Below are 72,089 nucleotides of genomic sequence, written 5' to 3' on the forward strand. Positions count from 1 at the left end.
GAAGATAAGCTGGTCCCAAATTAAATCAGATTGTAGGTAATTAACGTTTTCTTTTTCTTTTTTTTAAAGATTTTATTTTTATTTATTTGACAGAGAGAGAGAGACACAGCAAGAGAGGGAACACAAGCAGGGGGAGTGGGAGAGGGAGAAGCAGGCTTCCCGCCGAGCAGGGAGCCCGATGTGGGGCTCGATCCCAGGACCCTGGGATCATGACCTGAGCTGAAGGCAGACGCTTAACGACTGAGCCACTCAGGTGCCCCAGGTAATTAACGTTTTCATAGAAGAAAGAACCAAAACCTTCATTCCCTATTTCTTGAGGCTTGGAATTCTCAAAAAAACCAATCAGCCATATCAGCTCCTGGACATCAGTCTGGGAAAGACTAGTGAATCTTCGAAGCCGAAGGGTTCCTGGATTATATCTACATGACTGCCTATCGTAGTGACAGCGTTAAAAAAAATGTCTCCTTTCGGGGAGTGTCAAACAGAGTAGATGAGGAAGCAAGTCACAAAGAGATGCTACCAAAATAAATCTCTTTCATTCAGATATCTACCTCAATTCTGAACCCAAATTTCCAAAATAATAACCATAGCTATCACTTGGGGAGTGGTCGAGAATATCTTCATATTTTAAGTAGACATTTTTTTCATAGTAAGGTGATTTTGTAACTTTGCTAGCACTGGTACCATCTTGGCTACTGTATTTTTCATTGTAGAATCCACACTTCCCTTTAACTAATACCCACTACACATCAAACCTTTTTTGAATTTAATTTTAATATATCCTCTTCTGGATGCATAGACATAAAAGAAACAGGTAAAGGATATTCTGTCTTTGACAAACGATCACAAATTTAGCATTAAACAATTCCCTAAGCCTTTTTTAATTTTAGGTCTACAAACTAATAGTACTCACCAACAACTAAAAATACAGCTGAATTGTTCAATTGCAACACATTTAAAGAAACACCAAAATAAGCACATATGTACATATGCACCAGCGTGCAGGTAGCACACGGAACAGCCTTTTCTGGAAGGAGGTGCTTTGTGATTGATTATACGATAAAAACAAAATTTAGCTTAGTATATGGATTCCTAAAATTTACTGTTTGGGTTACCTTCCTATAATTACAGTTTTTTGTCAACACTACTACAAAAGTCACCAGTGCAGTGGACGGCTTGCAGGCCCCACCACTGCCTGGATTACCCCTAGTCCACAAGCTACAGGGGGGTGACCTTGAAAAAAGTCAAGACACGCTGACCTCATCTGGACTCCTAGATAGTCAGAGAACTAGATGATATCAAAAAAGTAGAAAAATTACTCCACCTCTTGTGAGGATGAGTTGTTACTTGGTGGGGGTGGAGGAAGGGCAGATAGTGGTGCAGAGAACAAAGAAAAAAAAAACAGACTTAACTGGAAAGTATTCTCTTCGGGAAGCCTTTAATCCTATCTGACTTGAAAGAGAATTTGAGGAGTTTTTTCTTTGAGCCTGGTGAGCTCTTGACCTTTTCATAAAATTTACATAATTCTTCATGAAGGGAAACCCCTAGTTGTCCAGAAAAATGCAGGCAAATAGACCTTGACCTCACAGAAAGGCTAGGCAGTCTGTGCCGGCCAAGTACTGGGTGCTGCTATTACTAATTCCATAGGGAACACAAGGGGTGCTTCTGAGCTGCTTACAGATGGGGACCCCTGAGGAGAGCCTTATAGAGCCCTGTGAGCTGCTTAGGCAGGAGGAAATGGACCCTCCCTCCTTTTTCCTGTGGCCAGGCTGGGCCTCAAGGGCCTGTAGAAAAGAGGGGGAGGTAGCTTGCCAGGGAGGAAAGACACCAAGATACATGTCCCTGAAGGCCCACCCAAGCAGCCCACCACTCACTCAGAACTCCATTATACTAAGAGGCTAGCTCCTCTCTAAGGCTGGCAGACCACATTAAGACATTTTATATGGTACATGAAATTTAAGTGTATCCTACCCTCATGTTGAGGAAGGCAAAGGTAGGGCTGTAAGGAGAGGCAAAGGGAAAAAATTAGTAAGTACCCAAATTTTATTTTGCACCAGGCACTGTGCTAGGTGTTTCTTAGGCATATTTTATTTAATCTCAGAATAGCCCTAGAGTCTAGGTAATAGAATTCCCATTTTAGAGATGAGGAAAACGGGACCCAGAGGGGATATGTAGCCAGACTGTAGATAACAGAGCCAGGAAGTGTCAGATTTAGTATCAAATCCAGGCCCCAAGGTTCAGGTTCTATGGGCTGTGCCATGCTACCTTGCACATACAATTGAAGAACTAAACTCATAAATAATAAGGCTTCTAAGTAATGATTTTAAATGAAGTACCAGAACTTATGTCATAAAAAATTGCAAAATGCCTCCTCCACTGCTCTTGGCTTCTGTCCCATTAGTACTGAACGTGTTCCCACTGAAGCAATCAGCCAGAATGGGACTACTTATTCGATCAATATCCTGTATGCCAAACCGGTTGTGGGGGGGGGCGGGGGAGCCCTGTTTCTAAGTAGCTGGAACTGGTTCATCTGGCATGAAATGAGGAATATATTATGCTTCAAATAAACATGTAGAAAAAGTCAAGAGCCTATGAAAACTGCCAAAGATTTTCCTTCTTCATTTAAAAATCATCTTATCGGATCAGTAATTTCAACCTTGCAAAACTAATTTAGACAAACTTACAGCTTTCTGTGTTTTTGCCATAAGCGGAACTAATATGACTCCAAATTAAGTTTGCAAAAACCGTTTTTATATACAGGTCTTTCTAATCCAAAATTTATAATGTCGTATGTCTAAATCGAATTAAATTCAATGCATTAATGTACTGCAGTGTGCGTGTGAAACAAGGCAAGAACAAAAAAAAAAATATGCAGTTAAGTTCGGTGCTTCCTCAGCTTAGGAAAGATCTCAGCGAGAAGGAAATGGGAATGAACAACCCGCTTAGATACAACAGGACCAGGGAAAGGTGAACAAAATAAATCCCATCTATTAAGTCCCAGTAAGAAGGAAAATAAGATGTTCTAGGATAAATTCACAAGTTCTACTCTCCACACTGAAAGACATTCTGAAATAATGTGAACTGGTATATAAGGACAAGGAAAGGGGAGTAAGCTACTACCTAGCACAGAGACTGTCTCCACTGGTCTATCGTCACTGTCACCAAAAAGCAAGGGTAGAAAGACAGACTCCTCACATCATTTGTTCAGAATATTTTCCATTACTTGCCACATAGATCCGTGAAAAGCAAATCATCATACTGGCATATATCGTACTTGATGGGAGTTAAAATCCCCCCAACTTTAAAGCAAACTCCTCTCATGCCAAATGTCTTCAGTGCTAGACTCTAGCTAACTATGACATGTTTGTTTCATTTCATCCCGTTACCTTGTGCCCACTATTCTAACAGGTAGCTCTCCTACTCACTCCCTGCCACTCTAGTACTTAAAACCAAATCGGGGGGCACCTGGGTGGCTTAATCGGTTAAGCATCTGCCTTCGGCTCAGGTCATGATCCCAGGGTCCCCACATCACATCGGGCTCCCTGCTCATCGGAGAGTCTGCTTGTCCCTCCCCTCTGCCCCTTGCTTGTGCTCTCTTGCTCATGCTCTCTTGCTCTCTCTCTGTCAAATAAATAAATAAACTCTTAAAAAAAACAACAACAAATCTGACTTCTGCTTGGTTGTCACATTTTTTTCATATCTCCATTCAGGTAACAAAAATACTGACCCGAACAAGATGAAGAGCAGAGTACATTTATTGGTCACTCTGGGTATGAGTATATATTTTCAAATAGCTAACAAGCAGCTTACATTTCTCCTCACTTGTCCCACAGATGAGACTTCATCAGAGGTATATCCAAAATCAAAATCTGCATCTGCCAGAGCCTCCCTAACCTCTAAGTGTACGGCCCTACTAAAAGAAAAAGTCTACACTGACATGTTCTTCTCTTCTCATCTAATTTGCACAATCTCTCGCCCGTTCTTGAAAATCCAGATATTTGTCCACTCCAACTGAATTCATGTAAAATATCTACGTACACTTTCCTTCCACAGAAAAGTGGTATGATGAGAGGAAACCATGTGCCAGATGTTGGATGTTAAGAATACAGACATACCATAATAGTTCATGGGTATTTACTGTGTACCAGACTCTGTATAGAGAACATAATACTTTGTTCGTCCCTTGCCCTTACGTCAGTCTTTCAGAAGAATCAGTCCTATCTCCAGATTCTCCTCTATGTCTACAAATCCCCTCTCGCTCTACTTCCTGCCACACACCCCTACTTCTGTGTTCTTGATGCACTCCATCTTGGACACCATATTTCTTACCACAGCTTGTGTCATCCCTTCAGCAACAATGATACGCTCAGCAATATCAGACATCACGAGCATGATCCTCTCTATTCACATTTCCAACTGACTGTCTCACAGAGCCTACCCTCTTTCCATAGCTGAAGGGATCTTCATTTACTAGAATCAAACCGGGCCGTCAGGGTCCAGCACTAATCCTCCTCCTACACAGGAATAATCTGATCTCCACAATCAGCACACTTTTAATTTTTCCCTGTGTCAGTGTTTCTATGGCATCTGGTATCACTATTACAGCATTTAACACACAACTGCCTCAAAAGCACAGTTATGTACATGTCTATAACGTCCATTAGGTAATCAGCAGAGAAGGAGAGGTGGGAAGTGAGGAGAGCTGCTGAGGTTTAAAGTTGTCTTTCATGGGTCTGGTTTAACTTCACACAGTCTCAGGTTCTCTATCTATACAATGGAAACAAGATACCTACTGTGTAGGGACGTCAGGAAGACAATTTAGAAAGTAGTTTTCCATATTGGGAAAACATAGAAGGGGCTGGAAAAATGGAAGCTGCCTGAAGCAGTAGCGTGTTTGCTCCGAATCCTTGAAGGCAGAGCTGTTACCTTCTAGAGCACCAAGCCAGAACTTTGTCACATTAGTATTAACTAACATCTGCATAGCGCTTTACTAGAGATGCAACATATTTCCATGAACTGAAAACTGAAATGCATTTATTCACTATTAAAGCATCCTTCTAGAGGGGGATTTTAAAATAAGAGAACGATGGGCGCCTGGGTGGCTCAGTTGGTTAAGCGACTGCCTTCAGCTCAGGTCATGATCCTGGAGTCCCGGGATCGAGTCCCGCATCGGGCTCCCTGCTCGGCGGGGAGTCTGCTTCTCCCTCTGACCCTCCCCCTCTCATGCTCTCTCTCTCTCTCATTCTCTCTCTCAAATAAAAAAATAAAATAAAATAAAATAAGAGAACGAGTAGAGGCCACTGTGCAAATCTTGGCTTCTTTTATTTTTAAACTACACCTTTTTGGATCCACAAAAGAAATGACATAAATAACTCCTTTCTGACCCCACCAGGTCCTCTTCAGTGAAGTTCACTGACATCTCTGTAGTGTTAGTAGAAACATGAGAAGGTGGCAGCTTCTCAAAAGGTTTATGCTTCATTATAAGATGCTGTTATTGAAGGAGTAAACAGCATTCTCTATGTCAGAGTCCTAGAAGTGAATATCCTTTGGGGGTTCCCATTCATGTTTTCGTTCCTTTGGAATATTGCAGTATTCTATGGTGGGTTTTAGCTAATTACCTAAAACCTTAATGAGAAGTTTTCATTGAAAGGCTCAGATGCTCCTTTTTCTGACTAACTTTTTATTCTACCTCTTCCTACAATGTCACGTACTCAATCTACTTTTTCTATCGTTTATAGTATACGCCTGGAAAAAAAAAATTAAGCGAGGAACATAAGAACTTTTAAGCTATAAAGGCTTTTGTTTCACTAGACTAAAAAATTCCTCTTTTGGGGTACTTCATGTTCTTTTATTTTCTCTGAGGTATAAGAGAGAGGCCTAGGAACCCTAAAAAACAAACTTGGACCTGTCTATTGAAAAAGGGATATGGCACATTTTTTAGATTTTGATATCAAAACCAGAAAACTCCTAATCACTCATATAATGATGGATGTATCTGATGGATATAAGAGAAAAATAGTTAAGAATTGAATGAGAACTCAGTAACTATGGATTGCAACTGGTAGGCCACCGGCCTTATGTGGCCTAAATACACTTTTAATGTGGTCCTTATAGTTTATAAAATTAAGGGCACTTCACATAAAAATATGTAAGCTTCTGTTTCCCTTGAAAAACTAGAATGTTTTAGAGCCGGGGTGACAACAGTCAGCTATAGTAGAACTGGAACTGCCCTTTTTATAGTGGTTTGTATGTTCCAAAGGCCACAATCCACAACCTCTTTCCCACATGGCCCCCACTGGGCCTGCTGCACTCCTTATCTTACCTGTGCATTGGAAAGACAGACACAGGATGGGGCGCCTGGGTGGCTCAGTCGGTTAAGTGGCTGCCTTCGGCTCAGGTCATGATCCCAGAGTCCTGGGATCGAGCCCCACGTCGAGCCCCACGTCGAGCCCCACGTCGGGCTCCCTGCTCAGTGGAGAGCCTGCTTCTCCCTCTCCCTCTGCCTGCCTCTCTGCCTACATGTGCTCTCTCTCTCTCTCTCTGTCAAATAAATAAATAAAATCTTTAAAAAATAGATAAATAAATAAATAAATAAAACAGACAGACACAGGATTTTTTTTAAAGGCAAAGAACTTGGATCCAAAAAGGGCTTCCCCATTCACTAGCTCCGTGACCTTCCACAAGCTCTGAGTCTTGGGTCCCTCAGCTTTAAACTGAAGATAATTCCTTGACCTCACAAGGTTGTTGTGGGGAATAATAAAAAAAAAAAGAAGCATAGGAAAAGTACTCTGTAAATTGTAATATAAAATATTTGTCATCTTTATTCATTTCCCAGCCCCCTGTCAGTTGCATAAATGCCCTCTACCTGCCTCAGCTATTACTAGTTTCCTTGCTCTTTATATTACTACACTCTGTATGGCACAGTTTAAAATCTAAATGAAAAGAATTTGATATATTTCCTTGCCTCATTTAATAAGAGGTAAAAAGATGAACAAATATCAAAGGAAAAGAAAATGAACTGTTGAATGTCAGTGGATCTTTACTAGGTCATTTCTGTTCCTAATGAAGGTATGAAATTGGATAGGTGATCCGTTCAAGTGCTGTTTTCAGTTCACCCACCAGGCACCTGAGGCCTCAAAGTAAAACTGACAGCCCAGTCATTAGGGGTACCTGGGAGGTAACGAGTAATGACCTCTTCCTTGGGCCTCACCCAGTGCTCCAGTAAAGGATCCAACCCAACAGAAACAAACAAACAAAAATCCAAAAGAACCTGTAAAGCTTTCTCTGTGCCTCCTTCCTTTCAACATTTCAATATAAGCTCCAAAACCTTAGAATCCGAAGTAATAAGCCACAGCACAATTTCTACATCTATACCTATCAACATATAAACATATATGTAAAAAAATAAAACACTGAGGGACCTGAAAGAAAACAGAATCTTCTTAGAAATGGGCAGAGGTGCAGAAAACTGCACTTAAATGATGCAGTGGACATAGAAATGTTAGCAATGATTTTTGTCATGAGTGCTATCTCCTTACATTAGGAATTCACTGAGGTATTCCTGTTCTGGTCAATTTTTAACAGATCATCCTTGTGTGGGGAACCACAATTAATTCCTCTTTCACTTTTCGTGTTAAGATAATCACGCCTGAGTGAACTGCAAGATATAATGTGGAAATAGAGGGAAAAAGGGATTTTCACTGGACTCATTGTTCTTTACAAGATCACCAAAATGGGAGTAATTTATGATTCAAGACACAATCTGTTGAAAAATTCATCTGACGAATCCGTTTTAAAGCATACCATCAAGTGCATTACCCCTTTTCTTGAAGTTGAATGAAACCATGCTCAGAATACGTATTAACGATTGCCAAATTACCACATGGTCCTCAGTGTGTATTTTATTTTTAAAAATCAAAATAAATAACAGCAGCATTTTAAAAAGCCAGTTATTTCAATAAATGTCCCAAGGCTGATGTTTAAGCAAGTCTCCTTGGCAACCAAGGAGCACAGTACATCTCCGGCTGGGGGGAAGGGGAGAAGGCGGGGGAGCAACTCCAGGGTTGGTAGAATAAGTAACGGGAGTAGTAATTGCTCCCGCTAGACGACGCTGGTCGAGCTGCACCGGCTGCATACCCCTGAAATTTCAACTCCGGTCTCGCCCCCAATGGCGCACCAGCAGCCTCCCACCCCCTCCCTCCGGTCCGCAGGCACCTACCCCGAACAGGTTACAAGGAGAGACTGGCTTACCCGATGGGGTGAGCGGTCTGCTGGGTTACGTATGTACCCGAGGCGGCAGCGCAGGCACCGGGCGCTCCCTGATGCACAACGGCTCTGCTTCTCCCCACGATGCTGAGGTTAAGAGAAACCGCAGTAGCTTCGCACTGTCGGTTTGGGGATGCAGTTGTGAAGACAAGATCGCTAGCATGTATGTCTGTGTGTGTGTGTGTGTGTGTGTGTGTGTGCGCGCGCGCGCGTTTGTCAGTGTGTGTGTGTATGTGTGTGCCCGCGCGCTCCCCGCCTCTCCCGCGGGGAAACAGTGTTTGCTAGTAAATAAAAAGCAGCAGCCAGCAGGGCAGGTGGCGCGTCCTCGTTCACTCTGCCCCAGGCGACCCCAGCTGCCAGGAGACGCACCTTGGCGGACCCTGGGGCGGGCTCAGACCGTGAAGCGGGTCCGCCCCCTCCCGCCTCCGGCGAGCCCGCGCGCACGCCCGCCCCCTCCCCCTCCGTCGGCGAGACCGCGCGCACGCTCCCCTCCCCCCCCACCCGCCACCGGGGAGGCGCGCACGCTGCGCTTTCCATCCCCCACCCCCTCCGCCCCGCTCCCGACGGCGAGCCAGCGCGCGCGCCCGCTCTCCCCGGAAGTCCCCCTCCTCCGCGCAGCCCCCCTTCGTGCTCTTTGGCACCTGCGCTGTGGGCTGCTGGGTCGCAAGCACAGCGTGGCGCCAGGGCTGCGCCCCCGCCTGCGACGGGCGAGACCCGGAAACCCAACTTGCGTGCTCCCAGGCTCTCTTCCCAGGGCTGGGGAGCAACCTGTGGGAACCGACACTGTGACCACGAGCACTGTCCCTCTTCTTCCGTGACCCTGACCCTACTGACTTGTCAAGTTCACATTGCCCCCATTCTTAGCCGCCCCTTTTCGTCTTTATGGTAGTGATGAGTGTGATTTCACGGTAACTCTGAGGTTGGAGGGAAGCCGTGAACCTAAGAAATAAGGAGGGGTATTTGGTGACAGCTAATTCAGCATTAACACAGCTAACAGACCACAGCCCAGAACACCTCCGTTAAATTCCAGGGCCTGACCCACTCTTGTGCCAGTTGGGGGTCATTGATGTCATTCCTGTGTAAAACATGCTTACAATACACAGTTAAGCAAAGTGGATAATTCTAATAGGTAAAAAGATTCCATATTCCACTTTTGCATTGAAAATCTTTGTCCGATGTAGAGTTAAGCCATCAAGTAAAAGAAGAACGAAACTCTAAATTGGGGTAAACTGTATTTTGTAGAAGTTCAGGGTTTAAACTACTACAAAGATAGAATTTCACAGAATGTTAAGTCCTGTCTCTTGCAAGTTTGTGTTCTTCTACACTTGGGCTAGGAACAGCGCCTTGATCTACTTTGAGATGTCCTTAATATTTGTTAGTCTCAAGTCAATGGCTCAGCAGTTTTTTCACGTTCAGACCCACAGGTTTTGTGGAACTGTTTGCTCCCCCCACCCTTTGGGGCCTGACTCTCTGGATTCCAGTCCTTCATTCCCATGGTGTTGATATTTGGACTTTAGGACTCTGGGGACCTACTTAGCTAGCAGCCCTGGAAGAATGACAACTGACTGCGAACATTAGTTGCAGTACTATTCTCTAGTGTTTTTCATATGCAATTTGATATTTTTCATTGGGTATGGTTTTATACCAGAATATCAAATGGGAAAGCATGTTTAAACCTGAAATACTATCAGTGCTGTCAATAAATAAACACTTCTTTAAGATTCATAAAATATTGGTCACTAAAGTGAATGCATTTAAAATTTTAAACCCATCTATATTGATTAGATTATCTGTTTGTTTAGAATAAACAAAAGGGACTTATTAAAAATAATTAAATTGAAAGAACAAAGAATATAACTGTATTTACATAGGGAAAAAAGTCTTTACGCCACCAACTCACCATCTGTGTGAGAGTCTCTTACTGTCCAAGATGGGTCTGTCTTGCACATCATAGGTAGTCCTACCCACTAGCACAATGCCAGTCACATATTAGGGGCTCAATAAAAATTGCTGGCTGACAGATATTGAGGAATTAAATAAGAAAATATATATTAAGTGAAGAGTAAAATATCTAGCTCAGAGAGGGCATTTTTCTCCCTAAGGGACTCCTTAAGGTTGATTTAAAGTATAGATTTTTTTTAATTAAAAAAAAAACTTTTATTTCTCTAAAATAAGGGACTCCATAGTTTGTTAGACAACCATCAGAACCCAACACAAATGTGTATTCTGGTATACTCTGTTACTAGAAGAGCAAGTAGATTTTAGGCACTATTTCTCTGCTTAGTACCATTATATATGGTCGTTTTCCTCATAGAGAAAATAGCTTAAAACAATGCTTCCCCAAATCTGTTCTTTGAAATACTAGTCATTTGTTCAACAATTTTTTTTTTTTTGAACTCTCAGAATATGTTAAGCAGTGTAATTGGTGTAAGGCTTTCAGTTGTCAATAAATAGGCATTGTCCCTGTTTCAATATAATGATATTGTGAGAGATAAGCTAAAGAAAGAAAAATGTAAAGTATGGGTCCTTTGACTGCAAAGTGACAAAAAAACTACTCCAACCAACTTAAGCAAAAAGGAATTTGATGGAAGGATAACAGGAGTTCTAAGAATCAATGGGCACTCAGCCCATACAACCAGGCTCAGAAGCCTGCAGGAGTCAGAGCAATTCCCAAGGGCACAGAAGCTGTGATAAGAAGATCATGTTGGGGCAGAAATGTCATGATCACGTGTCTTCCACTGCTGCAATGGGTACACCCGAGTCTATTGCTCTGTGATACTCCCAAGGTAGATTCTAGCTTCCAGTTGTCCTGAATTGTAGCTGGGGTAGGGAGGGACCCCTGATCAAGGCCCCACCAGATTTAAGACAAGAAATGGACCCTCGGTGGCTGGAAAGCAACATACATTCACAGAGGAAATAGGGAGCCCCGGTCAAATAAGTTGGGGTAACACTGAAAACTGGCTCCCTGTCACATTGTTGTACTAAAGACTCTGACATCTTGCAGTAAAGAAACCTCTTTCACTTTTTTTAACAACTATCCTAGAGTTTGGTTGAGTACAGAATACTTTTACTTTTTTAGCTTACCCCTTAACACACTTTAGGAAGCATTTTGGAACACGGTAGGTTTTTGTAGCTTTCTCTCCCCCCATCTCTCATCACCTTGCCCATGAACCAAGATGTGAAAGCCTAGCATAAATTTAGTGTTATCAAGCTTTTATAAAATCTATACGTGATGATCAGAGTTGAAACTGTCTCTAGACAGCTCAGATTTCTACCTAAAACTACATCATAAAAGAGAGCTATGGCATAGCTCCTTGTTTAACTCCAGAACAAACACCTGCTATAACTGCCTTGTCCCGTAGCAAATGAGAAAGTAAGTGTCATTCTTAATGCCACACTCATGGTTTTCTGTCACAAACCAGTAACGACATTAAGGAGTCACTGGGCCAGATTTCTAATTCCCGCACTTCCAGACAGAACAGATCGTTATTAATTAGGCTAATACCAAATTTTACTTGGGGCTGATATTATCCAGTTTTCAAGCAGAAAATATGAAATAACTCTGGCTAACACCTCAATTTATTCAATTACCTATGGGTACATTTTGTAGCTAATTCATGCTATTTGTCAGGAACCAGTATCACTCAAAACCAGTTATACCATGGGAAAGTCTTTTACCATTAACATTTTGATGGTTTGTATTTTTTGCCACATTCTCTGGTGCCAAGCACTATTGTTGTTTATGTTGCTTTTAGTCTAATTCAGTCTAAGCAACTAGGCACATAATGGACACTTAGTAAATATTTACTGTGCTGAATAGAAAATAGTCCCTACCCACAAGACAGAATATTTTAATTGTAGTACTAAGTAGGTACAAACATAATGCAAAGGGATTCTCAGTCATTATTACAGTAAGGTAAATTTTAAAATAAATTTTTTTTCATGTATCAGATTGGCAAAGATGTAAGAAGATTATGATACCTAGTGTTTGGGAGCATCTGGGTAAATAACTTTTGAGACTGCAAGTGGATACTAACATTTTGGATGACAACTTGTCAATATTTATACTTTTTTTTAAATGCACATACCTCTTGGTATAGTAATTCCACTTGCAGAAATTTATGCTAGGGTTTTTTTTTTTTTTTAAGATTTTATTTATTTATTTGACAGAGAGAGAGAGCGCGCGCACAAGCAGGGGGAGCGGCAGGCAGAGGGAGAGGGAGAAGCAAGCTCCCCACTGAGCAAGGAGCCCGATGCGGGACTCAATCCCAGGACTCTGGGATCATGACCTGAGCCAAAGGCAGCCGCTTAACGGACTAAGCCACCAGGCATCCCTATGCTAGGGTTACTGTTGGTTCACAAACTGGCCCTGGTACATGGAGGGCAAGGAGACACCAAAGAAAAGAGGCAGAGCACTCCAAATTGCTAGGGGGCAGGTTCACTAAGCAAGGGAATTTACGTAAGAGGCTTGTCTCTGGTGGCCACAGGACAAGGAGATCTCTGCCCCTGCCTACTAGAATCTTAAAAGTTTATATATAGAGACCTTAACAGGGTTCAGTCATGTGTGCCATCCAAGACTATATCCCTACAGTGGCTCGCACTATGGGAAAGGTGCGCTGAATGTACCTTCCAAGGACAGAGGAGGTGGTGAGGGGCCTCTAATTGCCTGCGTCCAGCTCTTCGGTCAACCAGCAGTCATGTCCTCTCCATGACCTCCTCCAACAGTTAGCTCAAGGAAAGTGCAAAAATGTTATGTGAAAGGGTACTCATGATAGTTTAGTAATATTCAAAAGAAAGAGAGGAAAAGAGGGAAAGGGATGGGGGTAGGGGAAGGGAAAACTAGAGTCCATCATGTGGAGACAGTCAAACAATTAGGATTTCAAGTGGCCATTAAAACAATTTAGTAGATGATGGGGCGCCTAGGTGGCTCAGTTGTTAAGCATCTGCCTTCGGCTCAGGTCATGATCCCAGGGTCCTGGGATTGAGCCCCGCGTCGGGCTCCCTGCTTTGCGGGAAGCCTGCTTCTCCCTCTCCCACTCCCCCTGCTTGTGTTCCCCTTTCTTGCTGTGTCTCTCTCTGTCAAATAAATAAATAAAATCTTTTAAAAAAAAATTAGTAGATCTTTACATACTGATGCCAAAGACATATCACTGAGAGGAAAAAAAAGCAAGTTGAAAATTAATGGGAATATGAACTAGTTTGTGTAAAAGTAGAGGAAGAGAGGGAGGGCAGGAGAGAGATGTGTGTGTGACCATGTGTTTTTCCATTTTACTGGCTCGGGAGGAAAGGGGTGAATCTCAAGCTGGCTTCATTCAGTCCCCCCTACACTGGGACTTTCCCTGTCACACCACTATCATGGACCCTCTGATTCAGGAGGCTATTTCGCATACACCCTCGGCCATCCACAGGGTCAGGATGAGCCTCTCTCATGGCCCAGATGAGATCCTCTCTTGCTGGATCCTGGAAGGTGGTGTGACATCAGTGGGAAGGAAAATTAGCATAGCCTTTGACACAGGTGACAGTTGTATTGGGCTCAGCTGAATGAAGCCTTGGTGATGGGCAGTGCTCACAGTGGTAGAGGATGGCGTCTCTGGATGCCACCTCGGCTACCATCCAAGAATTCTTCTTGACCAGGTCCCTTGTCCTGGCTCCAGGGGCTATACCCCCTTGTCATGTCTTCACTATCTTCTCATCATTTTAACTCAAGGAAGCCTCCCCAGCGTGAGGAGCACGTCCCCTAGCCGTGTGCAGATGACCCCACCCCACGGACGGTAGGAGAAAGATCCCCAGAGGCCCCTCTTTGGCTAACGGTGCGCCCTGAGGCGGGAAGCGCTACTCTCCCAGGTGGATCGGGACCAGGCCGTGCACCAGAAAGGCAGGTGCTGCGTCCCAGGCGCCCTGCGACCCCCTATTCGTCACACCCAGACTCACTGATTCACCAAAGCGCCGTTTTTTCGGGTGCCGCCCGCCCGACTGCTCGTGGCTTTTCTAGTGCCCAAAAGAGGTCGACCAGAGAGGTCCAGCCACTGGTGGGGAGGGTTTGGGAGGAATCGGGATGGGTGCCGTGAGGTTGGCGTGGGGGGAGAGAATGGGGCGGGCGGGGAAGAAGCTGGAGAAAGGCCCAGAGGCGAGGCGGGGCGAGGGAGAAGGGTGGGAGGCGGGGTGTGGCTAGAGCGTGGGTTTCGGGAGGCGGTCCAGAGGCGGATGGAAGTAGGAATAGTTGCAGTGACAATGATTTTTGAGGATCATTTCGGAAATGTGAACCTCTGTTCTTCCCTAAGCGCCTTCGACATCATCAATTCAACAAACTTAAAACCTTGAGATTCTCCATAGAGCTAGATCTAGAGAATGAGATCGATGGACCCACGGACGGAAATCAAGTTTCTCTTTCTCTGAAATGACCTAGGACACTCCTCTTCTAGTCAGCTCCTGTCCTGCTCCCCCACCCCAACAGCCTCTCATCGGACCTTCCCCTTTTGTCGCCAGAAAGCTTTTCCACTCCTCCGCCTGGCCTGCGTTTGCTTGGCGTCTCTGCCGGACCCAGGCGGTAGTGGCCGACCGCAGACTCTCTTGCCCTCAAGAAAGGATTCCAGTTCTCATGTGGGTGATCTTTTGTTTATCTCCACAGAGGTGATTAGTTTGGGGAACAAATAAAAGCACTCAGAATTAAAAAAAAAAAAAAAAAAAAAAAAAAGGAAGCCTCCCCAGCCTCCCAAGTTAGGAAGCTTTGTTCCTCCTCATCATGTTTTTCCCCTACATTGTTTCTGTTTCCGGGCACATGAGACCCTGCTTTCCCTCTGGGGCCTAGCCTTTTGAAACCCATAAAACCCAAATCTAGCTTGTTGTTTGGTTCCCAAGCCTTTGTCTCTACTGTCACCCCTTCTTTGAAACAAGTTTTGTAAAATGCTTACTTGGCTGAATGAGGAATAGTCCCAAGTACTAAGAAACACCAAGAACAAAAACATATCTGTTATATCTAGAAATACCCTAGATGTGAAATTTTTATTCTCTCTGGGAAACGGGATCATGTGGCTCTTTTATTTCTTATTTTATACATTTCTGTGCTGTTTATAATTTTTATGACAAGCACAAATATAATGTATAGCATTAAAATGCTTTTGTAAATAAAAAGTAACACTTTTTAGAATCCACCTATAAAGGCGGGTATCATAGTACTCTCAATTGCATTATTGGCCAATGGTAGGCATCATAGTCAGAAAATAATTACTTAAACATGTTGGGAATCCTGACATCAATCAGGCCACATTGGCAACTACATCACTATGTCTACGTATAAGCTTGACGTGAGTGGAAGATTAAAAAACAAACAAATGAAAACACATATCAGTGGATCCTGTCCTCTAACACACGGCCAGGACAGACCAACTCTGATCCTATACTCTTTGCTTACTCTCCCTCTCTTTCTCTTGAGCCATGGTGACAAACCAGTCACAATATTTTGGTCGGAGTCTCCTCTACCAGTTATAGTTCTCTTGGCTTCTAAGTGGCAGAACCTGATTCTGGATCACTTAGGCAAGAATATACTTTATTAGAAGGATACTAGTGGCTCAGAGAATTGAAGGACTGGGAGAGAAAACCCAAATAACCCATCTTTGAGAAAGACTTGGAACCCAAATAACATCACTCCATTCAAGATGCAAATTGCCAGGGTAGTCTAACCAGCCCAGGCTAGGTTCTGAGCCCATCGCTCCAGGGTGGGGAGGTGGGGTGAGGGGAGGACAGGACCACGTGGAATGGGTGATGTTCTCTTACCTCAATAAGGGGCAAGGGATGCTGCACAGGTAAAAAACAAGAGCTGTTCATGATCTTTAACTTTTAAATGGAGACCTACCCGAAGAATTTCATCTTCTCTCCTGATCCATTACTGCTGCAAAGCACATTTCAGGTTGAATCAGAATTGTTATTTTAAAACAAAACCATGAAAGTTCTTCTCAATGATATAAATTCTTACAAAAAGTGGTAAGTAACCTACTGCATGCAAAGATATCTCAGGGCCCCCGTTTCGATCATTCTCCCATGTTTAGGCCACTTATCATGGCATTGAAATTGAACACTTGGTAATACCTGAGAACTTTAGTTTCTAATTTTAGAATGATCTGTGTGGGATCAGTTTTCACAGGAAATTCATCCCTATTTTACAGTAGCGTAATGTAGATTAATATAACTGACACTTCTAAAATTCTAATTCCACAGCAGTAATGTATGAATTTAACCCTGCCATTAAGAAAAAAAAAATTGTTAATTTTATTCATGAACATCATCCTTTCATTCAAACTTTACTGTTTCCCAGTCACCTCAACCCAAAGGTAAAATAGGTCATAATAACTGCCAAAAATAACAAAACTATTTCTCCAGCTTCAGCCTGTCTGCTTAACAGAAACCAGCCACCCCACATCAAGTAGTCTCAGAGGTATCTCACCAAGAGCGCTGTTAACCTACCCAACACATTCTTGGTACCACGGACATAGTAAGGGCTGCTCCCACTGGTACCTTGGACATCAGCTCTTTCCTCTTCACAGAGCCTTTTTTTTTTTTTCCTGTCGCTCCTTTCTTCCAGACCAATGGTTCTCAGCCAAACGCAATCTTGTCTCTCAGAGGATATAATGTTTGGGGACATTACTGTTTTTTATGACTGGAGAGGGAGTGTGATACCATCATTTAGAGAGTAAATCCAGGGATGTGGCTAAACATTCTGCAAAACGCAGGACAGCCCCCCACACCAAGGAGTACCTGGCCCCAAATGTCAACTGTGCTGAGACAAAGAGACCCTTCTCTAGATTCCAATCTGAGTTGCAGAGAGCCAGCCTATGGGACAGTCTGAAGAACAAAAGCTATTCTGTCCTCAAAAATCAGTCCTCTGGTATTTTTATGTTAAACATGGTCCTCATCTCTGGCTTCCCTTAGGATAACAGCACTCCTGCAACATTAAAGAGAGGATTGCCTCCTCCGTAGGGAAGGTAATGATCATTTGGGCCTTTGAGCAGGAAGTGGTCCCGGGGGTCGTGGCTACTGTTTTCCATTACCAGTACTTTTCTCCTGCCTCATCCTTCTTCTGGTAACAAACCCCCTACCTTGAACCCAGGGGTGGGCATGTAACTCGGGTCAGCCAGACAATAGGCCTTTACCAGGATGTTTTTCTTTACTTTTCTTTTCTCTTCTAAGTTTATTTATTTACTCTCTACACCCATTGTGGGGCTCAAACTCAGAACCCCGAGATCAAGAGTCTCGTGCTTTTCTGACTGATCCAGCCAGGCACCCCAGGATGTTTTTCTTTTTAAGTCAAGGAGAGAGAATTTCTTTTCTGGTCTGAGACTATAAAGAAAGAGGCTGGGGGGAAGCATCTTGAAACAGTGAGGCTATGATGTGGAGAGGAGCAGAGAAGGAAGAAAGCAACGAAAGAATAGGGAGAGAGAGAAAGTGATAGTGTTCTTATCCCAGGTCACCCCAAGTCCAGCTCCATCCTCATACTTCCCACCATTTGATTTTGTGTACAACTTGTCATCTTCTGTTTAAACTAGGTTAATTTGAGTTTTATCATTTCCAACATAAGAATCTTGGCTAATATGCCTGTCTTTAGGATTGTTCATTTGACAGTAATTCATTGACTTGTACATTTATGTACAAACAGTTCATGGGGGGGGGAGTCCTTAATGATGACCACAAAAAATAGCACTATATATATATATATAAGAAGGGGAAAAAATGGCATATGATCCCAGCCATAAACAATAGGTTTTATTTAAATAAGTATAGGGAAGGAAAAAAGCTTTTCCTCTACCTTTTTATGTTCTGTGACTGAGACCCATGAATGAAACTGACAAAAGATAGGTTAACAGAAAAAAAGCATACAAATTTTATTTGATGTCAGTATTTTAATGTTTATGCACACTGAAGCCTTCATAGAAAAGAAGGGAAGGACTAAAGAAGTGGCTAGACCCTGGGGTTTATATACCATTTTAACAAAGGACAATCAGTTCTGGAAAAGTGACAAGATAAGGGAAAAGGAGTTTGGGTTTCTAGGAGTGGTAAATTATGGGAAGGTAAACATAGGGGGGAACTAATAAAAGGTAAGTTTACTCTAGTAAGGTTTATTTGTGCAGACTCATGGGGAACGAATGAGAGGTAAGGTTATTCTAGTAAGGTTTGTTTGCGCAGACTCATCTCCGTATTGACTTTCTGTCTCCAGAGATAAGGGTTGTTCTCTTTCTGGTACAGGAGAGGAGAGGGGGTGCACCTCCACAAAGGGAAATTTATGTCCTGGGTTTAAACCCAAAGAGGGAAGAAAAGAAGCTCCTTGTGTGTTTGCTGTTTCTTAATTGCCTTCAGCAAAAAAAAAAATAATCCTTAGGCCAAAGTGGCATATTTTGGAGTGGCATGTTCTTTTTTTAAGATTACAGAGCATTATTAATTCTCACTCTTGCTACTCCCAATTCTGTGAGTATTATCCATCCCGGGTTTTTTTTTTTTTTTCTTCATGAATAAGTACTCAGCAATTCACCTAATTCACCAAGAAATTATTGTAGAATTGGGGCTGAAATCCAGGTTTCTAGCTCCTGAGCTCAGGGCCCTTTCCTTGAAAGTACAGCTTCTTCTGAGTGGAGTAAAGAATCACAAAGAAGACAAACTAGGCCCCTCCTTCCACCGAGCTCCCAGGGTACCTGGCATGTATCCCTGTCATCCATTGTCAGAAGTTACTGAACTTTTGTGGACGTATTTTAATGTCTTTCATTAGGTTGTGAGTTCTTCAACAGCATAACCATTGTTTTACTCATTTTATGTGGTCTTACTTTTTGTACCATTTACCATGCCCAGCACAGGTTATTAGAAAAGCACTCCATAAATATTCGTTAGATGATGGATATGAGTTAGGAAGCCGTGAAATAAAAAAATAGCTTTAGGCCCCATTGTGATTGAATTGTACATTTCAGTCGAGGAATATCTAGAAATCCCTTCAGTAAAGTAGATTGGGGCAACATTAGGGAACCTATGAATGCCAACCTAGATGTTTGTAGTTTCGTCAGGAAACACAGGTGACATTCACTCTTTCTCTCTCTTTTTTTTTTAAAGATTTTTTATTTTTTTTATTTATTTGAGACACAGAGAGAGAGAGAACACAAGAGGGGGTAGGGTGAGAGGGAGAAGCAGACTCCCTGCCGAGCAGGGAGCCCGATGCGGGACTCGATCCCAGGACTCCGGGATCATGACCTGAGACGAAGGCAGTCGCTTAACCGACTGAGCCACCCAGGCGCCCTCACTCTTTCTCTTATGAGGGTTGATCTTCCTAATGGTTTGGAGGAAAGGTTCTTGTCATTGTCTAGGATTTAGGTGCTAGAAATGTGGAACACAGTGGGGACTGAGGAAGTGGAAGAGAGGAACAGTGTTGGGACTATGACTAAATAAATACCTTTTCCCTCATGAGGAGAATAATGTGGGGTGACCTGGCTGGGTACCTGCTCAATGGGTTCTGGTGAAGAGAGTTAGACAAATCAGTTTATTTAGGAAAGCCAGGTTTCAAATGCCAGCAGGATTAAATACTACCAATATCAAAGGGCCAAAGGCAGAATCACAGCTAAGGCTGCAGAGTCAAGGATGTGGAGCCAACTGACCAAGGAGTCAAAGGTAAGCAGGTTCTTGGCAAATGCAGAGGGTCCTCAGTGATAGTGATAACCCTTTAGTTAGTTTCCCACTGCATTACCACAAATATGGAGGCTTGAAGCAACAGAAATTTATTATATTACAGTATATAGGGTGGAAATCTAACATGGGTCTCATTGGGCTAATATCAAATTGTCAGCAAGGCTGGAGGCACTAGGAGAGATAATCTGTTCCCTTGCCTCTCTGCCAGCTCCTAGAAGCTGTCCACATTCTTTTGCTTGTGGGTCCTTTATCCTCAAATCTAGGACCTTTGGGCCAAATCCTTCTCACGCTGCTGTCTCTCTGGTTCTCTCTCTTCTACCTCTAAGGACCCCTGTGATTACATTGAGCTACCCTGGATAATCCAGGATACTCTTCCTCTTTTAAAGTCAACTGATTTGCACCATTAATCCCATCTGCATCCTTAACTCCCCTTTGCCATGTAAGGTAACATTAGGACATGGACATCTTTGAGGACCATTATTCTGCCTACCATGCCCTTCCCCCTGGTGGAACGGAGCTAGGCCTGGCCTGCATGATGAAAAACTTAGATGCCAAGGAAAAACCTAGAGATCATCTAAGCCAGGCTACTCTCAAAATCACTGCCTTCTCTCTGAATTTTTTTCTAGTCATGAACAGTTAACTCTTATGAATTTAAGATGGATGATAATTTATGAAAATAAAGCTTACATAGTGCCTTTCCCCATGCATCCAGACTGTGGTATGCTGGAGCCAATGTGTACTACCTGCAAAAAGTTACTGTTCCATTTTCAGGAATTTTATAACATCAAGTTGACATTAGTCAAGGTAGCACTATTTACACTGTGGACGTGATCAAATGCTACAAATTCAAGACTTTCTCCCGGGAGATCCCGGTGTTACACATTTACCATACCACTGGTATGTATGGACTTAAAAATGAACACCAGCAACAGTCAGGATGGGCCCCACATTATATTTCAAACATAGTGGCTGGCTACTACAGTTAGTTTGAGTCTTCCAGACAAGTGCCAGGACCAAACAGATCACAGTGTTGTCTGATTAACCGCTGCGTCCAATAGGATATGCAGGATTCAATTTATTAGTTGCTGGGGTGTTGCCAAGGGTAATTAGAGTTATGATGTATTTAAACAGGGCAGGTATGTCAGGAAGGCCATTTGGTAATACTTCATTAATGCTCCTTCCTAATCTTAGCAAGGTTGTAAATATCCACAAACCCATGCTTGATGAGGGCTCAAAACCTTCAGAGTTGGTCCAGGAAGTGGAGAATGAACAGAAGCAGATAGCAGGAACATGCTGGAATCATATTTCATCAACATTTTTTCAGTCAACAAAAAATTCTGAGCTTCTACCAGAAATTCGGAATACCACAGCAAAAATGACAGTGTGGCTCCCACTCCCACAGGGCTCACAAGCTACCTTGGTGAGAAGTGTGTGCGTGTGTGTGCAGGTGGTGAAGAGAGAAGAAACAGACAAACGAACAGGTGATTACAGGACAGGGTGACTGGTTCATGGAGTTACTTACAAGGTCAACTCACTGAGACTTCCTGGTCAGGCAAGAGGTCCTGGAGGAAGTGACATAAAAACTGAGTTCTATAAGTAATAATAATAATCTCTAATATTTATCGAGTAGCTTCCATGCTTCAGGCGAAGTCCTAAGCACTTAAACACACTTTACTTCATTTAGTTCTTCTGATACCCTTGAGACAGGTATTATTAATATCTTTGTTTCACAAATGAGGAAACTCAGGGTGCCTGGGTGGCTCAGTCGGTTAAGCGTCATGACTCTTGGATTTGGCTCAGGTCATGATCTCGGGGTTGTGAGATCGAGCCCTGCATCGGGCTCCGTGCTCAGTGCGGAGTCTTCTTGGGATTCTCTCTCTCCCTCTCCCTCTGCTCCTCCCCACCCACCCCCCAGCTTACGCTCTTTCTCTCTAAAATAAATAAATAAATCTTTTTTTAAAAAACGAGGAAACTAAAGTACAGCTAAATTAAACAAACTTGCCCAAGGTCTCCCAGAGAGAGGTAGAAGTAGGAGGAGTTAGCCATTTTAAGGGAAAATAGGGAGAAGAGTGCTCCAGTAAAGGGAACAGCATATGGAAAGTCCTGGTAGTTTCCAGGAAAAGAGGAAGTATTTGACCAAAGATTCAAGTGGAGGGTGATGAACTATGGACAGAGAAAAGCCAGACTGGGTTGTGAAGGACCTGGTAGGCAGGTTTATCTGTCCAGTTGTTAATCAGGGTCGTGAGTGAGTTAGCTTACTTTCAATAGGGCAAACATAGCATTAGTATAGAGGCAGAGGGACGGAAGCTAGTGAGGAGGGTATAACCCAGGAAAGAGAGGCGAGGGGCTGAACATGGCTGATGTAGGGGGTACACAGGGGGTAAGAGTAGAGGACACTGCCCAGGTTTCTGCTTTGGGCCCCTGGAGAGATGGTGATGCCCATCACTGAGATGAGGGACATAGGAGGAAAGGCAGTTTTGTGGGGAAGATGATGAGTTCAGGTTCAGAACACTACATCTGAAAGGCCCATAGGACACGGGCGGGGAGGTATCTAGGAAGCAGGTGGCTCCCTGGCTTTGGTGCTAAGGAAACTGGGGTGACAGATTTGGGAATCATCAGAATAAAGGTGAGAATTGAAGCCAGCAATGGAATGAGATTACCCAGGAAGGCGGTATAGAGTGAGGAGTGTTGAGAGCTTCAAACAAACCACTGAGGAAATCTATATTTAAGGGGCAGATGGAAGAGTGGACACCACAAGGAAATGAAGGACAGGCCAGAGAGGTATTTGGGAAAAGAACATCTCAAAAAGGAAGGCATGTCCAACTGTGCCAACTGCTTCAGAGAGGTCAAGTAAGACAAGGAAAGAACAGTGTTTGTTGGATTTAACAGTTGGGGCTCTGTGTTATGCTTGGAAGTAGTTTCGCTGACGTGGTAGAGATGGAAGCCTGTTGGCCATGGACCTGAGGCATGAATAGGAGGCATGGAAGCGGAAATAGGAAATGTAAACAACACTTTCAAGAGATTTGACTTTATCAGGAGAAGAGATCTTGGGTAGGAGGTGGGGGAGACAGTGTTGAGATTATTTGAGGGGTCCTGGCCACATTTAAATGCTGGTGGAAAAGAGATGAGCCAGAGAGTTCAAAGAGTAGACAATTCTCGATGGAGAATCATTTGGAGTAAAGAGTTAAGAACAGTGAGGGGGCGCCTGGGTGGCTCAGTCAGTTAAGCGTCTGCCTTCGGCTGAGGTCAGCATCCTGGGGTCCTGAGATCGAGCCCCGCATCAGGCTCCCTGCTTGGCAAGGAAGCCTGCTTCTCCTTCTCCCACTCTCCCTGCTTGTGCGCTTGTCCTCTCTCTCTCTCTCTCTGTCAAATAAATAAATAAATAAAAATCTTAAAAAGAAAAAAAAAAAAAAAAAGAACAATGAGAACCAGAGGAGAGGTTGAAAGCCCTTGAGAGATTTGGGGTCCCTGAGCAAGTGCGAGGGTCAGGCTACAGGACTGGTGGACAGGTAGTCTCAAAGTGCACAGAGAATTCTTTCTCTTCACAAAAAGCACCAAGCTCTTCAATCATGAAGGTGGAAGACACAAGAAACGCCAGTAGAGTTTGGATTATATACACCCGTGAAAAAAACACCGCCTCTGGCTTGGAAGTCAAGCCTATCAGCCTGGCAGGGATACGGGCTTCATGAACCATGTCTGTCTTGAAGTTGTCCTCGTGGCCTGAAGCCCTGCCTTCTAGACTGGGAACACCCTCTCCCGGGAGGGACAACGGATGGAGCAAGGGCCAGGAATGCTGGCACCAGCCATCATTACAATATAATCCACAGTCAGCGAGCAAATCGTGGACAGTGCCCTACAGAACCACAAATCCAAAGAGAAGAAGCAGTTACCAAAAGCCAGCAATGGAGGTCAGGGATTTGAAAGATCCGGAGAGAGGATAGAAGGGGAAGATAGATAGACCAGGAAAGCTCCAAGGAGTAAGAGGCGGGACATCTGGCTGAATACTGGAGAGGAGTGCTCTTCTTGGTGGAGAAGGATTCTACTTGTTTCCAGCAGTGCAGGTTGGAGGAAGTAAAGACGCCAACAGGCTGGCATGTCACTGAGTCGCTTATATCAAAAGTGCATAGAAGGAAAACAAGAGCTACCGGGAAACAACGTACTAGTTTTCCTAACATTTGATCAAGTGCCTGAGAAACCTCAATGTAGGGGCAAAACTGAGTTTGAGCCCTGGGCCCAGATTTAAGGTTAAACTGAGGGAGGCATCCTATGTCTCCTCTCCGGGATCTGCCGATTTGACTCCCAAGCCCTAAGTGTAAGATCTCACCATGAGCTGAAGGAAAGCCCACTCTGAAGCACATTCACATGGCCCAGGGGTCACTAAAGTCAGGAGAGGCCCCTGATAAAAACCACCCCCACCCTTTATCCCAATGCAGGGTGGCTGGTGAGCATGAGTCAGGCCCAGAAGCTGCAGCGTCTGCAAAGGGCTTTTGACTCCATCCCTAACACTGTGATGTGAATGGATGTAGCACAGAGGAGAATTAGCCAGCTGCCTCTTGGCTGTGGAGCTAGACGTGACCAAGCAAGGTAGCTGGCCAGGCCTGCCTTCTCCAGGAGGAAGACCAAGGCCTTTGACAGGTCTGTTTTCAGGATGGCAATTAGAACTACAGGGAAAGAACAAAGTTGAGGCCTGGATCCTGCCTTTAAGGCCCAATAACTTCACTGAAAAGAAAGTGGCCTAATGAATGTTTACGAGATGACATTAGTCATTCCTCCTGCTTTGAGTAGGAGCTAAAAATGGGGTAGAAAGCGAGGTTCATCTTCTCTGCCATAGGTAAGGAGCTGAATCAAGCCCACTTTCCCCATAAAGAAGAAAGGAAATGGGACCTGATTGAACAAACAAATCATTTAATTAGATTGAAAGAAAAATTTCTTAATGATTAAGAATGTATGATGGGTTGAATTTTGTCTCCACCCCCCCCACACACAAATTCACAGGCTGAAGTCCTGCCACCTAGTACCTCAGAATGTGTCCTTATTTGGAAATAGAGTCATTGTAGATGTAATTAGTTAAGATGAGGTCATACTGGGGTAAGGTAGGCTCCTAAGCCAACATGACTGGTGTTCGTATCAAAAGAGGAAATTAGGACATAGACATAGAACTCCATGTGAAGATGAAGGCAGGGATGAGGTGCTTCTACAAACCAAGGGACACCAAAGATGGCCAGCAAACTCTCAGTCGCTAGGAGAGAGACCTGGAACGGATTTTCTCTCCGGCCCTCGGAAGTAACCCCACCAACACCTTGACCTCAGACTTCCAGCCTTCAGAACTGTGAAAGAATAAATGTGGTTGTTGAAGCCCCCCAGTTTGTGGTCCTGTGTTACAGCGGTCCCAGCAAACTACTACAGAATTTCAAAGTACTATCTGTATACTTTTAGAAAGATACTTCAAATATAGTCGTCTTGTTAAACTATTCATTATGATTAACCATATTCATTTTATAATACATATTCACATAGAATTAACCATGCATAATAAACAAATAACTATAATTTTAGTAAATAGCAGTATTTTATGTAAAATTAGCCATTATTGGAGCACCTGGCTAGTTCGGTCAGTAGAGCATGTGACTTTTGATCTCAGAGTCATGAGTTCGAACCCCACTTTGGGCGTGGAGCCTACTTAAGAAAACAAAAAAATAAAATTAGTCTTTATTTATCCAGGACAGCATTTGTTTGAGAGCCAAAGCTTAAGTCTCTTCTAGTGTTATGTGTCTCTAATTTTATCAACAAAGCATGTGCCAATTCTAATTGCTTCATGGTAATCCAGATTAAAATCATATTTCTATTAATACTGAGGATTTACCTAAAAGGCTTAAGGGATTACATGTGGAAATGCAGCAAAGATTGAGGAATAAACCAGTAACTTCCATTAAGATACAATTGATTTTTAAAATAAACAAAAAAGGGCGCCTGGGTGGCTCAGTTGGTTAAGCAACTGCCTTCAGCTCAGGTCATGATCCCAGGGTCCTGGGATCGAGTCCCACATCGGGCTCCCGGCTCAGCGGGGAGCCTGCTTCTCCCTCTGACCCTCTCCCCTCTCATGCTGTTTCTCTCCTGCTCACTCTCTAATAAATAAATAAATAAATAAAATTAAAAAAAAAAAAATAAAATAAAATAAACAAAAAAAATGTAAATTTACATTTTCTTATCAGCAACAAACCTTTTCTAAGCACGTACTGTTTACAAATCACCACATAAACTGTGGTAGGTATATAGTGGCGAGTGATAACGATACTGCCCCATGAGTCTTTCACCAGAGTTGGGAAGGCCAGTGCAAAAGTAAAAACAAGAAACAACACAATTTACAGTGTTCACATACAATGCAATAGATCCTACTGCTTCTCAAAAGTACTCTTTACATTTTCTCTCATACACAGGGGAGCCAGCCCACACATCCTTGGATAGTCTCCTTCAAGTAAGCTCTCTGACTAAGCCACAGAAAGAGGAAAGTTGTTTTTTTTTTTTTTTTTTTTTCTGATTTTCTTACTTTAATGGGCTGTGAGTATTAGGAAAACGTAAGCAGCCATGAGAGCAAAGCAATCTCTTCATGTATTTTCTTACTTTTTAGAGTTGCATTTTGCTATATAACTAATACTCTCCTTTGAAGAAAAATATTATGGCTCTTTGATTATCACTGCATAGCTAAGGACCCTCCTTAAACATAGTGGTTTAAAACAACAATCATTTATTATTCTTTCACTGTTCTGTGGGTTAACTGGACTCTGCTGGGTCGTTCTTTTGCTCCATGTGGTGTTGATTGGAGCTATAGTGATCATGATGTTCTACTGGCCTGGGATTGTCAAGACAGTTTACACACATAGCTGACATTTGATGTTGGCCTACCTGTTGGGGCTATTAATTGGAATATCTTAGTTTTTTCCCATGTGGTCTCTCATGCGGCTTGGGCTTCTCTGTGACAGAATAGTCCCAAGAATGTTCCAAAAGTGTGATAGCAGAAATCTGCAGATCTCCTTAGCCTGAGCCTGGGAAGTGACTTGGTCTCTTCCACCATATGAGGAAAGTTTTATTTCTTTTTTGCACTATCTTCTGTTGGAATGTTTATCTTTCTCTGCCCCTAGGACCAGGGCTATTAAAACAGGCAGGTCCTAGGTGTGGGACTTCTCAGATGACACTCCTGGGTTCCAAAGAAGGGAAACTCTCTGGAAGGGGTGGTGTTGTGGGTAGTAAAGACGTCTGCTGTGGACGCAGACACCTGGTGTAGCTCTTCACTCCCAAAGTGAGCGGATGTTGTCATGGGATCAGGGAAATTCCATGTCACAACAGAACTTGGGTAAATGGCAGCCTGGTTCATTCCTGGTCTTGGAACTCCTGGCACATACCTCTAGTTCTCTGCCTGGCACCTCTCTTTTCCCACCTGTCACCTATATGGAAAAGTACAAAGTACTTTAAAGCTTTCTTTTTTTCTTTTTCTTTCTCCACTTGACTTTTATTATTTTTTTAACTAACATATAATGTATTTTTTGTTTCAGGGGTACAGGTCTGTGATTCATCAGTCTTACACAATTCACAGTGTTCATCATAGCACATACCCTCCCCAGTGTCCATCACCCAGCCACCCCATCCCTTCCACTTCCCACCACTCTAGCAACCCTCAGTTTGTTTCCTGAGATTAGGAGTCTCTTATGGTTTGTCTCCCTCTCTGGTTTCCTCTTGTTTCATTTTCCCCTCCCTTCTCCTATGATCCTCTGTCTTGTTTCTCAAATTCCTCATATCAGTGAGATCATATGATCCTTGTCTTTCTCTGATTGACTTATTTTGCTTAGCATAATACCCTCTAGTTCCAACCATGTCATTGTAAATGGCAAGATTTCATTTTTTGATGGCTGCATAATATTCCATTATAGACACACATACACCACATCTTCTTTATCCATTCATAAAGCTTTCTATTCAAAACTACCCATCCACCTTCTTATTAATTATACAATTCCAGCAGGACAATACTGCTGACATTCTATGTCTAACTTTTCATGTGTCCAAATCACAACTGCAGCCCTACATATAAAAGGCATAGCGCTTTTAAATCTTTTCTGAATGTGCTGATGCCCTACAATAGCTCTAGTTTCCTTTTCTCATTAGCTCTCAAATGCTGAACTGAAAATAATTCCATCTAGTAGGAAAGAGTCCTCGATGAGGAATCAGGATACCTGGATTCTAGTTCTAAACCTGCCCCTACCCATCTGGAGAAGCTCAGGTAAGTCATCCCATTTCTCCTGAGTCTGTTTCTTCATTCATTATGGAGCTAAGAGATGAGACTGCCTTAGCTAAAGAGTAATCCAGAACAAGGTGAGCAGGGTAGCAGATTGGCTCTTTTTAAAACTGTGGGATAAGCTGGGATGCAAAGCATAGTCCAGAACCAAAATCAAGACCAATCACACAAGGTGTTGAGTGTAAAAACTGGGTCATTAAATCCAGAAAGACCCTAAAATTAAGCTTCATGACACACATGTGAAATTCCATGGCAGAGCAGTTAATTTTAGGCTTTTTTTTTTTTCTCTCTGCAGGAAAAACAGGAGTGTTTTTCTCTATGCAGTGTCTCTATGATTACTGCCCTTGACTTGGTGTGGTTCTGGTAGGGATGCCTAATACTCGATCCCAACTGAAAAATGGGCACATAACCCACTTCAGGTCACTTACTGTCCCTCTTGCTAAGAATTTAAATCCGGGGCAGAAAAAATTCCAGCAGCAGAAGGCAACTGGACTTGAGTCAGCAAATGGTAACATCTCAGTCCTCCTGCTGTGAGACCCTCTAGAGCTGCCCCTGTAAAGCATTTCCTTTATCAGGTCTCAGTACCCTTCAAAAAAAATTTTTTTTTCTAAAGTGGGCATTCAGTTTCTCTTGTTTGCACGAAGCAAACAAAGTGTATCCTCAAACACTTAGAATTCAAATAGGCATAAGTAAAAAACTTTGGTCTTTACGGGCAGCCGAACTCCTCCAGAGAGCGGCTGGGAGCAGGAAGGACATATATCGGAGCCTGCGCTCGGAAGTGGGAGTGGGAGGGGGCAGGGGCGCGTCATCAGTGGACTGTTTCTCATTGAGAAATGAGCTGATTATGCCAGATTATTTCTAAGCTCTAACATCCTATGATTCAAAGTGATCAACTCCATGGCCCAAATGATTAGTGCGATGTTTAAGTGGGATGGAGAGAGAGAAAAGGCTTTGTCTTTTTCTTTTTTAGTCTTTCTATTTTTGGCAAGGGCTTAGTGGACAGAAGTATTCAGAAGTGTAGGGTGACACATGAATCCAAGCAAGCACTGTAATTCTGGACTGTAAGCGCAGAGGTGACAGAACCCTGGTAATAACACTCACGTGACATTGTTCACATATCTCACAAATTAATCTGCCAAATCATTAGGTAAGCCCAGTTTTATCGCTAAATGTATAGATTTATCCTTGAACACTTCTGTGTGTGTGGCAAAGTCTTGGCGTTTTCCTTTTCCAGGAATATTCCTTGATGTTAACATCAGCTTGTACTTTTGTACCTTGGGCTACGGTGACACAGAAAGTCCTTCATTCATCTTGAAATTTCTTCCAATTTTTTTTGTATGCTACCAAGGAGTATATTTGCCTGGCAACAGAAACACAGATACACCATTGGTTGGTTTGCTGGCCTGCGATCCTTTTTGGGGGTTTTATGGCTTAGCTGTTCTAGAAGGGACGACACCAATACACACAAGTACCATGTTAAGCATGTTTCTGCCTCAGAGCCTTTGCATTTTCTGTTCTGTTGGCCTGGAACGCTGTTGGAGGGGGTTATCAAGAAGACATTACCACCAGTTGACCTGTGAGCTGGACCTGGGTCATTGGAGGCTCCCCACCCTCTCTCCCCTGTCCTTGTCACAAGCAAGGCTTGGGGCTGCCTAGAAAATATTCTTTTTCCATTAAAATGGGAGTCAGAAGTCATGGCGTCTGGTGTGGCTGTCTGTCAACTTAATCATGTTGTCTCAGGCCCGTGAAGATTTAGTTTCCCTTGGCTGCTGTACCAAATAAGAACAAATTCGATGGCTTAAAACCATACACATCTCTTCGCTTACAGTTCTGGAGGTTAGAAGTCTGAAATCAGTTTAACTGGCCCAGATCAAGATGTCTTCAGGACATCACATGTTCTCACTGGAGTCTCTAGGGGAGAATCTGTTTCCTTGACTTTTCCAGCATTCCTGGACTCATGGCCTCCTCCTTCACCTTCAAGCAGGCAAGGCAGCAGCTTGCCTCAGTGATGACACCACTTTATTCTGTGTCAGATTGTCCTCAGCCTCCTTATCATAAGGAAACTTGTGACCACACTTTGGGCCCACCAAGATAATCTCCTCATTGCAAGAGCCGTAAATCGATCACACCTGTAATGTCTCTTACAGTTAAGATACTTTCTCAGATTACAAAAATTAGGACCTTGATGTCTTTGGGGCCATTATTTAGCCTCCCACACCTCTAGATCTTAGTTGTCCTATGGGTGAAGTGTAGGAAGTTTGCTGCATGATCGATTATTCAGGAGTATATGAGCTTCCTGTCTGTTCTGTTGGATTCTGAATTGGAAGATGAAAAATTAATTAGTCACTCACATGCAAAGTAACACTATTAGTTGTACATCTTGGGCACTAACCAGAACCCTAATTTGGGGGGTGGAGGTGGGGGGCTGGCAAGGGAGCAGGGATGGGATGTTGTTATTCACATGAATCATATTTCACTTGTCATCTGGCTCAACCAACCAGTTAAAAACAAAGATGGCCTTGTAGCAGGAATTGGTACAGAAATGAGCTGGGTGAGTTCAGTTTCAGCATCTTGAGATTACAGAGTCACTCTTCTGATGAACAGCAACTGCTCCAGTCTTTAAAGGGCAGCAAGCCAGTGAAAGGAAAGCCTGTGGGCAGTGAAGTGTGCAGAGAGGGTGAGACACAATTTCAAGAGCTTTTTGAGCATGAAATGTTTAACAGCCATATTATGACTTTATTGCTCAAGTTCACTGAAAACAAATAAGAACAAATTTACCAAATGTAAAACCACCCAAAAGTCTGTACTTTTTTCTCTTTCACAGATCTTTTAAAAATATTACTATTACTTCATAGTCATATTTTAAAAGAGTAATCCTTGTTTTTGGTGAGATGCTCTTAGAATGTTAAGATATATAGAATTTGCTTCAGCATAACTGGGGAGGTGGGAAAATGAAAAGGTATATAGAAGAAATTAGATTGGCAATGAATCGATGATTACTGGTACTGGGTGATGGGTACAAAGTAGTTCATTATACTAAACTCAGCATATTTAAATATGTGTGAAATTTTCATAATCAAAAGTTATTTTTAAACAAGTTGCCACTCGTTTTTAACAGAGCAACAGGCTAAATAATAAGATTCTCTCTTGTTTGCATCAACATGTACGATTTCTTACAGAAAACACGGTCAAGGTCCTTATCAAAAGGTAGCTAGCTAGGTACGTGAATTACTTCTTCAACAAAAGCAGAAACCTCCTCTATTAGTTTACTTGATGACACTGTGAGATTTGTAGGCAGGACTGATATTTTTAGCTTTCTCTGGAAGCAGAAGTGCTGCTGTGTCTGGGGCCATGGGGTTGGGGACCTGTAAGTCAACATGATTGCATGGGTACATTCTGAGCTTCAATTTAGTCAAAAGCTCTAAAAGATATTACCTACACCAAGAGTGGCATGAGAATATTAAAACAGATAACTACATTTCATGCTCCACCCTCTCAATCACAAATCCTACTGTCTAAGCTGCTGTCTTATTCATCCAGTGTAAGTGGAAGGTATATTTAACAGTGTTCTTCCACAGATCTCTGATTAAACAGTATCTCTAAGAAAAATGGACAAAAGGACCTTACCTTCCACATGGACAATGATAGCAGGATCTTACCTGGCTCCTCTCTTCCAAACCACCCTTTATGTAGATGTCAATCATTTTTCTAAAACAGGCCTATGACTCTCTAACTTCAATTCAAGAGACCTTCACACATAGAGAAAAGAAGGACCAAACTCCATAATCCATCATTTAAAGACCTCTACCAGCTGGCCTGTGTTGACTTCAACAATATCTTTACCTTATTCTCTGTGTCTCTTTCTTCCTAACCACCCTCTCCTTTTTTTTTTTTTTTAATCCCTGATGGCATATGTTTCGATTCTTTGAACTGATTATGAATCTTGCCAGTTCCCTCACTTATAAGTTGAATGAAATCATTTGTATGTGTTTTTATCTTTGTATGGGTTGTGATTTTCTCCTTTTTTAAAAAAATTATATGCATTTTTTTCGGGGATACAGGTCTGTGATTCATCAGTCTTACACAATTCACAGTGCTCACCATAGTACATACCCTCCCCAATGTCCATCACCCAGCCACCCCATCCCTCCCACCCCCAACCACTCCAGCAAACCTCAGTTTGTTTCCTGAGATTAGGAATCTCTTATGGTTTGTCTCCCTCTCTGGTTTCATCTTGTTTCATTTTTCCCTCCCTTTCCCTATGATCCTCTGTCTTGTTTCTCAAATTCCTCATATCAGTGAGATCATATGATACTTGTCTTTCTCTGATTGACTTATTTCGCTTAGCATAATACCCTCTAGTTCCATCCATGTCATTGCAAATGGCAAGATTTCATTTTTTGATGGCTGTATAATATTCCATTGTACATATATACCACCTCTTCTTTATCCATTCATCTATCGATGGACATCTTGGCTCTTTCCACAGTTTGGCTATTGTGGACATTGCTGCTATAAACATCAGGGTGCATGTACCCCTTCGGATCCCTACATTTGTATCTTTGGGGTAAATACCCAGTAGTGCAATTGCTGGGTCGTAGGGTAGCTCTATTTCCAACTTTTTGAGGAACCTCCATACTGTTTTCCAGAGTGGCTGCACCAGTTTGCATTCCCACCAACAGTGTAGGAGGGTTCCCCTTTCTCCACATCCTCGCCAACATCTGTTGTTTTCTGACTTGTTAATTTTAGCCATTCTGACAGGTGTGAGGTGGTGTCTCATTGAGGTTTTGATGTTGAGTGATGTTGAGCGCTTTGATTTTCTCCTTTTACTGGCAAAATCTTTGTGTGACTGCATGTATGTTTCCCCCTACCCTCTTGTGTTTTTGTTTCTACTAGGTTCTTTCCGTTCATTGTCCCATGTGATAACACTACATTGCAGTACTGTCATTCCTGGTCACAAGGACTTGACTTTGACTTTATCCTTAGTGCTCCATACAGTGCTTTGGCATGTTGTCGGGCACTTGCCATATTGAGTGAGATGTGAGGGGAGGATGCAGTTTTTGAAGTCTCCTGGGTTTGTGGCTTCAAGGGTGGGAGGCGTACCTTCCTTGGGCTCTGGGATTGCCTGGGTCCACTGCCACCCACTTCATGCTCAACCCTACTCTCAGGCTACCTGCTATGTTTTATTCTTTTTCTATTGCTGCATAGCTAGTAACCACAAACTTAGAGCCTTAAGACCATATCCATTTATTATCCCATAGTTCTGTAGGTCAGAAGACCAGGCAGGCTTGTCTGGGTTCTCTGCTTGGGGTCACTGGGCATCATAGAATTCTGCCTATCACAGCTGCCTCCCTGTCTGGGCTAACAGTGGGACATCCAACAGAAATGAGACTCAGTAAAGGGTTGTGTGCACTCAAGTTTAGGGGGAGGTATGGAATTCCTAGAGACAGAGGAAGGGAGAAGCTAGCAGAAAAGGAGACAATCAGGATATAAAAGGCACAAACTGACAATAAGAAAGTGCTCCCAAAAGTTTATGGGCAAGGATATTTCATATACCTTCTAGGGTATCCACCATTTTATAAACAACAGGCTAAACGCACCCTCTAAGATACCTCTAACATGGATAAAATACTAGACTATTGTAATAATGTATTAATGAAATAAACTATCTGAGAAAACTATAAAGTGCTAACCAAACCTAAAGTTATTGCTATTAAAATATTTCATATTATATTAATATTTTCAATATATAAAAGAATAGCTAACAGTTCTCGGGGCGCCTGGGTGGCTCAGTCGTTAAGCGTCTGCCTTCGGCTCAGGTCATGATCCCAGGGTCCTGGGATCGAGCCCCGCATCGGGCTCCCTGCTCGGCCAGGAGCCTGCTTCTCCCTCTCCCACTCCGCCTGCTTGTGTTCCCTCTCTAGCTGTCTCTCTCTCTCTCTGTCAAATAAATAAAATAAAATCTTTAAAAAAAAAAAAAAAAAGAATAGCTAACAGTTCTTGTATGATTATTATATGTCAGGTCCTGTGCCTTCACATTGCTTATGTCTCTCAGCAATCCTGTCAGGTGAGTAGTATTGTTATTCCCATTTTACAGGTGAGGAAACTGATTAAAAGAAAAATTTAGGGACTTACCCCAAAATCATGGAGTCAGGAAGATAGAACCAAGATTCAAATGCAGCGCTGTCTACTGCCAGTCATTCATAAGCATTATGTTAATCTATGGATGTTAAAGAAAGAGTCAGAGAAAGTTAGAATCAGAAAGAAAGGGCCAGACCTGAAGATGCAGACAGATGGGGAGAACAAACATGGTCCCTACCTCTGGAGTTACTGAGTTGGGTTCACTAGCTAAGGTAAACTGGTCTGGTGACAATTTGCTTTTTACAGCTTTTAAGGAGAACATCTGGAATTCTCTGTTTCATATTCTCTGTTTTCATAATCTTGGAAATAAAAATTAGATCTTGAGGATTTGCTTGCTATTTATGACTTTGCGCTTTTTTTTTTTTTTTTTTTTCCTGGCCAAATTGTCAGGGGTAACTTCTGTAGCTGGGGCCAAGATGGGTAATTATTGTACTGATTAAATTGCTATGGACAGAACAAAATGACCTCATTAGACTCAACCCCAAACCTAGCCATGAGGAAGCGTTCCTTTGTTCCATAAAAAGCAAGATCATGGGGTTGTGGAGGGGTGGATACACTACGAAGGCAATCTGATGCAGGGAAAACTGGAGAGGAACAAGGAAACAGCAAGTGACAAATGGGGATAGCGAGCAAGGGGAAATGGTGGACTGGAAAATAAACACCATTGGAAATGTGGCTATCTGTTTGGGGGGAAAATATGGATCCTTACATCACAGCGTGATTTTAAATGTCACTCTGTACATAACTAGATCTCTCTTGTCCCTATTATATTTATTGTTTGGTTTACCTATTTGTATCAATATCACACTGTAAGGTTTTATACTGTGTTCTGATATCTTACAGGGTAAATCCTCCCTCACTGCTGTTTTTCAAAAATGTATTGGTTCCAAAGCAATCTTGAGAACAAAGCTGGAAGCATCATGTTCCCTGATTTCAAACTATATTATAAATCTGTAGTAATTAAAATAGTGTAGTATTGGCATAAAAACAGACATGCTGATCAATGCAAAAGAATGGAAAGCTCAGAAATAAACCTGTGTTAGATACTTCCTCATATATATATATATATATATATATATATATAATGTACTATATATAATATATATATTATATATTTTTTATACTTTTAAACTGTGAAACCCATTAATTACTATCATCTCAATTTGAAGATGAGGAGAGTAGGTTCAACCAGAGTGAGTGACTTTCACAAGGATCCACTTCTGGCAGAGGGTACGTGTCTAGGGCTTGGACTCCAGCTCAGAGGCTGTCTTTGGGTTTATTTGATATTTACTTGACATTTGTTTAGTACTTAGTATGTACCAGGCTCTGTTCAACATGATGAATATAGCAGTGAACAAAATAGACACAAATTTCTGTCCTCATAGAATTTATATTCTATTATGTTGGCAGGATCCTGGGTTTATTTCATTAGTATCCTAAGATATTTAGCAATACAAAGCTATCATAACACTCCATTCAGAGAGATGCTTAATTCTGAGCAGCATCCTGGTTATACTTTCCTTGGGGACCTGACTTCAACCATTAACAGAAGCCCGGGAGAATTCTGAGCCCAGACTTCCTGTTACTTTGCATATTTTGACAAGAAGAGCTGGAAGTATGCATTTGTGATTTGGGTTTTATTTCCATGATGACTCCCAAGTGATGACAGCTACCTGTGCATTTCCAATGGGAGTACCTCCGCTTCTGTTCTGCTTTTTTGAGGGCTTGCGCAGCACGAGGCCAGAACCAGGCAATAATGTAGCTGGCACAGGTTGGACACTCCTGAAACACTGGATCCAAATTCTACCTATATGTGCGAATTCAAAGAATCCTTTCATTCAGTAATCTCCACAGCCCCTACACTTCCTGTAACTTCCGTCACACGTTACTTATACGCTGCGAGCTGTATGTCTCACATGCTACTGTGAGTATGGTAAAATTTCTATGAAAACGAATTTTTTACTTTCAAAATATTTTAACAGGCAGTGAGTAGAAAGTGCTACCATAACTGTTGAAGCTCCTGGACATAATGAGGGAGAGGAAAATTTCTTGGCATCCACAGAACTACGAATATCTGGGCTATAAAGCACATTGATATAGGCGTGCTTAAGTCTCAAAGATGGAAATCTTGGAGCAGCCTGCCACCCTCAGGATAACTTCCCAACTAACTCTACCAGAGAAAACTGGCTTTAGCCTCTATCAATTTCAAAGACCAATCCCGTAAAAACACGTTTCATGATAATCGATGGTGGAAGCTATGTTCCTTGCAGTACTTTGGCTATGATTAAGTATTATATTTAATAATTACATCAGTTTTCTTTAAATAAAATTTCCCCTTTCTTTTATTCTTTTTTAAAAAATTATTTTTATTCAATTATCTTTACATCAATTCTTTCCCTGCTTTTCACTGGTTAAAAACAACCAACCAACTTAATTTTCCTCAGGAGAGCTGAGAACACTAAAAACAGATCTTACAGCCACAGTCTGTGGAAAATATGGTAACTTTGGAAACCCTGCTACTTCCTCGTGGGTCCTTTTTATGGATTAATGACATTTCTAAAGAATCATAAATAGAAGGAGCAACACAGTAATCTGCTTAGAAATGGGGAGCCGGAGGAGGCAGAAAGAGAGATAAAATGTTTAACACTGGTGTTTTTTTCTAATATCTTACTGGCTATTCCTTTCATTAAGTTACAAAGAAGTCTCCCTGACTTAAAAAGAATGAGAAAGGCAGGACGAATGAAAAATAAGCTAGGGAATGACGCAGTGACTTAGAACTTAATAGTATACACAAATAACACAAATTGGTACAAAAAATAAACAGAAGAGAAAGGATAACACGACTGAACGTCAGGGTTCGGAGCCGATGTAGGAAAGAACGTCAGGGTTCGGAGCCGAGGGCCAGGAAAGAATTCTTGAGATGTCTTTGGTGCAAAAAGGTGATTTTATGAAAGCACGGGGACAGGACCTGTGGGCAGAAAGAGCTGCTGCACCGGGGTCATGGCTGATTATATATTTTCAAGTTGGGAGGGGGTCAGGGATAGCGTAAGTCTCTAAGGAATTTTGGAAGCAAGGTTTCCAGGACCTTGAGGGGGCTAGCTACTGTTGGGAATAGGTCATTCATTACCATCTAATAAAGCCTTAGTCATGAGACCCTTCAGATGTATATCGGTGGGCCATACGCTTGGGGGATGATTGCCAACATGTACCTTGGGGGGTTTAGAGATAAAGGAAGTTTCCAAAGGAACTTTTATATGTTAAAGTAGACTTACAGCATCCTGGTGGGGGGGGAGGGGGTGGGGCTAGGGTTGCCTTTTGCCCTTAGCAAAGTATTAACATGGAGGCAGTTGAGTCCCTAGAGGAAGGTCACTCTGCCTGTTTCAAGGACTTGTCAGTGGGCTCTAGGTAGTAAGGAAATTTAATAATTTTCCTTCTGCCTTTGTTTCCCACATCAATACAATCAAGTCAAATTGCCTTAGGAGAGCAGGGTGTAAAAGATCTAGGAAAAAGAGAACAAGGTAGTCCAGAAAGGCATCAGGCAAGGGCGCAGGAACATAAAGGGCATTTAAATATAAAAGAGTGAGAACAGATACTCGTCGGGAAAGAATACACTTTATCTTTTTTTGAGATTTTTATTATTGTTATATTTTTGAGATTTGTTTTTATTTCTCTAAGTCATCTCTGCACCCAACCTGAGACTCGAACCCACAACCCTGAGATCAAGAGACCCACGCTGCACCCTGCGACCCAGCCAGCGCCCCCAAAGAATACACTTTCATTATTTTCCTCTCAGGAAACAGGAAAGGGCGATTTAGGACCTTCCCTTATCCTGGTGCACTTAGTTCCATTTTTATTGGCTTTTCTTTGGCTACGTTGACCTATGAAAGGATTTCAAGATCAATTTCCTTACGACTTTGATTCTCTACTCAGCCGGCAACTTCAGAATCACGTGGAAAGCTTGAACCAACAGCGGTGCTCACTCCGGGGGAATTAAATCCCAAAGTCTGAGGTGAGGCCTGGCCCGGCACTGTTCTAAAGCTTCCCGCCGGAGTGCCGGAGTCTGCAGGGGTGAGAACCGCCGCGGGTCGGAGCCTAAGCCCCGCGTCCTCTCGCGGAAAGCGGCCAAAGTTGGGGGCAAACCTCGCGCCCACAAGGGAGGCGCTCCCTTTGACACGCTCAGGGCGGAGACGCGGCGTGCGCCCTCCCGACCGCTAGGGGGCGAGCCGCGCGCATTTAGCGTCCATTTTCCGGCGGGCAGCCGGGTCGACCCCACAGTGCGCATGCTCGATGCGTCCCGGAGGTCGCCGGCGCCGGTGTTTTCCCACGTGCAGCGAGAAGCAGAGAACATCATGTTGTAAGGAGATGGGGGCCTCGGTGTCTCGCGCAATCAGGAATTTCAACCTAGAGAACCGGGCGGAACGGGAAATCAGCAAGATGAAGCCCTCTCCCGCTCCCAGGCACCCCTCCACCAAGAGCCTTCTGCGAGAGCAGATGAGCTGTAAGTGGTGCAAGGGCACGTCGGAACTCCGCGCGCGGGCTCCCGGGGCGGGCTGGGCGGTTCCGCGCCGGGGGATCTTGGTCCCGTGGCAGGGGTAACCGGGGTCGGCGGCAATGACTCGTCAGCAGAGCGCGGCAAGGTGGAGCCCCCAGGCCGTGACATTGAGAGAGTCCCAGGGCGCCCGCGGTGGAGTGACGGCTCCGCCCATTTGGTAGTTCCGGAGACGGCGGCCGCTGCCCCCGCTGCCCCGGCCCCTGGAGGCTCTTTACTGTCTACCGACTCGCTGCAGGGAATCCCAAAATGGAAGGGATCATGTTCCTCGGAAGTGCTCTCTGGGTGTCTTCACAGAACGATGGACGCTGAGCCCGACCTAGCATTTTGATTTACATGTACAGTACTTCCCGTCTTGTCCGAGTGATTGTTTATTAAACAAAAAATTAAAAGTGGCTGTCTTGCGTTGTGTTAGGATCTTAGAGGAAATTTTCTTTGGTTTTAATATTGTGACATTCTTTTTCTTTTCGTAGGCCATCCAGAAATTAAGGGAGAAATTGCTAGAAAAGATGACAAACTGCTGTCATTACTAAAAGATGTGTATGTTGATTCCAAAGATCCGGTGTCTTCTGTGCAGGTAGTGTGTGTTTTAATTCAGCAGATAAGTAATTTAACTTTTTTGTGCTCCAGGAAAAGGATCAAGAGAAGTGTGGTAGGTAGTAAAAGACAGTGAGTGCTCTGCATGTTTAAAAATTGTCAATGTAGTTGTGACCAGATTACAGTGCATTGGCAAAACTTAAGCATAGTGGTGATATTATTTCACAATTTATAGGATTTGGTAAAGTACTTCTAGTGGTTGTCATTTGAGTCACCAAAGGAAAGCTTTAATACTGTTTTCTTATCCTTAAGTGGATTGAGTTTCGTTCTAATCTGAGGGATTCCTTTAGTGTTGTGTTGTTGGTGTTTGTTTTTTTGTTTTTGTTTTTTAAAGATATATTCAGTTAGGAAATGTAAAAATTGGTAGATTATGGAATACATTGGGAATCGGAACCTATATGTAAATCCGTATATAAATGCCACGCACAAGTGCTTTGTATATAGTTATGAACAAAGCAGACCTACTCCTTGCTCTCAGTGCTTAGAATATTGTGAGGGACACAGAGATTAAACAGATGAGCAACTGTAAGTACATAATTACTGATATGTCTGTGAAGGACAAGTATAGGCACTGTGAGTACATCAGAGGGACCTGTTTGTGATTGGACGGGGTGGCTTCTGAGAAAGTGACTTTTTTTTTTTTTTTTTAAAGATTTTATTTATTTATTTGAGAGAGAGAATGAGAGACAGCACGAGAGGGAAGAGGGTCAGAGGGAGAAGCAGACCCCCCGCCGAGCAGGGAACCCAATGTGGGACTCGATCCTGGGACTCCAGGATCATGACCTGAGCCGAAGGCAGTCGCTTAACCAACTGAGCCACCCAGGCGCCCGAGAAAGTGACATTTAAGCCCCAGCCTGAAGGATGAGTCTGAGTTAACTAGATGAGTTTGTTGGGGCAGGCACATTCTAAGGAGGGGGAAGAGTTTGATTAAAGGAGAGAGAAGTGCCAATGACAACTCCCAGATTTCTTTCCATTCTAAAGTTCTCTGGTACTTTTGTCTACATAGGCAATACTGTTTGCGCAGATAGAGTTATTATTATAATTTTCATTAGATAAGTGAAATAAAGTTCATGTAAAATAAGGTCTGTGAGTTGTTGCGTGTAATAGCATTTATAGGGTTCATTTATCACCAGATGTTCCCATAAAAAAGAAGTGTTGATGTTCATGTTCTTTGTGTTGAATACTTCCATCAGTAACAGGTGTTGAATAATACTTCCAACTGTTGTTTCTCATGCTATACTAAATCATGCATTCAAAAATTGGCCCTTGGGGAGTGAAAAAAATTTAACAGTTTTTACAAGTACAGTTACCTAGATACAATACATAGATACACAGCGGTATTAAAATTTTATGGGGGGTATTAGGAAAAGTCTAAAAAGACTCATGGCGGGGGGAACAACAATGAAAAAGTTGAAGTACCTATTTATGTTTTGTCCCCTTTTCTCTTTTGGGTAGTTCCTAGTTTTCTTAATGATCTGTGATGTCTCTAGACATTAGTGATATCATGTGAAATAATTTATTTTTGTGTGGCTTTTTAACTTACTGCTGTTCAGAATTCCGTCAAATATGTTGGCCTTTTTGTTCTTCATGGTATTGGAAGTCTGGACTCAACTCTAACATGAAAATGGTTTTCTGTATTTTCTTTCAGTACTTTTATGACTGTATATTTTATATTAAAATCTTTATTTGGCAATAAATGTAGTGTTTGGTGTGTGGAGATCTTTTCTCCTAGATGGTCAGTTGTCTAAATACAATTTATTGAATAACCCAGTCTTTTCTCCACTCACTTAAATACTAATACATACAAGCCTGTTTATGGATTCATCAGTTCTAGTTATTTTTCTATTTTGACACTAGGATCATATTATGTTAATTAATGGAGCTTTGTAATGTGTCTTGATATCTTTTTCCCCAAAAGTTTCATGGCTCTTGTCACACTTTTTTTTCCCCCCAGATGAACTTGAGAATCACATTGTCAGGTTCTTTAATTAGTTAATCAAAAAGATTTATTTATTTGAGGGGCGCCTGGTTGGCTCAGTCGTTAAGTGTCTGCCTTCAGCTCAGCTCACGATCCCAGGGTCCTGGTATCGAGCCCCCTATTGGGCTCCCTGCTCAACGGGAGGCCTGCTTCTCCCTCTCCCTCTGCTTGTGTTCCCTCTCTCGCTGTGTCTCTCTCTGTCAAATAAATAAATAAAATCTTTAAAAAAAAATATTTATTTGAGAGCGCGCATGCGTGTGCTTATGCGCAGGGCGGGGGGGGGTGCGGTGTGGGGGGGCTTGGGGGTGGCATTTCTCAAGCAGACTCCCCCCTGAGTGCAGAGCTCTATGCAAGGCTCATCTCACAACCCTGAGATCATCACCTGAGCCGAAATCAAGAGTCAGATGCTTAACTGACTGAGCCACCCAGGCGCCCCTCAAATTGTCCTGTTCTTTAATAAGTCTGATTTGGATTCTGAGTGTAATTGGAATGTATAGGTTAATTTGAGAATTAGCATCTTTGTATTATTGAATCTTTGGGGGATAGAGGGAAAGCTGTTACTGTGGGATCTTTTTTCACCCTAAGTTTTTAAACTATTTATTGCCAGTATGTCAAAAAGTGAGTAATTTTTGTATTGCAGCTACCCACATTGCGAAGTTATTATTAGTTTTACGGTTGATTCTGTTATTTTTCTGAAGATAATCTCTATCATCTGCATAGAATTACAATTTTCCTTTCTAATATTTATACTACTTTTATTGTTTGTAGCATTAACATAGCAGTGAAAGTTGGTATTCTGTCCTATTCTGCCTTTAGATAGGGTGCCTCTGGTGTTTCAGCATTAATTATAATAAAATGATAAGGTTTCTGATTAAAAAATACTTCTATCACATTTGAGACTTTAATATGCTAAGAGTTTTTTAATCAAGAGAGGATGTTGAATTTTATCGTTTTTTTAAGTGCCATAATTTCAGTATTTAATATTAATCAGAAGGGAAATTTGAATAAAAGTAGATATGGAGTAGAAGAAGGATTACCTGGGACTATAAAGTTAAGAGAAGCTTTGAGTTTTGGAAAGTGAAGAAGTTGGGAAGAGTGTTTCAAATCAAAGTTAACAGTATAAAGGTAGGAGTGTGTGATGCCTTTAAGAACAGTTAGAGTTCATTACAGTCAGGGGAAGGTGTGAGCAATACATTTGGGAGAAATGGGATAGGATGGAGGTAATAGGGACCCAGTCATGAAAGTCATTATTTGTTGTGCTAAGGAATTTGCATTTTATCTTGAGGACAGTGGGAAGTCTTTGAAGAGTTTCACCTCAGATTGGCTTCAGAATGGGCTGGGAGGGAACAAAATGCATTTTATGCAGTCATAGGACACCATTTGGGAGGCTTTTGTAGCCGTTCCCACAAGATTCATTGGCTTGGACTAGGGTGATGTCGTGACAGGGAGAGAAGTGAATATGGGTTCAAGAGGGACTTAGAAGTCACTATCAAGGGGCGCCTTAACCTTAGTTGGTTAAGCGTCTGCCTTTGGCTCAGGTCATGATCCCAGCGTCCTGGGATCAAGTCCCTCATCGGGCTCCCTGCTCAGCGGGGAGCCTGCTTCTGCTTCTGCCTGCAGCTCCCCCTGCTTGTGCTTGCTCTTTCTCTGTGTCAAATAAATAAATAAAATCTTAAAAAAAAAAAAAAAAGTAGTAGTCATATCAACAGGATTTGGTCATTGATTGTGAGGGAGAGGGAGATGTCAAGTATAACAGAAGCTTTAAGTTTTGGAATGGGATATGGAGGGAAGTGATACTGGTCACGGGAGATGGAGAATATGGGGATAGAATTGGATTTTCAGAGGAAAGGGTTAAGTTCAGTTTTATGTTGATTTTGAGGTGATTGTAGATTTAAAAAATTTTTAAAAATATTTTTTAGTTTTTTCTGAGAGAGAGAGAACACACATGCACATGTGTGAGCAGGGGGAGGGGGAGAGAGAGAGAGAGAATCCTCAAGCCGACTCCCTGCTGAGTGCAGAGCTCAATGTGTGGGGCTGGATCTCACAACCCTGAGATCCCAGCCTGAGCCGAAGTCAAGAGTTGGATGCTCAACCAACTGAGCCACCCAGGTGCCCCATTGAGGTGCTTGTAGGTTATCCAAGTAAAGATGCCCATTAGGCATTTGGGAATTTAGATCTGTAAGTAAGAAGAAAGGTCTAGGTTTGAGATCACCTTTGAAAGTTATTAACATGTAGGTAGTAATGAAGTCCAAGGGGTATGTGGGATTATTTCAGTAGAATGTAAACAGTAAAAAGAGGGCCTGGGCCAGAATTTGGAGCACGCTGACCTTCAGGGGGCAGCTGAAGGAAAACAGTCTACAAGAAGAAAGAAGGAACCACTGGAGAGACAGATGGAAACCTAGGAGAGGAGTGTCATGGAAACCAAAGGGAGAGATGATTATGGGTGTATTGGGTGGTCAACAGCATCAGATGCTGTCGTGAGTTCACATAAAGCCTAAAAATTGTCCTCTGCATTGAGATCTAATCCTGGATTGGAGATCACAAATAATCAGTTATCTTGAAGGCTCAACTAAGAAGGAAACTGGCCATAAAAGAAGTGTTGGTTCAGGTTTGGTGGGCATTTTTTTTTTTTAAGATTTTATTTATTTATTTGATAGAGACACAGTGAGAGAGGGAACACAAGCAGGGGGAGTGGGAGAGGGAGAAACAGGCTTCCTGCTGAGCAGGGAGCCCGACGCAGAGCTGGATCCCAGCACCCTGGGATCATGACCTGAGCCAAAGGCAGACGCTTAACGACTGAGCCACCCAGGCACCCCTTGGTGGGCATTTTTAAAAGGTAGTGAATTACAGCATTTTTATATTTTGACCAAATAGCAGCAGTAGGCAGGGTGCAGTTGAAAGAAAAAGGAAAAAGGAATGATTGGCATGGCCAAGTAATGAACAACACACAGAGCACAATGCAAGGATTGCACTTGGTTGGGACAGACAGATGGAAAGATGGGTATGCATATGTTGTTTTGGGTCTGTTGGGTATTGGAAGCACAAGTTTATTTTCTCTCAAGAGGCATGATCTCTAGCAATATTTGAATTCATTTAAGGTGTTTGGAGGCATTGGATATGAAATACAAAACTAGGAAATGGAGTGGAGATTTTCGAGTAAGCTCTTAGGGCAGCATCAGAATTCTGCCCTTGTAAGGCAGTTTTAATCTAATCTATTCATTTTTGTTCTTTTTTTTTTTTTTTAAAGATTTTATTTATTTATTTGATAGAGAGGGAGAGCACAAGCAGGTGGAGTGGCAAGCAGAGGGAGAGGGAGAAGGAGGCTCCCTGCTGAGGAAGGAGCCTGACGTGGGGTTCGATCCTGGGATCATGACCTGAGCCGAAGGCAGCTGCTTAACCGACTGAGCCACCCAGGCGCCCCTTTGTTGTTCTTTAATATACATGAAATAATGCGATGAGTGGATGGTATACATTCAGTTGTTATTTTCTAGAACTACCTAAATTTCTTAATGGTGATTGAGCTATAGTTATGTAATGGCAGTGGGGCAAAAGTACCATCAAACTATGTGTCATTGTAATGAGAAAATGTAGTTTGGAGAAGCATGTGTAGTATTTATTTGAAGTAGTGGGGATTTGAGAAGCATGGAAGTCGATGTCAAATCTTTTCTCTCTCTTGTCTTGAAAGACTTTTGTTTTTGTTTTTGATACTAGGTAAAAGATGGTGGAACACGTCAAGAGCCGAAGGAGTTCAGATTGGCAAAAGGCCGTGACTTTAACATGATGAGTATCAAGAACATTCCCAAAGGCAAAATTTCCATTGTAGAGGCATTGACACTTCTCAATAATCATAAACTTTATCCAGAAACATGGACTGCTGAGAAAATAGCAGAAGAATACTATCTAGAACAGAAAGATGTAAAATCCCTTCTCAAATATTTTGTTACTTTTGAAGTCAGAATCTTCCCTCCTGAAGACAAGAAAGCGATACCATCAAAATGAAGAAAATTTTGAAATTACTTTTCCTATATGTAGTCCCCGTTCCCATGCCCTGTTTAGTTTCTCATTTTCAGCATGTTAAATTATACAAATCACTGAATGTTTAAAGCTCCCTTCTTGGGAGAGCGTACTATTTATTGGGCTTTGCTGAATTTTCAGGATTGCTGATAGAATGAATTTTGTTTCTTGTGAAGTTTAATTTGGTTTAGGTATATGTTCATATGAAATATCAGCAAGACTAATCAGCACATATATAAATTTATGATAAAAAACTTAAAGTGTAATTTTAGGCAAATCATATCATCAGCTTTTAGACTGGTCATATGGCCTCTTGGGAAATGTCCCGAATCTCTCATTTAACATTCAAAGTTTCACCGTCCAATTTAGGTGGTTAATTTATTCTTCCTATGGAATTGTGAAAGTAAGAGTTTTCCTAACTCTTAGGACTGTGATATTTTCTTGTTAGGGAGAGGGAGACTTGACTGCGAGGTAGGATAACAGTATTTCCCAAATGAAAGCAGACAGGAAAGTGGATACAAAATCAATAAAAAGTACATTTTATTATTACAGGGAATAAGAGCGAGGACTTCTCTTGTTTTGAACTGTTTTATTTAAGTATGGAATAACTTCTTAAAATTATAAAAAGGAATTGGTATTTACAAAATTTTAGCAATCTCTGTTTTGACAGCAGGTAGATCCAAAAGCTTTCAGAGAGGCAGGCAGTTGTGGGAGCTATCAGAAAAAAAGTCACTTCTCTGGATTTAATATAGAAATATAAGAAAATTGTAAAGAAGGGTTAAATCACAGAACCATGGTAAATGAAATTTAGTGACGAATTATATATATGTTTTCTAATTTAAATGCTGGTTGAAAGAGAGGAAAAAATTGCAAGAAGTTTAAAATTTGAACATTGGAAGGGACCTGGGAAATTGCTGCTTCATCCATTGAACCAACTTATGAGTACAGTGTGTACCAGTACTAGGGTCTTGAGTGAGATCATCTAAGTTTAGCTGTGTCGTATTACCACCTGTGGGATCTTGGGTAGATTGTGTAACCTCTTTGAGACTGAATTTCCTCTATGAAATGAGTATAATGCTGCCTTATTTAAATCTAACGGTTACTGTGAGGATAAATGATAATAAAGGACTGAAAGAATATGACTTATTTTTTCAGTTAAGAACAGAGGGCTGGGGAGGTTTCATGACTTGTTTAGGATTATTCTCTAGTTTATGACATAGCTGGGCCCAGAATCTAGGTTTTCAGATTCCTCGTGGCATGTTTTTTCTCCTGCTGTGCCAAAAAGAAGCTTATTTCAGAAGAGCAGAAAATGCAAGTTGTAGGAACATTGGAGAATGTGGTAAGAAAAATTCCAGGTTATCTGTGTCTTTCTAAAGGAAGGCAGACATTTGCTACTTCCCAGGGATTCCTTTGGAAATGGTATGGAAGATGCTGAGGAATTCAGCATGATGATGGAATGAAGCATTTGCAATGCTGAGAAGGGAAAAATGGGCTGAGACGGGAATTTTTAAACATGTTTTCAACGGCAGTTTCTTTATGTGAATAAACTGTACCTTGTTTATTGTGGTTCAAAACAGTAGTTCTTTTAAGAAAACAACTGTGTAAAATTGCATTTTAAAACTCTCGTAAATTAGTCATCAAAACTGTTTTACTTTATCAAATAAAGGTCAGTACTTGAATTAAAGACTGCTATTTCTGAGCCATCTTCCCTATTCAAATCTATACTGTGGTTAGGCTTCTGTAAATCTGGCTGTTATATGGTGTCACATGATCAAATAAAGTACTTCCCAAGTCTTTTATTGGTCTTTCACTGCTCTTTATTGTATGGAGAGCGCTTGGGTAGTAGTGATGTCACAGAAAGCATGGAGTTTAGATTCAGAAAACCTGGGTGTAGATCTCAGCATTGCCATTAGCCATGTGATCTCGGAAGTGAAATGGGTAATAATTGAGAACATCTTAAAAGCAATGACTGGGGCGCCTAGGTGGCTCAGTTGGTTAAGTGACTGCCTTTGGCTCAGGTCATGATCCCTGAGTGCCGGGATCAAGTCCCGCACTGGGCTCCCTGTGCAGCGGGGAATCTGCTACTCCCTCTGACCCTCTCCCCTCTCATGCTCTCTCTCACTCTCTCTCTCTCTCTCAAATAAAATAGTAGGAAGAGAAGTACTATAAACCATATTTTACAGGGGAAATTGAAGCACAAAGATCTAAACTTCAAAGATTACCTAGTAAGTGTAGGAACCTGGATTTAAACCTTAATAGGTTATTTTCAAAACCCTGTGCTCTTAAATGCTCTACTGCGTTACCCCTCTGGGACTGTAAGGATTAAGTGATGGCGCTCAAGGTGCGGGACTACTCAGTGCCCGCTGTATATGAGAATCATTGAACAACATGTCTGGGCCCTCTGTGCTGTGACAGACTGGTTTAATAAGATGCCTTTGTTGATGAGCTCTAGGTCAGGGATGTTTTTAAAAAATATTTAATGACTAGTGTGGCAGCAGACTGTTCAGTGTGAGCTGACCATCTGTGCAGATTGAATAACCACAATGTCTGGACATAAGGTTATTGTGAAGAAAAGGAAGGAGCAGGAGATAGGGTGGCTTTGAAGGAGAGAAGCTTTCCAGAGCATGAAGAGGGGAAGAGGAAAGAATTCCTGGAGATGAAAAGATTTGGCATTAAAAAGGTTAGGAGAGGAGGAACGTTAATTATTGGGTGGGCAGGAGGAGGACTGAGGTCCAGAGAGCCGATAAGAGCTGCCCAAGTGGGTAGATGTGGCAAAGTTCTACGATAAACAGGGTTTCCATATCATTTATTCCCAAACTGGGACACTTGAAAGTGAAAAGGGCATCAATTGCATTAGGACAGTAGGGATGATAGCATAAACTAGAATGTCTTAGATAAACTAGGAGGTGTGGTCATCCTAACCACAAAAGGCACTAACAGGAGGTCTTGAAGGGCATCTCACCATTAACCACTCAGGAATGGACCCTCTCATGGACATCCCCTCCATATCTACTCCATGCCCTTAAACACCCATAATCCCAAGAAAAAGAGTGTGGGGCCCTGGACAATTAGTGGTGGTGTGATTAGGAAGCTTCTGTATGCATAACGAGGTATTGAACTGAAGCAGCTCTAAGCACCCTGAACTGGGGCCGTGCTCGAAGATAGTTTGTCGGGTACAAGTTGAAAATCTTTAAGAAATGAGCACATATAAAGGATTAAAGGAGCTTTATGCATCTTAAATAGCCATCACTCATTGCTTGATAGCTACTCTATCTTGTTTGTCCTGACAAAGACCAATCCATTAAACACTTTGAGAGAAGGAATATCTGTTTATCTGGATACTCCATTTCTTCTGCTTTAGGAATAATAGGACTGAGTTACTTGTTAGGAGAAAAGATGAAATATCAGAAGCACTTAGATCTAAATCCCCATATAAAAACGAAAGCTTTACATTCAGAGCATTTGGGTCACTAATTCCGTGGTCTTTCTTTGTCATTGTTGGTGCTCCAACAGGAGAACTGTGTCTCGGGAACACAGGTGAGTACGGTTGTAGAAGACTAGCTCACCAGTTAGAAGAACAGAATCCTGAGCAAACAGGAGATTCTGTAAGTTTTTACTGTGTTGGTGTAAAGTATATAGTAGGTAAATTGCTTCCTTTTTGCTTCCTGTGGGGAAAAGAGCAACAGGTGGGTCATTATAAAGATGAATAATTTGGGATCAGGAATTTAGTCAAAATGGGATAAACCAGGACTTGGGAGTTGAGTAGTAATGCCTGACATGAAAGGAAATAGATCACAGTGCACAGTCTTGATGAGCAGGAAAATTTCTCAGTTGTGCGAGGGAATATAACCTTTGGAAGAGTTCATCTAATTTTGAAAGAGGAAAACCACGACAGTGCCACCTGACTGACCATATAGTCTGCTTATGGATCCAAAGCGAGTGAGCTAATAAGAGGATGTAGGTGAAGTGAAGGATTGTTTACTGATAGCCAGACCTGGGAATAGAGGGGGCCACTGAGGAAAAAAATAAACAATGTTTTATGGATTTCTAAAATAAGCCTCAGGCCTTTCTCTTTTATTTCAGAAAGATAAGTATTGATTAAATTTAATACATGTATGTTTGGTAGTAAAAATTCCGTTTATAGATAATGATTTTGAGCAATTTTGCTATTTTAGTATAGTTTGAAACACCTATGTATGGGAAATATCATAGCCAAATTTTTCTTTAAATGTCTTCCTGCATTTTGAGGTAAGCATAATACAAATTGTGCAATAATTTAACTGAACTATGTAATGATGATTATTTTATTTTAGAATTATCTGTAATTTCCTTTCATTTTTCAATAATGATCATTACACAGTGGTGTATTTTTGTATAACATTTTATTTTTTTTCAATAGGTGGTATTATGATTTCACATACAGGTGATGAGTATGTAAACAGATGCTGCTTTTTAATTACCCAAATAAAAAACAATACAAACGGGCTCCCACTTATTATTAAGATTAGTGTAGGGAAACCCTTGCATAGAATATTCAACTCTTGTTAACTCTTCATTTTTCCTTAGGCTGTAACCCGTTCATTATTCAGTCATTTCTGTATTAGCCTTCCTGCTGGTACTGGTCTGCAACTGATGCTATTGGTTCAGATAAGGAGCTTAGAAATGGAAAAACCACTTAAAATTTGAAAGAAAGAAGAAGTGAGGGGAAGGGAGGGAGGGAGATAGGGGAAGGAAAAGGGAGAGAGGCAGAGAGAGAGAGAGAGATTATTTTTTGCTTTATAAATATCCCAGAAATACCACATCACCAAAGTAAAATGAGTACCTTTTCTCCTCTTAGGTTATTTTTTTTATTACATCCTTTCCCTTTATTGCTGGCCCTGGTACTTCTGGAGGACTAGCAAAAGGTAAGATAAAAGACTTTTTGAAGGTCTAGATTTAAGAGATTTTAAAGCCTCAAAACAACATCCTTAATGAGGCCTTTAAATATTTCGGTTGCCACGTTCTATTTTTTTAAGAGACCCACTTTTAGGTAGGTCAAATGTGTGACCCACTTCTGAATGTAGATATAAGATTAATAGCACATTTTTGTTTTTTTAAAACATTCTCTGCTTGCTCGGGTAACTTATTAAGCAAAAAGAAGACATTTAAACTTTGCTTAATAGTTTTTTAAAAGTGGCCTTTCAAGTCATTTCCTCAAATCAATAATATTGCTAATTATTCAGTTATTTATTCATTCACCACAATTATTTATTGATCTGTCTACGATGTGCCAGGTACTGTTCTAGAAGCTGGGGATGCAGCTGGGAAGATAAAGTCTCATGGAGCTTAAAGTTCCACAGTGTTGGCTGCTATTTCAGTTATCTGTTGCTATTGCATAGCAAACCATCTCAACACCTAGCAGCTTAAAACAATTTGTTACAATGTCTCATAGTTTTGCAGATTGTTGGAGCTTAGCTGGGCTGTTCTCCCTTGGGATCTCATGCAGTGGTGGCTGGGGCTGGTGTCATCTGAAGGCTAAACTGGGCTGGGCATCCAAGATGGCCCACTCCTATGGCAGGTAGCTGATAAAAGTTCAATTAAGACTGGATTAGAACATCCATAGGCAAGCTCTCCATGTGGCCTGGGCTTCCTGTAGCGCCGCAAGTGGTGGGGTTCCAAAAGCAAACCTAGCAGGACAAAGAAAGAATTGTCAGAGCATCACTCCTTATTCTCTTTGTCAGAGCAGTCAAAGAGCCTGCCGCGATTCAAGGGTAGAGGACATACGTAGTCCATGCTTCCCTATGGGAAAAGTGTCAAAGAATTTCTTGCCATCTTTGCCCTTCCTGATATGAGGCACTGCGCAGTGCCTCATATCAGGAAGGGCTTGCTGCCAATCTGTCTCATTTTGATGGTGTTAACTTTGATAGCTAGGTGAAGGTGGCATTCTGCCATTTTCTCTGTAAAATGACTGTTTCTTCCCTTTTAATTAATCAGATACTGACTAGGAAGGGGAATGAGAGGTACTAGAAGCATTCTCTGTCTTGACCTGGGTGGACAATGCATTAGTATATACATATGTACAAATACATACATCAAACTGTGCATTTCAAAATAAAGTATTTTACATATTTTAGTTTATTATGCTTAATGCCTCAATAAAAAAAATTAAAAATCAAAGTTGCCATCTTCATCTTCCTTTCTTGCCCAGTTGTACTTTGGTTGGCTGGTTTGGCAGTGATTCCACTAGTCTCTCAATTACAAAGACTGCAAAACTCAGATACCTCAGGCTGTTCTCTAACTCACCCCCCACCCCACCCCACCCCCTTCAGCTTTCGGCCTCAGTCATGACTCTCTGTAATTTGTTTTCCAACTGCATCCAGACTGATTTTTTCTTCAAAAATGCAAATGAGAAACTGTTGCTCCCCTGCTTTAAATTCATCCCATCAGCCCTAGGATAAAATCCAAATTTATTAAATTATAAGGCGCTCCAAGTCTGCTTAATCTCTCCAAACTCATCTCTCACGACTTTCTCTGTGTGAACTCCAGCCTTTCCAATGAAGTTTCCTACTGATGTATGTATTTACCTATGACCCAAAGTGCAAAATAACACCTCAGTGGTTTACTGAATGGTAATTTAGTTCAATTCTGTTGAATGACTATTCCTGAGTATTAATTGAGTGCGATCACTGAGCTGGGTACAGAGGTAAGAGTCCTGGTAAGGAATCAACACAGCCCTTGCTTCCTGTTCAGATAAGAGTACCAATTACCCCACTACAGGGCAGAATTTTAATAAGTGCCCTTAGAAGGATAAACACAATGCAATGGGAGTTCAAAGAAGGGAGAGATGAGAACCTTCTGGAGCAGGGTTTATTTCCCTTAATTAATGCCATTGTCCTAAGGAGAAGGAAGCTGCCATTTATGGGGGGGGGGATCATATAAAAGTAATTAGTTCATCAAAGAATGAAGTTTCCAGAGAGCCCAGTCCCTCTGGCTCTAAGGTGTGTTTCGTGACTGCAGGCAGGTTTCCCACTCCCTGTGAACACACTTCCACTTTTCTTGAGAGGCTATTGAAAGCACTTGCCTTTTGTGTGGCTTTGATTTTCTTATGCTGGTAGATACTGTTTCTATTTTTAATTTCTTCTTGCAGAGCACGGCTGTGGCCGGTGCAGTGTAGGCTGAGACTCTCACTGTGACACTCACTACGGGGCTTTTGTGCGGGACCAAACATGCTATCCAGAGAGAGAGAGAGTTCTTTCATGTTTGCGGAGAAGGTGTGACCTCTAGCAAAGTCCCAGATCTTCCTACTTCATTAGCTACCTAATGGCCCTTTTTTACCTAGTATTTATATTTATCTACATCCGAGTCCTTTGATTCCATAGCTGCTGTAGAAGAGCCAATTAGACTGGTTTGTTAGGACTCTGCCATAACAGAGTACCACAGACCTGGTAGCCTAAAGGACAGAAATTTTCTCACAGTCCTGGTGTCTAGAAGTCTGAGATCAAAGTGTGAGCAGGGTTGTTTCTTCTGGGGCCTCTCTCCTTAGCTTAAAGATAGCTGCCTTTTCCCTGTGTCTTCACAAACTCTTTCCTCTGTACCTGTCTGTGTCCCAATCTCCTCTTTTTATAAGAACACCAGCACATTGGATGGGGGCCCACCCTAATCTCCCTTAACCTTAATTGCCTCTTTGAAGGCTCTTTCTCCAAATACGGTCACATTCTGAGGTGCTACAGGGTAGGACTTAGACACATGAATTTTTTTAAATTTTTTTTTTAAATTTTTTATTGTTATGTTAATCCCCATACATTACATCATTAGTTTTAGATATAGTGTTCCATGATTCATTGTTTGTGCATAACACCCAGTGCTCCATGCAGAACGTGCCCTCCTCAATATCCATCACCAGGCTAACCCATCCTCCCACCCCCCTCCCCTCTAGAACCCTCAGTTTGTTTTTCAGAGTCCATCGTCTCTCATGGTTTGTCTCCCCCTCCGATTTCCCCCCCTTCATTCTTCCCCTCCTGCTACATTCTTCTTCTTTTTTTTTTTTTTCTTTCTTAACATATATTGCATTATTTGTTTCAGAGGTACAGATCTGAGATTCAACAGTCTTGCACGATTCACAGCGCTTACCAGAGCACATACCCTCCCCAGTGTCCATCACCCAGTCACCCCATCCCTCCCACCCCACCCCCCACTCCAGCAACCCTCAGTTTGTTTCCTGAGATGAAGAATTCCTCATATCAGTGAGGTCATATGATACATGTCTTTCTCTGTTTGACTTATTTCGCTCAGCATAATACCCTCCAGTTCCATCCACGTCGTTGCAAATGGCAAGATCTCATTCCTTTTGATGGCTGCATAATATTCCATTTAGACACATGAATTTTGAGGGAACACAATTCAACCCATAACACCGACCTATGTCAGATTTTAGCTGCATGTAATTATTTTTTAGGGACATAATTCGATCTTAGTGTCTTTTACATTGCATAAAATTCAATTTAGTTTATGCTGCCGTTTAGTCTTAACATTTCTGTTAATGATAACTGGGTGCAGTGCCCATTGAAACATCCTCTAGTGCTGGGTGGTATCTTAGGATAAGGTCCAACTCTTTTCGTTTTGCAGGTTCAGGTATGGTGTGTAAAGTCAAATAATTAAAAGCAGAGGGTAGAACTCAGGGTCTTGATGCCCCGATTCACCACGCAATGTTACACCCATCTTGTAACAGCACTTAATTTCCTAAAAATTACCTGGAAATGCTACAAGATTTTAGAGTCTTTTGTCCTTAGAAATAAGATTAGTAGCAGGTCTAGTTTTAGCCTTACGGCTTCTAATTCAAAGCACTGAGACTTATTAGTGCTTTGAAAATAGTCACAGCCCATATGTAATACCTGTGGTAATTTTTCATGCGTGAATTAGAGGGTATGGACATATGCACAAGGCGCCGCTGTGTTCAAATGTCAGCTTCTGCCGCTGATTCACAGGTTACTTAAACATGCGCAGTTTCATCTCCCCACCAGTGAAGTTCCCCCACTGCCTACTTACCTGTGAGAATATATCAGAATAACAAGAAATAAATATCTTCACGATCTTCACAATAGAAGAACAAAAGTCACATCATCGTAGCAATGTACCATTTTAATACATTTCCCTACCATAACTGATAATGATTAAAAATACTGGTTTCTAGGCCTATGACAAAATTTTTTTCTTGCTGTTATTTTCTTTACAGCTTTGTAAATTTGAATCCTTGTTACTTCACAAGTGTCCCCAGATTTATGAACTTTTACTACAATTTTGAGTTTTTTTCAGAATTTATCATACAGTTTATGAGTATAAAATAAAGTGGTTTCACTGAGAGTTTAATCAATGAAAAGGAAAGAGAATTCTATAAAAGAATGTCAAATGATTTGGGGTAACATGAGAGATAGTAGGAGATGTAAGACATTGGAGAGAAGATTAATTTTTTTAGATTGATTTATTTAACGCGGGGAGACCACAAGTGGGGGGAGGAACAGAGGCAGAGGGAGAGAATCTCAAGCAGACTCCATGCTGAGTGCAGAGCCTGACATGGGGCTCGATCCCATGACCCTGAGATCATGACCCACGCTGAAACCAAGAGTCAGATGCTTAACCAACTGAGCCACCCAGGTGCCCCGAAAAGATTAATTCTTAAACATTTAACTTGATACACAGTGTAATATAGTCAGGCTCCATCACTTGAGATTTTAGTCTTTGGCAGTACTAGATAGAAGCAGATCATTTAAATTAAAGTGATCTCTAAGAAGAAAGCAAGCAATAGTTATCTCAGCAAACTGTTAGTTTGAGGGAAGTATTGGTAACACATTTAACTTGTTCTGGAGAACAATTTGCTTTTAAAATCCAAAATTGCTTTAAAGACTTAGTATATTGCTATGTATTTGAGGAGATTATGCCTATTACAGATGCATGATTATCTCTCCAGTTGGACTTCTATTTAAAACAGAAGGGTGTGTATGTTTACACACCTTTGCTTGTCCTGTGAACTTACAGAGGATAAAACTGCACTGCTTTAAAATTATTGTCAGTAGCATGGCTTCCACCTTTGTTACTTTGATGTGGGAGATTTCCACCTAACTCCGATGATGGTAAATTTTTATAAAATGAATAATCTGTGGGAAGCCCAAAAGTAAAACCTTTTATTCCTTTGTAGAGTACTATAAATGTATAAAGCACTGAGTTTGTAATGCTAATGGTGATAATAATAATGGTATTTTTATCATAGTTTATAGTTGCTGTGTATATTATTTACTAGGCATAGTATGAGTACTTTACATTCTTTATTTCATTTTATCTTCACAATTACCCTATATGACAGCTTTTTTTAGTATCCTCAATTTCCAGGTGAGAAAACCTTAGAATGCTAAATACTTGCTTGACCTAAGATCATGTTGCTAGTCTGGGGGGGAGGGGCTATCCCAGGAGCACTTTCTCCCCAGAGTCCAGGTCTTGACCACAGTGGTGGTGGGCTACCTCACCATCACCTCAACGGTATCCTACTTGTAATGTCCAGCACCTAACAAGCAAGACTCTTTAATTTTAAGGTCAGACACAAGTATAAGCATTGCCTAAGATTCCCAGGAAGGTAAATTTCAAAGGGCAGTGAAGTATCACAATGAATCTTACAGGCGTAGTGGTTACAGGGCTGGACATAAAAGGAGAGGTAGGAATTCACCATGGAGGAAAGTTTAGTATGGAGAGAGGGAAGCACATTTGTCAAGGTTTAGAGGTGAGATAGAGAATATGGACATGGTCAGTTGTTTTACTCAGATTTGGGTCAATAGTTTGCCTTGCATTCTTTTATCCCACATCTCTCTGCCCCCTACCAAGGATTATGCCTTTGGTTTCTTTACTTTCACAGGTTTAGAGGACCTAGATTATCTTGTATTGCTAGAGCCTGTCTTACATCACATCCTATCTTGGGACTCTGCAGTCTTGCTGTTTGCCTCATCTTTGATGAATCAATGCTGGCCTTCGAGGTGCACACAAATGGTTCTGCATAGTATCCTTGTCATCACCAAGGATGTTGACAGAGGCTTTCAAATGCTAATTAATTAGACCTTCATACCTTGGGCATCTCAAGGGCTCAAGGAAGAAAGATCAGCTCCCTAAATGAGACTCCTAAAGACGGGTACCAAAAGTTCTCTCCTCTCTTAACAACTTATTATGTTTATTACGGCACATGAGTTGTTCTGGTCATTGTAAGGGAGAGAAGACAGAGCCAGGAAGGGATAGTGAAAGGTTTTGCTTTGAAAGCAAGGAAGGAATCTCTACCATCTTTACCAAAGCTCATTCTCATTAAAGGTTCTTGGCTATCATGTTACTTGTATCTGTGATTTTCCATACATGTCTTCCATATATATTATTCCATATTTTTTTCCGTGTATAATAAATACACCTAAGAATCCTCAAAAATAAGAAAAGATCTGTGATACTTGTGCTTCTCATCTTCCATCTGACTAGCCTCTGCCATCACTTCAACCTCTGGACTTACAGGTATAGTCATGTCCTGAGCACAGTAGCGGTACATTATTCCCATTCTAGTCATCATTAACCGCATTGAGAATTTTCAAAGACATTTCTCCAGTTCTATTGCTAATGTAGTTGATTTTAACAATTAATTGTTAATTAAAAATCAAATTGTTAATTAATTAAAACACAGTCAAGTAAATATTTGACCCTTACCATTCTGTAGGGCTTCACTACTGACTTCTACTTCAGGCAGAATTAATCTGTCCTAACAGTTAGGTCTCACACAGAGACCTAAGATGCCGGCAAACGTTCTCATATCTAACAGCTTTGACCGAGAGAGCTTTGAGTGGTCAGTCGGCATCGCAGACCTTTCCTGGGCTCCTCTCCTGCCCAGCAGATTGTGACAGCATGTGTTTTTAAACAGACACCGTATCAGTCTGACCTTGGAGGTTGTGCAGTGCCCTGCAAACAATATGGGAATGAAAGATGAAGAATGGCCTTCCTCCACACTGTCTCCTACATTAACTCAGGATGGGGGGGTGGAGTTGCCCTAGATTTTGTTCCAGCCTCTTTGAAACATCAAAGAATGAAATAAAGCAACCAGACACCTCAGTATTAGAAAACTCTTTGTTCAAAAGGTGAAGGTGGAGCGGCAAGCTAATCAATCGTTTATCTCTTGAAAATGTTCCTTCCCCATTGTCAGTTAGGAGAGAGGAGGTCAGGTCTCTTTTTGAAAAGGAAAATAGGAAAAGTTGGCAAGAATTTGAAGATGGTTTGAAGTGCATTTTCCCCTGGATTTTCAAGAATAGTATTTGCATATATAAATACTTTAACTTATTCTAAATGTGAAAGAGGAAAATCATCATTTCTGAGGAGGGGCGAGCTAGAGTTAAAAATACAATATGAAGGTTCCAAAATAATGCTAGTATCTGCAGCAGTTGATTTACTTTCACTGTTATGGCTGAGGGCAGAGAGAAAAGAGGTTAAGTTATTTTCCTCTGCTAGGATTCAAACTCCTTTTCTTTCCCAGAAGTCTTTTTTTTCTTGCAAAATGTTTATTTTTTCAAAGTAGTGTACAATTTAATGAATCATTTATTTTCATTCATCATTTTGTATACTTAGGACTTCATAAACATCTTGTTCTCAGAAGGATTCCAGAAGAAACTGAAGTCACACAGGCTTTTCTCCACTTTACCTCAGAACAACACAATAATATCTTCTAGGTATTTCTATTTTTACCCTGTAATGAGAACACTCAATCTAAAATTGCACACAGCCCTGAGCTGTTACAGTTCTGGTTCACTTTAACCTGAATAAGGCCTTCGGGTTTTCCTGAAATCAGATGCGTGTGATGCCCGTTTTCAAGGCAGTACATAGCTTGTTACCATCAGAATTCAATGTTTATTTCTCATTGTAATGAAAAAGGCTCTCTGGCCGTCCAACCAGCTGTAATTTTTCACCAGTTCTGAATAAACATTTCAACCCCTAACGAGTCGTTGTTGGATTTGATGAAGAAAATGGAATTAGAGACAGAGTAATTTACATCCACGCTGGCCACCCATTAAAGTTTTTCAACAAATGTGGGTGAGGCAAAAAGATGGCTGTAGTTTTCAAAATGTGGAGAAACAGTTGACAAAGATGATGTTGACAAAGCAGATGTTACTGCTCTGTGAAATGTGCCGTTCTGTGAACAACAACAACAGCAACAACAACAACAAAACCAAACAGGCACAGCTGCTGTCCTTGCTGGTGTGACTGCTGTGCAGACCTCCTGCTCCATGACAAGAAAACCTTCCATGGAGATGAGATTGGATTCCCAAGAGCAAGACCTGGCCTTCCGTCCTAGGAGCTGACCCCACAGGATCTATCCCTGCCGTACATTCCAGCACGCTCCCATCCTCCCATCCTCAAGACGGGAGTTCTGATCTGGAAGGAAGGCAATCTGAGGCAGATGGCTCCCGTGTCAAAGAGGCCTGGGTCAGCTTCCCCTCTAGCCTGTGTGGCACTCCCGGAATTGGGGCCCTCCTGGGCAAGTCAGACCATCTGGGGCAGAGACTCTTTTGCTGAGCATCAGTAAATTCACAACTCTCCCGGGTGTGCTCAGGAATTCTCTGTCATCCAACCTCTACTGCCTGAGAAGTTGATCAAGGATAGGCGGCCTGAATCTCTCACAGCTCCCTTTTACCCCTAGAAACCACTGGATGCGTTTTTCTCAGATAAGCAAGTGAACATTCACCATTTTAGCCAAAATGAGGCAAGTTGTACAACGTTAACTTTTTAAGCTTTCCATGCTTTCAAAGCTCGGGACTTGATGCAAGAAAACGTCCTTCTTAGTACGAAATTGTATATTTGACTCAGTACGAAATTGTTATATTATAGTGGAATGTTGGGAAAGGTCAAGGAGCCTCAGAATGATCAGTGATGGCATAGGTAAGTGGGCTCCCACAAAAAAGGGGGGAAGGGGAAGCTTGCAAATCCAGTCAGTCAGCAGAGGCTGCAAAGTGCAAACCTTCTCAGCATTCAGCATTACTCCCTGGAGCAAGGCACGACACCGCACGTCTTCTGAGTCTCTGTTTTCCCCTGCAGCCTCCATGCCCTCTCAGAGAAGAGACAATTACGCCTAATTTTATATTCACTGGTTGAATTTCTTTAAACCACTTTAAATATCACAGCAGCATCCTTAACCATAAACAGAAATGTTGTTCTGAACTGATTATTTAAATGGGTTTGTCACTTTCACAGACTGGAAATTGTTTAGGGGATTTTGTTTCCAAAAGAACTTTAGAAACTACTTAGCAAAGATCTTTTATTAAAGTGAGACAAGTGATAAAGAACCGAATCTTTCTAAAATTACAGATTATGAATCACCGGAAAAACTGATGGCGTATGCATATCAAATCTGTGCTTGAAAACATCATATTGCCAGAAGGCCGTGACTGGAATGGAGAGTAGAAAAAAGATGGAAAACGTGATTGACGAATGTGTAACAATGATCACCTAGATCATTTTTGGCAGAAAAGCAGACCTGTTAACTATATATATATATATTTTTTTTTTTTTCTGGTAACTATATTTTTGCTTCTCTACTAGATATTACCAACTTTAGATGCTGAAAAAAGGTACTTGTGTGATGGTTCCTAGCAAAAGAAAAATCAGAGTATTTTAAAAGATATTGACATGCATGTAAGCTGTTTGCTTACAGTGGCAATGCCTTGTTTTAAAATAATGATGTTGGGTTTGTAACAGTTATTTGATTCTGATATCTGAGGGCATGATGACTATATATAATCTGCGAAAATGAGGGGCACCTGGGTGGCTCAGTTGGTTAAGCTCCTGCTTTTGGCTCAGGTCATGATGGGGTCCTGGGATCAAGCCCTGCATCACATCAGGCTCCCTGCTCAGCGGGAAGTCTGCTTCTCCCTCTTCCTCTGCCCCTCCCCCCTGCTCTATGTGCGTGCGCTCTCTCTCTCTCTCTCTCAAATAAAAAAATACATATATATAATCTAAGAAAATGAGAGAAAAATGTCTGTCCTCAAAGGTCCTGTGGGTGAGAGCAACAGATTGACCCTGTTGAGTTTTGCTCCTTCTCCTTCTTCCTCACCACCCTCCTCCTCTACTTCCCTCTACGCCTCCCCTCCCCCTCCTCCTCATTCTCATCTCCCTCCCACCTCCTCCTCTTCTTCTTCCTCTCCTTATCCTCCTCCTCCTCCTTCTTCTTCTATATTTTATAAAGCAAGGGGATTCTCTTTTAGGACCATCTCCAATATCCCACTTAATGCGTCTTCTTTGAGAAGTCATGACTGCACCAGGAAGCTCTATTGTAGGTATTATTTGTGCTTGTCCCTGTAGGGCAGAAAGAGTTCATGACGTTAAAAAAAAAAAAAAAAAAAAGGAAAGAAAAAGAAAAACTATGTGTTTGAGTTTGAAATGTGGACTTTCCTTCTTTGAAAGTAGAATGGTCTTTTATTTTTCTGCATTTCCTCTAATATGGAGCAGAGAAAACGATGAGTAAATGATTTTGAATGAATGAACAATCACATTCAGACTGGAGCAGATTTCTGTGCAGACAGAATCTAGTATGTATCATACCTAGAATTGATATGATACATAAAAAAAAAATCAACTAAAAGTCTCCATTAAAAATTTTTTTTTAATGGAGAGAGAATTGTTTTTCTCTCATAGGTCTTCACAATACTACTACTTCTTAGTAGACATTACCCTTTCTGGAGTAATATTGAGGGAAGCAGATTGTGGAAGGCTTCATAAGAAATGGCAAAGAGTTTGCACTTGATGCATTAGCTCTGGAGAGTCACTGAAGGATTTAGAACATCCAAGAAACTTAATGAGAACGGTTGTGTACACGACAGTTGGGGCTGGGAACTAGGGGACACGAGGAAGGATTCTGTTATGACTTCTCCAGGTGTTGCAGGAAGGAGAACTGGTCTTAGGTAGGGTCAGTAGAAATGGAAAAGGGATGGCTATGAGAGGTATTTTGAAAAATTATAAACCCCTTGAGAGCTGGAATTCTGTCTCACTCGTCTCTGTGCCTGCTCATGCAGGATAAGGGACTGTCAGGATCCAGTAGGCATATGTTGGTGTAAAATGAACTGTGTGACAAAATATAGCGCATGAAGACTACATACAAAGCAATAATGCCTACAAGGCCTCTGGTGGGTTGTTTGGGGTGAAAATTCAGTTATATTTTGAAAAATGATTCTAAATAGGAAAACGGTGATATCCTTGAGAGAGACTTCTCTGGGGTGAGGGTCATAATCAAACACCAATTCCATACTTACTTATGGTGCCTTTGAGCTGTCCCCACACACAATTCCTTGATCCTTTTCTGAGCTCCAGGGACACTCGATTCACTAAAGTGTGTTGTTGTTCTTATCACATCGTATTACTATTAGTTCCCTCCTATTATAACTTCTTGAAGGTAGGGACCTAATCATGTTGTTTTTGAAAAAATTGAGGTATAATTGTCATTCAGTAAAATGCACACATTAGTGTACAGCTCAGTTACTTTCTACTTATGTATACACTCAGGTAGCCACTACCTAGATCAAGATATAGAATAATTAAATCACCCCAGAAAGTTCTCTTCTGCTCCATCTCAGTCAAAAGTCAGAAGTGACTCGGCCCCCACCCCAGGTAACCATGATTCTGACCTCTATGGTGTAGATGATTTTTTCCTGTTTCTGAATTTCATACAAATGGAAACATTCAGTGTGTACTCTAGTGCTTCACAAGAGGTTCATTCGTATCACTGTATTTATTGGTTGCTCTTTTTAATTGTTATTTATTTTTCCGAGGTATGAATATTTCACTTTGCTGTTGATGAATATTTGAGTTGTTTCTGGTTTTGAGCTCTTATGAATAAAGCTGATATTACATTCTGTGCATGTCTTTTTGGTGATACATGGATTTATTTCTCTTGGGGTATGGACCTGGGGGCAGAATTGCAGGGTTATAGGGTAAGCACATGTTTCACTTTATTAAAAAATGTCTAATCGTTGTCCAAAGTTGTAGCATTTTACTCTCCCACTGTTAATGAGCCTTGCAGTTGGTCCACTGCCTTACCACACTTGGTATGGCCGGTCGTCTAATTTTGGTCATTTGGGTGGGTACGTAATGCAGGTTTAGTTTGTATTTCTCTGGTGAATAATGATGTTGAACACCTATCCATTGGCTTATTTGGCCATTTGGACATCTTTTGTGAAGTGTCTCTTCAAGTGTTTTGCACATTTTAAAAATTGGATTGTTTGTCTTGTTAATTAATCACGTTACTTTTTTGGATTCCCAGCATTCAGAATAGTGATAATTAACAAATATTTTTATAGGTTTGTTGAATAAGACAATGAGAGTAAATAAAATTGGCTTTATTTGCAAATTTTTCTCTGTCACTGGCCATAGGAAATGGGTTGTGGAAGTAATTAGCTTCTATGATGCATTTAAATTTGTTGGTTTTTGAAAATATCAAGACATAAATTCTAAACACAGCTGGTTGTATTTGTGATAGAGCACTTGTAATTTTACATTAAATTTTGGTTCATTCATGCATGCATTTAAAGTACTCATCATCATAGTGTCTGGAAGCCCAGAAAGATTTTAGACCAGAATACAAATTGTAACATTACTTTCTGTTCTTTCATCATGTTAATAAGGTAGATTAGATACGATGTCCAAAATGTAGGATTTATTCCATTAGTTACATTTTTTATTTGATTTCTAGACTAGATACGTGCTTTTAAATTCCTTAAAGATAAATAAGCTTTAAAAAATAGGAAAAAAAAAATTAAGTCCAGGTTTGAGTTTATTTTATGTTTTAGTAACTATTTTTTGTTATAAAAGTAGAGGCCACTCCATTTTGAATATTTAGAAAATATGGTAATATAAAAAGAAAATAATCTTCATTTGACCAAATCCAGATTCCCACGCTGAACATCTGTCCTTCTTTCTGAGTTTTATACACATGCCTGTGGGTGTGTATATATATATCTACATATATGTGTACATCTGCGTGATCTATGTAGCTATATGTTTATTTTTATAGTTCCACTCAACTTTCCCTTATGGTAGATTATGGAAGCTCATTAGTATATTCGTAGAAAGAAGAAAGTTGGCTGTTTGAGGTCTCTGGTATCTTTTGCATAGCGTTTGCTTCATGTAGCAAGATTGAAAATGGGTACTTAGTAGTCCTTTTCCACTATCTGTGCTTCTTAGGTTGGGAACTGTGTCCATCTTTCCTTGCCGCTAGCACCTAACATTATACCTTGTGCATGCGGCAGACACTCATCAAGTGTTCGCTAACCGGCCTCTAGAGGGCGGCTGGCTCTGTTAGACGCATCGCCGCTGCAGGGACAAGGCCAGATTCTGTCCACTAAGTCAGAGCAGGCTGTTCTATGTGGTCCCACTTAGATGAGTATGGAAACTCCTGGTTTGCTTCTATGCCTGAGGCGTTGTAGATTCAGGAGCTCAACAGGATCCTTAAAGATCTGCTCATTTAATTCTGTGCATCCAGGCAGATGAATTGCTAAACTCTAGGACAGCCATGAAGTCTCTTGAAGCTTTTTAAAGATGGAGACTATTGTAATATTTCATCAAATGCAGTCTCTTCCAAACATTATTTTATGGGTAGACTTAATCAGTAATTTAGTTCTGTTTGAGATAGCTGAGTTTCAACTTTGACTTTTCTAATGTTAAAACAGATAATTATAGGGGTGCCTGGGTGGCTCAGTCAGGTGGGCTTCCAGCTTTTAGGGTCCTGGGATAGAGCCCCGTTTCGTCGGGCTCTGCACTCAGCGGGGAGTCTGCTTGAGGATTCTCTCTCTCCCTCTCCCTCTGCCCCTCCCTCCCCTCATGCAAGTGTGCGCTCTCTCTCTTTCAAATAAATAAATAAATAAATCTTTAAAAAAAAATAACCTCAGATGATTATATTCCACGTTTAGGTGGTAAGAAGGAAATGATAGCAGAAAGCAGTATGCTGAATTTTAAAGAGGTTTGTTCTCTAAATTGTGAATATACAAAGGTGTAGCCTTGTGAATTAATGTGACATATAGATTTAAAATATGAAAATTAAATATGATTTTATAAAATCTCACTTATCAAGAAATAAACCCAAAGGAAAACGTAAGTATAATACAAATAGTTATCCCTGATTAGGGCATATTTTCCCTTAGACTAATAAATGCTTTGTGTATAAGGTACCTCCAAATATTATTTTCTTTTAGGATAAAGTAAGTTTATCTGGATCACTCATGGAAAATTTACATGAATGTACAATGGACTTTTTTTTTTAATTTCAAAAGGTTTAATTAATGCAAATAAAAATGGACCCAAACCCCAAACTTTCCTCTCAGGCAAAGGATGATGCCAGGTGTGTGGAAGGATGCCTCCTCCTATATCCTTGTCTTCCCAGAGTTTTCAGTTGGCAGCAGTGGGCGGGAGGGGGGGACATCTAGACAAATCCTTTGATAGGCCAAGATGGCTCTGGAAGTTGAGTGTATAAGCTTTCTTAGTCTAAGAATTTTCTAGGTGCTATAATGTTCAGGCTGTGGGATATTTTTAGCAGTGGTGATACTGAGCAGCTGACCGCAGACACCCTGTAGTATAATGAATACAAAGCCTGTGCATCACTGCTGGCCCCGGACAGGGTAAAAGGATTCTTCTTTCCCTTTTTCTGTACCCCTCCTTTCCATTAAGGTTTCACTCCTTAGTAGGAAGAATGAAGCTTCTGATTATGATCAGAGTGCATCAATTGTATTTTTGCAATTGATGATGGTTAATAAGTAGGCAAATTTCTTTAGTCAGTACACCCAACATGGCACTGAAATCCTGCTATAAATCTAGTTCTTCTTACACCTGAAATATCAATTTAACTGAGTCTAAGAAAACCCAAAACTTGGATGAGGTTAATGAATTTAAGTTCCTTGAGCAGTCAGTTTCATATCAAAGCACTTAGTGGGGTTAAAATAATTTCATATTATACATATCGCAACTTATTTCATGCTAAGTATAGAGCATTAAAATATAGTTTGTGCTTTATGTGAGTAAGAAGATGGAATCTTTATGTGGTTTACTCTTTTCAATGCATCCCTTTAAAAAAAATGATAAAATAGATGCATTCTACTATTAATCCCCAATGTTCCCTTCCTTATTAGACATCAGGTCTGTTGATCAGTGCTCAGGAGACCTTGTTGGCCCCACGTGTCTTTAAAATTGCCAATTAGCAGCCCTGCCCAGATGCAGCATGTTACCAGCCACAAAGGAGGGATGTTATTTAAAAACAGGCAACTCTTTTCTTCCATGATTGGGCTAAATACATGCAAGTAGGGCTATAGGAAACAAAGGATGGCTTTGAAGTTGTTTAAATCCTTCTACAACTGAGAGCCATTGCCGCACATTTTCCTGTAGGCTTCAGGACCTCTCCTCTGAGTATAAGCACCCTGGAGACTGGAGGCGTTGTTTTCCTTCACTCAGTGTAAACTGCTTTGAGACTCTCTGACATCATTAAGTCAAATTTTAGCCCAGACATTTTGTTCAGACCTAAACTCTGAATGACACTTGTTCGGTTGATTAAGAGGGAAGTACAATATCTGGGAACTGCTCATAATGTGATACAAATGCCAAAGGGTTCAACTTGAACTTGAGATATTTTTGTATCTCTCAGCTCTCATTGTTTTACATTCTGATGTAAAGATTTTATTTTTTTTCTCCTTCTGACACACTTTGGCCTGGTTAATAATGCCTCAGGTCTGGGGCATATTTGCTTGAGAAGTATGGTATTCTTTTTCTCCTACTATGTCCTCCCACTTCAACTTCCCACCTTGCATCTTCTGTCCCCAAAGAAGTATTTGCCTTTTCATTTGTAATCTTTTGTGGTTTATTATTTTAATACTGTGAGTCTGAGTATGAACCTACAAAAAGTTATCATCTGAAGAAAATAATACTGGACCAAATTTATAAAAGATACAGAAATCTAGATAAATTCATTTAAAACAAGTATTATATCCTTAATGCTGTGGGGATAAGCCCTAACCACTGACTTTAAGTATAATAGAACTAACAGTATCAATAATAGCAGTGTTAATATTTATTGCAATCTTATTTTATGGCAGACATTGTGTAAGGTATTTTATATTCATAATCTTTTTTTTAAAGATTTTATTTATTTGTCAGAGAGAGAGAACAAGTGGGGGGTGGCAGGTAGAGGGAGAAGCAGGCTCCCCGCTGAACAAGGAGCCCAACATGGGATTCGATCCCAGAACCTGGGATCATGACCTGAGCTGAAGGCAGATGCTTAACTGACTGAGCCACCCAGGTTGTCCCCATTCATAATCTTTTTTTTAAAATATTTTATTTATTTATTTGAGAGACTGACTGAGTGAGAGAGAGCACAGGAGCAGGGGCAGAGGGAGAGGGAGAGGCCAGCTCCCCTGCTGAGCAGGGAGCCCAACATGGGTCTTGATCCCAGGACCCTGGGATCATGACCTGAGCCAAAGGCAGATGCTTAACTGACTGAGCCACTTCCTCCCATTCATAATTTTCTAAGATAATTTCAACGGTCCCCATATTCCAAATGAAGAAATTGAGGCCCAGAGAGGTTAACTAATTCCTCTAGGATCACACAGGTCAAATGGGATCCAGGTAGGACAAAGATTTGGATTGAATCTGTCTGCTCAAAGGTGACGTACCTGCACAATGTGTTAAAATACCTGTGCAAGGTATTGGTGATGGGATGTTCAGGTGTGCAGAGGAATGTAAGAAAAGAGAAAATAATTCAAGACTTGGGTGGTCAGGAAAAGTTTTGCAGAAAAGGTCAACACTCTTAGAAGTGGTAAGTTGGAAATGTGAAGAAAAGGAGCCTGGGAGAGCTCTTGAGGGAGGACTCACACCCTCTGCAAATCTGTGCAGGCCATGCCATGTCGAGCCTGTAAGTCCTCAGGGTCTCCATGTTTGCCAATAGCATCAGGCAGCCTATGGACGGCAAAAATGGTGTTCCATTCACTGTGCCTCCCATAGGCCTTCTGGGTACAAAACCCAGTGGATTTGGTCGGCATTATACCATTGACGGAACTTTTGGGAAAATGTCAGCATTAGTTTCAATTAGGGAATCTTATATTGTCAGAAACTTTATGGTTTACTTATCATTTCAAGAAAATTGTCTTATTTTGGTCCTATCAAAGTAGAATGGGCATTATTATCCTCATTTACTAGTGAAAAAAGTAAAGCTCAGAAAGGCTTTATAAGAATAGCATCATACTATATTCTTTATTGCATCTTTCTTTTTTCCTTGACAGTATCATTAGCATATTCTTATATGATTAGATATTCTTTTATACCATAATTTTAAATAGTTATGTACATTTCCTCATATTAAGCAGTGCTCTGCTGTTAGGCATTTAGATGGATATTCCTCTTTTGCGAATGGTGTGGGGAAAGGTCTCTCCCATATTGTATATATTGTGGAAGGGACTTTGAATTTGATGATATCTATTAAAACTAAAAACATATGTGTTCCATGAGCAAATGAGTCTACATTTAGGAATTTGTCCACTAGAAGTAATCACACATGTGCAAAGCAGCATTGTTTATATTTGCAGAAATTTTGGGAACAACTTACACATTCATAAATTACAGATCAGGTAGAACATGGTACATTTATAGATAGAAATACCCCAGAGCCATAAAAAGGATCAAAATGTGCTATCAGAGAATGCTTTCCAGAATATATTTTGAGTAAAAACATCAGATTACAAAATAGTATGAACCCATTTATTCAATGTGAGTATAGATTTATTTAATCTAACAGGCTGACAATATTTAATGGTTGAAATTCATTCTAATTTATTTAGTAAGCATATTTTTTTCACTAATCTTTCTTTTCATCCTAGGCAGGCAAATTGCCAAATCACCAAAGGAGATGAAAATTGCTCTGGAAAACAACATCACTATGGGGCTGGGAAAGAAGTTCAGGGCTGAAGGGTTTGTTGTGATTTAAGAGAGAGAGAGAGAGCCCCTTTTCTCTGCAGATGTATAATTTATCTCTTGAATGTTTCCTACATTTTCCATTGGATTGGTATTTCTTAAGTCTTAATGTATTGTGTTTATGCTAAATGTTTATTTGCTGACAAGATCAGTTTTAAACAATGACATGGAAATTTAGGTCATTTAAAATAGATATTTCAATGTTAGTAGTTGGGAACCAAAGAAGTTTATTTTATAAAGTTATTTTTATTTCCGAAGCAATTGAGATGTACTTTTATGTTTGAAAGTCCATTTTTTCTCTTGAATGAGTAGCCTTTTGGAGGTACTTACAGCCTAAAAATCTGCTAAAATTATGGATTGAATTTAATTCTTAAGGGGTACTTTTTGAATTCTTCAGGACTATTTCAAGTTCTCAGATCGCTTCAACTAGAAAGACTTTTAATGATCACCATTGAAATGTTTACAGTTAAATTTAAATTTAGTTCTTTGTACTGAAATGTCTTAAACAACATTCCAAATTAATAAAGAGAAAACAATATTTTCCTATAACTTTATGCTTTTAAGTTTACTGTCCAAAACAGATAAAACCAAAATAAAGAAAAAGAGCATTCCCTCACAAACGTATCCTCCAGCATCTCCATCTGCTTTCATTTTTATCCGTTCTCTTTAAGTTTTCATCTATGTATAACAGAAATTTAAAATTTGTAGTATAACATAAAAATATTTTTTTTTATTATTAATAGAAATTAAATTTTACATTTCATGACCAAGCTGCAAATCTTTATAAACATCAGTTTCTTTTCTGGTGCTATGCTTTCCATACCAAGATTTCTTGGATTCTCTCCAAACTCCTTTTCTGGTCTGTTTTCTCACAGAATTTATGTGTCCCATGGCCTCATCACTTATGAAATTATTTTCTCATTCATTCCATAAAAAGGCAGGAGAGCTCCCAAATTTTGAATGTGTTGGCTTTTTGAATGACTAAGGGGATGGGAGCTTCCTCTTTTTCAATACCGTAATTCTAGCTTTACCGAATTTCCATTTTTAAAACATGCTATTTATATAGTCTTTTAAGCCTAAAATATTTGATACTAGACGAAATTGAAATTTTTGTAGGCTATCAGCACAGGAGATCCATCTTAGTTAAGAAAAGGAGGAAAAAAAGTAACAGGTTTGTGCCCAGTAGGTGCTTGGCTGTAGGACTGGCTAATGAGTCCCCGGACCCAGGATGACTTGGTGAAGAGGATGCTTCAGCCTGTCTTTCATGGTTACAAGAAATTGTGGCCACTAAAGACCTTGTAGAGGAGGAAAACTTTTCCCTTCTTCTTTTCTAGGTTCTTTGGCTGGCATAATAATTAAACTGACATAAAACAGCTTAATGGGAGAAAAATTTAATTTCGTATGTATGGGAACTCATAAAAAATTATGAGACTCAAAGAAGAGACTAAAGCAGGCAGCTGGTATACCTTTTAGACGAGGAATAAATTCGTGAAGAATTGACAAGACAAAGGGGTTTGGATTTGGGGTAATAAATTAGTGAAGCAGTAACAAGGGTTGTTTACACAGCCTTCTCTGCCCTAAATTTCCTTATCTCTGGTGATAAGGATGTTTCTCCACCTCCAGGTACAGGGAGGGTAACTTCCACATGGGAGATTTATTTCCTGTTTTCAGAGGTCAAAGGAGGTCAGAGTGTCCTTCTTTAACGAACTATTTCTTAAGCAACTTTAATTCAAAATAATTGATATGCCAAAGTGACATATTTTGGGGTGGCATATTCTGTTCACCTTCAGACTGATGCCAAGATGTTTATTCCTCTAAAATACAATGACCTTGGAAGCAGGGCAAGAGTCACTGTTTCTTTATACGATGGCCCTGCATGTAATTCAGATATTAACTCTTAACCAGATTTGTACCTCAAAGCAACTTGGGAAAGACGATTTTTAGTTTTAAAATCCAGATTTACAAATTTTTTCCATGTTGTCAAACTTTAAATTTTCCTTATGTATGTAAAAGTTCCATTGATTTTTGTGAGATAAGTTGTAGCAATATTTAGAATCAGTAAGAGTTTAGAATTTGCCACGCACTTATCTAAGGAATTTTTGTTTCATTCCTTTGATCCTCCTGTGAATTAGGCATTATTATTGTTATTAGTCCCACTTTAATGAAGACATGACTATTGCACAGAAAGTTTAGTAACTTGCCCTGCTTACGTGGAGGAGCCAGGAAGATGAAGCAGGTGGTCCGGTTCCAGAGCCTACGGACCTAGCGGTCAGCTACAGCAGCCTCCCAACATGCAACACGGCAAGAATGAGAGACTTGTTTGCTAGCTGAGAAGTCTGTTCTTGTTGTGGAAGCCATCGTTGCATGAATAGGAAATAGGCGATGTTGGAAACATCTATGTTAATTTTGAACGTTTCAGAGAAGGTATTTAAGTTTCAAATTATTTGTGAACTATAGCAAAGCCTTCCCTATTTTGTAACCTCAAGTAGGATGCAAAAGAACTGCTTGGATGTAATACTTTAAGAGAAATGGGGACACTCTCCGGGTTTGGGTGGAAGCCCTTTCAGGCTGCATTTTAACTTCGGTTCTGGATCATGCCTTCAGTCTCTTCACACACTAGCACCACCCTCATCTTCTCTTTCAACATAAAGCTTGTCTTCCCTCTGTTCTCTTCTAATGAATGATCAAGAGATAATGTGTCTTCATTTCATGCTAAACATCAACACTTATGCTTCTGTAGGCCAGCTAGAGCTCAGTCCAAGCAGAGCTCATTAGGATATATAAGGTAAATTTATTTATTTATTTATTTTTAATTTTTTTTAATTAACATATAATGTATTATTTGTTTCAGGGGTATAGGTCTGTGATTCATCGGTCTTACACAATTCACAGTGCTCACCATAGTACTTACCCTCCCCAATGTTCATCACCCAGCCACCCCATCCCTCCCACCCCCCTCCACTCCAGCAACCCTCAGTTTGTTTCCTGAGATTAATGCTTTAAGGGTTTGTCTCCCTCTCTGGTTTCTTCTTGTTTCATCTTTCCCTCCCTTCCCCTATGATCCTCTGTCTTGTTTCTCAAATTCCTCATATCAGTGAGATCATATGATACTTGTTTTTCACTGATTGACTTATTTCACTTAGCATAATACCCTCTAGTTCCATCCACGTCATTGCAAATGGCAAGATTTCTTTCTTTTTTTGATGGCTGCATAATATTCCATTGTATATAGATACCACATCTTCTTTATCCATTCATCTGTTGATAGACATCTAGGCTCTTTCCACAGTTTGGCTATTGTGGACATTGCTGGTATAAACATTGCGGTGCATGTGCCCCTTCAGATCACTGCATCTGTATCTTTGGGGTAAACACCCAGTAGTGTAATTGCTGGGTCATAGGGTAGCTCTATTTTCAACTTTTTGAGGAACCTCCATACTGTTTTCCAGAGTGGCTGCACCAGCTTGCATTCCCACCAACAGTGTAGGAGGGTTCCCCTTTCTCCGCATCCCCGCCAACATCTGTTGTTTCCTGACTCGTTAATTTTAGCCATTCTGACTGGTGTGAGGTGGTATCTCATTGAGGTTTTGATTTGGATTTCCCTGATGCTGAGCGATGTT

General features: G+C 41.1%; 2 protein-coding genes and 1 long non-coding RNA gene across 10 annotated transcripts in view; 1 reads left to right on the forward strand and 2 right to left on the reverse strand.

The window, feature by feature from the left end:
- The window catches only part of KLHL32 (kelch like family member 32), a 260,784-nt gene extending 252,120 nt beyond the window's left edge, over window positions 1-8,664 (reverse strand). For all 8 annotated transcript variants that reach the window (XM_078054976.1, XM_078054974.1, XM_078054977.1 and 5 more), the window contains exon 1: window positions 8,251-8,664. The gene's annotated coding sequence lies outside the window, so the exon portion shown is untranslated. The remainder of the gene's footprint in view (window positions 1-8,250) is intronic.
- An 18,605-nt stretch (window positions 8,665-27,269) lies between these two features.
- On the reverse strand, window positions 27,270-38,542 carry LOC118533603 (uncharacterized). The gene is made up of 3 exons (XR_004916295.2): window positions 38,265-38,542; window positions 34,349-34,433; window positions 27,270-27,365 (listed from the first exon to the last, which is right to left on the reverse strand). It is a non-coding gene; the product is annotated as an uncharacterized LOC118533603 (long non-coding RNA).
- Window positions 38,543-38,606: 64 nt separating this feature from the next.
- NDUFAF4 (NADH:ubiquinone oxidoreductase complex assembly factor 4) lies at window positions 38,607-47,289 on the forward strand. Its single transcript, XM_036088952.2, has 3 exons — window positions 38,607-38,852; window positions 39,377-39,480; window positions 45,190-47,289. Exons 1-3 carry the CDS (start codon window positions 38,642-38,644, stop codon window positions 45,475-45,477), a joined length of 603 nt encoding a protein of 200 aa, XP_035944845.1. The 5' UTR covers window positions 38,607-38,641; the 3' UTR covers window positions 45,478-47,289.
- Window positions 47,290-72,089: the final 24,800 nt, after the last annotated feature.

Source organism: Halichoerus grypus, chromosome 9 (genome assembly GCF_964656455.1).
Source record: "Halichoerus grypus chromosome 9, mHalGry1.hap1.1, whole genome shotgun sequence".
NCBI lineage: Eukaryota > Metazoa > Chordata > Mammalia > Carnivora > Phocidae > Halichoerus > Halichoerus grypus.

Coding starts and splice junctions, on each gene's coding strand:
- NDUFAF4 (XM_036088952.2), top strand. CDS start 38,642: ATGCGTCCCGGAGGTCGCCGGCGCCGGTGTTTTCCCACGTGCAGCGAG. Junction 38,853..39,376: donor TCTGCGAGAGCAGATGAGCT/GTAAGTGGTGCA, acceptor TTCTTTTCGTAG/GCCATCCAGAAATTAAGGGA. Junction 39,481..45,189: donor ATCCGGTGTCTTCTGTGCAG/GTAGTGTGTGTT, acceptor TTTTGATACTAG/GTAAAAGATGGTGGAACACG.